At 43.8% G+C, this 72,089-nt stretch overlaps 1 protein-coding gene across 1 annotated transcript; it reads right to left on the bottom strand.

The window, feature by feature from the left end:
• Positions 1 to 27,359: 27,359 nt before the first annotated feature.
• LOC142920805 (gap junction gamma-1 protein-like) lies at positions 27,360 to 57,339 on the bottom strand. The gene is made up of 4 exons (XM_076062890.1): positions 57,231 to 57,339; positions 35,034 to 35,365; positions 33,124 to 33,582; positions 27,360 to 28,442 (listed from the first exon to the last, which is right to left on the bottom strand). Exons 2-4 carry the CDS (start codon positions 35,333 to 35,335, stop codon positions 28,238 to 28,240), a joined length of 966 nt encoding a protein of 321 aa, XP_075919005.1. The 5' UTR covers positions 35,336 to 35,365; positions 57,231 to 57,339; the 3' UTR covers positions 27,360 to 28,237.
• Positions 57,340 to 72,089: the final 14,750 nt, after the last annotated feature.

Here is a 72,089-nt window from a genome sequence, read left to right as displayed (position 1 = left end):
TCTATATGTAAGTCTCAGTGTCTGTATGTCAGTGTGTGTTTGTAAGTGTCTGTATGTAAGTGTCTGTATGTAAGTGTTTGTATTTAAGTGTCTCAGTATCTGTAAGTAAATGTCTAAGTAAGTGTCTGTATGTAAGTGTCTGTATGTAAGTGTCTGTATGTTAAGTGTTTGTATGTAAGTGTCTGTATGTGAATTTCTCAGTGTCTGTATGTAAGTGTCTGTATGTAAGTGTCTGTATGTAAGTGTCTCAGTGTCTGTATGTAAGTGTCTGTATGTAAGTGTCTCAGTATCTGTATGTAAATGTCTTTATGTAAGTGTCTGTATGTAAGTGTCTGTATGTAAGTGTCTGTATGTAAGTGTCTCAGTGTCTGTATATAAGTGTCTTTATGTAAGCATCTGCATGTAAGTGTCTCAGTGTCTGTATGTAAGTGTCTGTATGTAAGTGTCTGTATGTAAGTGTCTCAGTGTCTGTATGTAAGTGTCTGTATGTAAGCATCTGTATGTAAGTGTCTATGTAAGTGTCTCAGTGTCTTTATGTAAGTGTCTGTATGTAAGTGTCTCAGTGTCTGTATGTAAGTGTCTGTATGTAAGTGTCTGTATGTAAGTGTCTCAGTGTCTGTATGTAAGTGTCTGTATGTAAGTGTCTGTATGTAAGTGTCTGTATGTAAGTGTCTCAGTGTCTGTATGTAAGTGTCTTATGTTAGTGCCTCAGTGTCTGTATGTAAGTGTCTGTATGTAAGTGTCTGTATGTAAGTGTCTGTATGTAAATGTCTCAGTGTCTGTATGTAAGTGTATGTAAGCGTCTGTATATAAGTGTCTATGTAAGTGTCTCAGTGTCTGTATGTAAGTGTCTGCATGTAAGTGTCTGTATGTAAGTGTCTTAGTGTCTGTATGTAAGTGTCTGTATGTAATTGTCTGTATGTAAGTGTCTGTATGTAAGTGTCTGTATGTAAGTGTCTTCGTGTCTGTATGTAAGTGTATGTATGTAAGTGTCTGTATGTAAGTGTCTCAGCATCTATATGTGTCTGTATGTAAGTGTCTGTATGTAAGTGTCTCAGTGTCTGTATGTAAGTGTCTGTATGTAAGCGTCTGTATGTAAGTGTCTATGTAAGTGTCTCAGTGTCTGTATGGAAGTGTCTGTATGTAAGTGTCTCAGTGTCTGTATGTAAGTGTCTGTTTGTAAGTGTCTGTATGTAAGTGTCTGTATGTAAGTGTCTCAGTGTCTGTATGTAAGTGTCTGTATGTAAGTTTCTGTATGTAAGTGTCTGTATGTAAGTGTCTCAGTGTCTGTATGGAAGTGTCTGTATGTAAGTGTCTCAGTGTCTGTATGTAAGTGTCTGTTTGTAAGTGTCTGTATGTAAGTGTCTGTATGTAAGTGTATGTATGTAAGTGTCTCAGTGTCTGTATGTAAGTGTATGTAAGCGTCTGTATGTAAGTGTCTATGTAAGTGTCTCAGTGTCTCTATGTAAGTGTCTGTATGTAAGTGTCTGTATGTAAGTGTCTTAGTGTCTGTATGTAAGTGTCTGTATGTAATTGTCTGTATGTAAGTGTCTTTATGTAACAGTCTTATGTAAGTGTCTGTATGTAAGTGTCTAAGTGTCTGTATGTAAGTGTCTTTATGTAAGAGTCTGTATGTCAGTGTCTGTATGTAAGTGTCTAAGTGTCTGTATGTAAGGGTCTGTATGTAAGTGTCTGTATGTAAGTGTCTGTATGTAAGTGTCTGTATGTAAGTGTCTGTATGTAAATGTCTCAGTGTCTGTATGTAAGTGTATGTAAGCGTCTGTATATAAGTGTCTATGTAAGTGTCTCAGTGTCTGTATGTAAGTGTCTGCATGTAAGTGTCTGTATGTAAGTGTCTTAGTGTCTGTATGTAAGTGTCTGTATGTAATTGTCTGTATGTAAGTGTCTGTATGTAAGTGTCTGTATGTAAGTGTCTTCGTGTCTGTATGTAAGTGTATGTATGTAAGTGTCTGTATGTAAGTGTCTCAGCATCTATATGTGTCTGTATGTAAGTGTCTGTATGTAAGTGTCTCAGTGTCTGTATGTAAGTGTCTGTATGTAAGCGTCTGTATGTAAGTGTCTATGTAAGTGTCTCAGTGTCTGTATGGAAGTGTCTGTATGTAAGTGTCTCAGTGTCTGTATGTAAGTGTCTGTTTGTAAGTGTCTGTATGTAAGTGTCTGTATGTAAGTGTCTCAGTGTCTGTATGTAAGTGTCTGTATGTAAGTTTCTGTATGTAAGTGTCTGTATGTAAGTGTCTCAGTGTCTGTATGGAAGTGTCTGTATGTAAGTGTCTCAGTGTCTGTATGTAAGTGTCTGTTTGTAAGTGTCTGTATGTAAGTGTCTGTATGTAAGTGTATGTATGTAAGTGTCTCAGTGTCTGTATGTAAGTGTATGTAAGCGTCTGTATGTAAGTGTCTATGTAAGTGTCTCAGTGTCTCTATGTAAGTGTCTGTATGTAAGTGTCTGTATGTAAGTGTCTTAGTGTCTGTATGTAAGTGTCTGTATGTAATTGTCTGTATGTAAGTGTCTTTATGTAACAGTCTTATGTAAGTGTCTGTATGTAAGTGTCTAAGTGTCTGTATGTAAGTGTCTTTATGTAAGAGTCTGTATGTCAGTGTCTGTATGTAAGTGTCTAAGTGTCTGTATGTAAGGGTCTGTATGTAAGTGTCTGTATGTAAGTGTCTGTATGTAAGTGTCTGTATGTAAGTGTCTTAGTGTCTGTATGTAAGTGTCTGTATGTAATTGTCTGTATGTAAGTGTCTTTATGTAAGAGTCTGTATGTAAGTGTCTGTATGTAAGTGTCTAAGTGTCTGTATGTAAGTGTCTTTATGTAAGAGTCTGTATGTAAGTGTCTGTATGTAAGTGTCTAAGTGTGTGTATGTAAGTGCCTGTATGTAAGTGTCTGTATGTAATTGTCTGTATGTAAGTGTCTGTATGTAAGTGTGTGTATGTAAGTGTCTGTATGTAAGTGTCTGTATGTAAGTGTCTCACTATCTGTATGTAAATGTCTTTATGTAAGTGTCTGTATGTAAGTGTCTGTATGTAAGTGTCTGTATGTAAGTCTCAGTGTCTGTATGTCAGTGTGTGTTTGTAAGTGTCTCAGTGTCTGTATGTAAGTGTCTGTATGTAAGCATCTGTATGTGTCTATGTAAGTGTCTCAGTGTCTGTATGTAAGTGTCTGTATGTAAGTGTCTGTATGTAAGTGTCTCAGTGTCTATATGTAAGTGTATGTAAGTGTCTGTATGTAAGTGTCTGTATGTAAGTGTCTGTATGTAAGTCTCTGTATGTAGGTGGCTGTATGTAAGTGTCTGTAAGTGTCTGTATGTAAGTATCTGTATGTAAGTGTCTGTGTGTAAGTTTCTGTATGTAAGTGTCTGTATGCAAGTGTCTGTATGTAAGTGTCTTCGTGTCTGTATGTAAGTGTCTGTATGTAAGTGTCTGTATGTAAGTGTCTCAGCGTCTGTATGTGTCTGTATGTAAGTGTCTGTATGTAAGTGTCTCAGTGTCTGTATGTAAGTGTCTGTATGTGAGCGTCTGTATGTAAGTGTCTATGTAAGTGTCTCAGTGTCTTTATGTAAGTGTCTGTATGTAAGTGTCTGTATGTAAGTGTCTCAGTGTCTGTATGTAAGTGTCTGTATGTAAGTGTCTGTATGTAAGTGTCTCAGTGTCTGTATGGAAGTGTCTGTATGTAAGTGTCTCAGTGTCTGTATGTAAGTGTCTGTATGTAAGTGTCTGTATGTAAGTGTATGTATGTAAGTGTCTCAGTGTCTGTATGTAAGTGTATGTAAGCATCTGTATGTAAGTGTCTATGTAAGTGCCTGAGTGTCTGTATGTAAGTGTCTGTATGTAAGTGTCTGTATGTAAGTGTCTTAGTGTCTGTATGTAATTGTCTGTATGTAAGTGTCTTTATGTAAGAGTCTGTAGGTAAGTATCTGTATGTAAGTGTCTAAGTGTCTGTATGTAAGTGTCTTTATGTAAGAGTCTGTATGTAAGTGTCTGTATGTAAGTGTCTAAGTGTCTGTATGTAAGGGTCTGTATGTAAGTGTCTGTATGTAAGTGTCTGTATGTAAGTGTTTGTATGTAAGTGTCTGTATGTAAGTGTCTCAGTGTCTGTTTGTGTCAGTATGTAAGTGTCTGTATGTAAGTGTCTATGTAAGTGTCTGTATGTAAGTGCCTGTATGTAAGTGTCTGTATGTAAGTGTGTGTATGTAAGTGTCTGTATGTAAGTGTCTGTATGTAAGTGTCTCAGTATCTGTATGTAAATGTCTTTATGTAAGTGTCTGTATGTAAGTGTCTGTATGTAAGTCTCAGTGTCTGTATGTCAGTGTGTGTTTGTAAGTGTCTGTATGTAAGTGTCTGTATGTAAGTGTCTGTATTTATGTGTCTCAGTGTCTGTAAGTAAGTGTCTCAGTAAATGTCTGTATGTAAGTGTCTGTATGTAAGTGTCTAAGTGTCTGTATGTAAGTGTCTTTATGTAAGAGTCTGTATGTAAGTGTCTGTATGTAAGTGTCTAAGTGTGTGTATGTAAGTGCCTGTATGTAAGTGTCTGTATGTAAGTGTCTGTATGTAAGTGTCTGTATGTAAGTGTGTGTATGTAAGTGTCTGTATGTAAGTGTCTGTATGTAAGTGTCTCACTATCTGTATGTAAATGTCTTTATGTAAGTGTCTGTATGTAAGTGTCTGTATGTAAGTGTCTGTATGTAAGTCTCAGTGTCTGTATGTCCTTGTGTGTTTGTAAGTGTCTCAGTGTCTGTATGTAAGTGTCTGTATGTAAGCATCTGTATGTGTCTATGTAAGTGTCTCAGTGTCTGTATGTAAGTGTCTGTATGTAAGTGTCTGTATGTAAGTGTCTCAGTGTCTGTATGTAAGTGTATGTAAGTGTCTGTATGTAAGTGTCTGTATGTAAGTGTCTGTATGTAAGTCTCTGTATGTAGGTGGCTGTATGTAAGTGTCTGTAAGTGTCTGTATGTAAGTATCTGTATGTAAGTGTCTGTGTGTAAGTTTCTGTATGTAAGTGTCTGTATGCAAGTGTCTGTATGTAAGTGTCTTCGTGTCTGTATGTAAGTGTCTGTATGTAAGTGTCTGTATGTAAGTGTCTTAGCGTCTGTATGTGTCTGTATGTAAGTGTCTGTATGTAAGTGTCTCAGTGTCTGTATGTAAGTGTCTGTATGTGAGCGTCTGTATGTAAGTGTCTATGTAAGTGTCTCAGTGTCTTTATGTAAGTGTCTGTATGTAAGTGTCTCAGTGTCTGTATGTAAGTGTCTCAGTGTCTGTATGTAAGTGTCTGTATGTAAGTGTCTCAGTGTCTGTATGTAAGTGTCTGTATGTAAGTGTCTGTATGTAAGTGTCTCAGTGTCTGTATGGAAGTGTCTGTATGTAAGTGTCTCAGTGTCTGTATGTAAGTTTCTGTATGTAAGTGTCTGTATGTAAGTGTATGTATGTAAGTGTCTCAGTGTCTGTATGTAAGTGTATGTAAGCATCTGTATGTAAGTGTCTATGTAAGTGCCTGAGTGTCTGTATGTAAGTGTCTGTATGTAAGTGTCTGTATGTAAGTGTCTCAGTGTCTGTATGTAAGTGTATGTAAGCATCTGTATGTAAGTGTCTATGTAAGTGCCTGAGTGTCTGTATGTAAGTGTCTGTATGTAAGTGTCTGTATGTAAGTGTCTTAGTGTCTGTATGTAATTGTCTGTATGTAAGTGTCTTTATGTAAGAGTCTGTAGGTAAGTGTCTGTATGTAAGTGTCTAAGTGTCTGTATGTAAGTGTCTTTATGTAAGAGTCTGTATGTAAGTGTCTGTATGTAAGTGTCTAAGTGTCTGTATGTAAGGGTCTGTATGTAAGTGTCTGTATGTAAGTGTCTGTATGTAAGTGTTTGTATGTAAGTGTCTGTATGTAAGTGTCTCAGTGTCTGTTTGTGTCAGTATGTAAGTGTCTGTATGTAAGTGTCTATGTAAGTGTCTGTATGTAAGTGCCTGTATGTAAGTGTCTGTATGTAAGTGTGTGTATGTAAGTGTCTGTATGTAAGTGTCTGTATGTAAGTGTCTCAGTATCTGTATGTAAATGTCTTTATGTAAGTGTCTGTATGTAAGTGTCTGTATGTAAGTCTCAGTGTCTGTATGTCAGTGTGTGTTTGTAAGTGTCTGTATGTAAGTGTCTGTATGTAAGTGTCTGTATTTATGTGTCTCAGTGTCTGTAAGTAAGTGTCTCAGTAAATGTCTGTATGTAAGTGTCTCTATGTAAGTGTCTGTATATAAGTGTCTGTATGTAAGTGTCTGTATGTTAAGTGTTTGTATGTAAGTGTCTGTATGTAAATATCTCAGTGTCTGTATGTAAGTGTCTTTATGTAAGTGTCTGTATGTGTCTCAGTGTCTGTATATAAGTGTCTGTATCTACGTGTCTGTATGTGTCTGTATGTAAGTGTTTGTATGTAAGTGTCTGTATGTAAGTCTCTGTATGTAGGTGGCTGTATTTAAGTGTCTGTAAGTGTCTTATGTAAGTATCTGTATGTAAGTGTCTGTGTGTAAGTTTCTGTATGTAAGTGTCTGTTTGTAAGTGTCTGTATGTAAGTGTCTGTATGTAAGTGTCTGTATGTAAGTGTCTTCGTGTCTGTATGTAAGTGTCTGTATGTAAGTGTCTGTATGTAAGTGTCTCAGCGTCTGTATGTGTCTGTATGTAAGTGTCTGTATGTAAGTGTCTCAGTGTCTGTATGTAAGTGTATGTATGTAAGCATCTGTATGTAAGTGTGTATGTAAGTGTCTCAGTGTCTTTATGTAAGTGTCTGTATGTAAGTGTCTCAGTGTCTGTATGTAAGTGTCTCAGTGTCTTTATGTAAGTGTCTGTATGTAAGTGTCTCAGTGTCTGTATGTAAGTGTCTGTATGTAAGTTTCTGTATGTAAGTGTCTCATTGTCTGTATGGAAGTGTCTGTATGTAAGTGTCTCAGTGTCTGTATGTAAGTGTCTGTATGTAAGTGTCTGTATGTAAGTGTATGTATGTAAGTGTCTCAGTGTCTGTATGTAAGTGTATGCAAGCATGTGTATGTAAGTGTCTATGTAAGTGTCTCAGTGTCTGTATGTAAGTGTCTGTATGTAAGTGTCTGTATGTAAGTGTCTTAGTGTCTGTATGTAAGTGTCTGTATGTAAGTGTCTTAGTGTCTGTATGTAAGTGTCTTTATGTAAGAGTCTGTATGTAAGTGTCTGTATGTAAGTGTCTAAGTGTCTGTATGTAAGGGTCTGTATGTAAGTGTCTCTATGTAAGTGTCTGTATGTAAGTGTCTGTATGTAAGTGTTTGTATGTAAGTGTCTGTATGTAAGTGTCTCAGTGTCTGTTTGTGTCAGTATGTAAGTGTCTGTATGTAAGTGTCTATGTAAGTGTCTGTATGTAAGTGCCTGTATGTAAGTGTGTGTATGTAAGTGTGTGTATGTAAGTGTCTGTATGTAAGTGTCTGTATGTAAGTGTCTCAGTATCTGCATGTAAATGTCTTTATGTAAGTGTCTGTATGTAAGTGTCTGTATGTAAGTGTCTGTATGTAAGTCTCAGTGTCTGTATGTCAGTGTGTGTTTGTAAGTGTCTGTATGTAAGTGTCTGTATGTAAGTGTTTGTATTTAAGTGTCTCAGTATCTGTAAGTAAATGTCTAAGTAAGTGTCTGTATGTAAGTGTCTGTATGTAAGTGTCTGTATGTTAAGTGTTTGTATGTAAGTGTCTGTATGTGAATTTCTCAGTGTCTGTATGTAAGTGTCTGTATGTAAGTGTCTGTATGTAAGTGTCTCAGTGTCTGTATGTAAGTGTCTGTATATAAGTGTCTCAGTATCTGTATGTAAATGTCTTTATGTAAGTGTCTGTATGTAAGTGTCTGTATGTAAGTGTCTGTATGTAAGTGTCTCAGTGTCTGTATATAAGTGTCTGTATGTAAGCATCTGTATGTAAGTGTCTCAGTGTCTGTATGTAAGTGTCTGTATGTAAGTGTCTGTATGTAAGTGTCTCAGTGTCTGTATGTAAGTGTCTGTATGTAAGCATCTGTATGTAAGTGTCTATGTAAGTGTCTCAGTGTCTTTATGTAAGTGTCTGTATGTAAGTGTCTCAGTGTCTGTATGTAAGTGTCTGTATGTAAGTGTCTGTATGTAAGTGTCTCAGTGTCTGTATGTAAGTGTCTGTATGTAAGTGTCTGTATGTAAGTGTCTGTATGTAAGTGTCTCAGTGTCTGTATGTAAGTGTCTTATGTTAGTGTCTCAGTGTCTGTATGTAAGTGTCTGTATGTAAGTGTCTGTATGTAAGTGTCTGTATGTAAATGTCTCAGTGTCTGTATGTAAGTGTATGTAAGCGTCTGTATATAAGTGTCTATGTAAGTGTCTCAGTGTCTGTATGTAAGTGTCTGTATGTAAGTGTCTGTATGTAAGTGTCTTAGTGTCTGTATGTAAGTGTCTGTATGTAATTGTCTGTATGTAAGTGTCCGTATGTAAGTGTCTGTATGTAAGTGTCTTCGTGTATGTATGTAAGTGTATGTATGTAAGTGTCTGTATGTAAGTGTCTCAGCGTCTATATGTGTCTGTATGTAAGTGTCTGTATGTAAGTGTCTCAGTGTCTGTATGTAAGTGTCTGTATGTAAGCGTCTGTATGTAAGTGTCTATGTAAGTGTCTCAGTGTCTGTATGGAAGTGTCTGTATGTAAGTGTCTCAGTGTCTGTATGTAAGTGTCTGTTTGTAAGTGTCTGTATGTAAGTGTCTGTATGTAAGTGTCTCAGTGTCTGTATGTAAGTGTCTGTATGTAAGTTTCTGTATGTAAGTGTCTGTATGTAAGTGTCTCAGTGTCTGTATGGAAGTGTCTGTATGTAAGTGTCTCAGTGTCTGTATGTAAGTGTCTGTTTGTAAGTGTCTGTATGTAAGTGTCTGTATATAAGTGTATGTATGTAAGTGTCTCAGTGTCTGTATGTAAGTGTATGTAAGCGTCTGTATGTAAGTGTCTATGTAAGTGTCTCAGTGTCTCTATGTAAGTGTCTGTATGTAAGTGTCTGTATGTAAGTGTCTTAGTGTCTGTATGTAAGTGTCTGTATGTAATTGTCTGTATGTAAGTGTCTTTATGTAAGAGTCTGTATGTAAGTGTCTGTATGTAAGTGTCTAAGTGTCTGTATGTAAGTGTCTTTATGTAAGAGTCTGTATGTAAGTGTCTGTATGTAAGTGTCTAAGTGTGTGTATGTAAGTGCTTGTATGTAAGTGTCTGTATGTAAGTGTCTGTATGTAAGTGTCTGTATGTAAGTGTGTGTATGTAAGTGTCTGTATGTAAGTGTCTGTATGTAAGTGTCTCACTATCTGTATGTAAATGTCTTTATGTAAGTGTCTGTATGTAAGTGTCTGTATGTAAGTGTCTGTATGTAAGTCTCAGTGTCTGTATGTCAGTGTGTGTTTGTAAGTGTCTGTATGTAAGTGTCTGTATTTAAGTGTCTCAGTGTCTGTAAGTACGTGTCTAAGTAATTGTCTGTATGTAAGTGCCTGTATGTAAGTGTCTGTATGTAAGTGTCTCGGTGTCTGTATGTAAGTGTCTGTATGTAAGTGTCTCAGTGTCTGTATGTAAGTGTCTGTATGCAAGCTTCTCTATGTAAGTGTCTGTAAGTAGTGTCTCTATGTAAGTGTCTCAGTGTCTGTATGTAAGTGTCTGTATGTAAGTGTCTCAATGTAAGTGTCTGTATGTAAGTGTCTGTATGTCAGTGTCACAGTGTCTGTATGTAAGTGTCTGTATGTAAGTGTCTCAGTGTCTGTATGTAAGTGTCTGTATGTAAGCATCTGTATGTGTCTATGTAAGTGTCTCAGTGTCTGTATGTAAGTGTCTGTATGTTACGAGAGAGAGATATAAAAAAACAGCGTTGAACATTAATTCACCCGATTCCAATCGCACGCACGAGAACCCAATCAAATGACTGGCGGTGTGTTTATGAACATGATTTGGAATTTAAATGCAGCGGGTGTGTGTGGTGTGGGACTCACACGAAGAAGAACGGAAATATTAAGGATATTATGTTTTTCAAATGAACGGCTGTTTGGGTTGCGTTGTGTTCATTAAAGTTACTTGCAATTCAAAGACGGGTGTGTTGTTGGTGGTTGTGATGCCAGACGATAACATTGTGAGGAGCAATGCCTGAATCTTTACCCTTGGGGTTCCTCTAGAAATGGCAAAAAGCCACTGAGAGTGGCCACGTGGAGGAGAGGCTTCTACTCTGTACAGAGCTGGACCGGTACCACCATGGATCTCTGTGGCATTCAGGAGATCCAGTGGACTGGCTCTGACTCCAGCCATCATGAGGGGTGCAGAGTCCTCCACTCCTGGCAGGAGAATGCCAAACAACAAGGAGTGGCTCTTGTTCTGAAAAAAAGAATGAAGGCGGCGTGGGAAGGTGGCGGCGAGGTGTGGGAAGCTGTAAGCCCCAGGCTACTTTGGGCTTGCCTCCCCATCAACAGGAGGCAGGGAATGGTGGTGGTGGTTGCTTACGCCCCCACCGAAGATGAACATCAGTGGAGGGATGCAGGCAAGCCCGTGGATTCAGATTCCTTCTATGACCTGTCACAGGTGTTAGCTAAAAGTAGCCCCTCGGGATAGAGTCATCTTGTTGGGTGACTTTAATGCCCGAGTTGGTGATGATGCTGGCACCTGGTCTGGAGCGATTGTAAGGCATGGGCCAGATCAACTCAATAACAGCAGTAGGAGGCTGTTAGACTTCTGTGCAGCCTATGGGCTTGTCATTGCCAACACGCTGTTCTGGCATCTGTGCATCCAGACAGCATCATGGATTCACGCCGGGTCCAAGCAAGAACATCCGCTGGACTATATAGCAGTGGCCCAGAGAATGCAGGCCCATGTCCTTGACACCAGAACCTACAGTACTGCTGACCTCACTGACCATTAGCTTTTCATATGTAAGATCTGTGGGCTGGGTAAATCTGTGAGCAGGAGCGAGGTACAATTAAGCTCCCAAGAATTCACTACGTTATAAACAACATATTTGCACTCATAAGTCGCTTGCCTAATTGCCTCAGCAACTCGGTGTTTCGTATCGAATCTCATCTCAAACAATCTAAGGGCGCCCCCTAGTGGCAGCTGCCCCTGTGTGGCACAAGGTGGCCCTGCACCGGCCTGCACCTGGCATGATTCTGTCGGTAGGGGGCGATCATTGACACGTCATCTACGTTGTGGAGTTTCCGGATAATGTTTTGGAATTAACCACAATTTTGACCGTGACACCAACATGCAATGACCTGTGCGTTGTGAGTGACACAATACTCTGTTTGACATCCGCCGTGAAGCAGAACAGCGCATATTGTGGTGAATGTTACTGGGGTAGCCAGATATGCCTGTCGGATTTGAACTTTGAACCTCTGCAACAAATAGAGAATGCGCTACCATATTCTTGGTTCTTTCGGTTGGCGCCGATGATAATTTTTTATTGTTTTATATATATTTTATTATTTTGTTGTTTCTCTTCAACGTGACTTTACCGAAAAAACTAAGAATACCCTTTGCTATGTCAGCTGAATTTAGCTTTCATAAATATTCCTTTTGTAGTCAGCCGAAATTGTGTGCTTAGAGTTTTGAGTTAACATTCATCTTGAAGATTCTTCCAGGCATATTAATGACATTTTCCCTCTCATTGCGTGCCATAACAGCCTGTGGAGAGAAACCCTTCAGATGCACTCTGTGCGGGAAGGCGTTTGCACGTTCATCAAATCTGATGAATTTGGGAAACTTTTTCACTACATCATGAATATATTAATAAGTATAGACGTGTAAGTCACGTGTGCATTCCTCTGTGCCTGACGTGTAGATGGTGTGGATATTCTTTTTTTCTGTCTGCAGCTGACGCTTCCTCTGCAGATTTGGTCTGATGGAGCACAGGCACTCAGCGCAGCTTCGTACGACAAGTCAACAATGCGACCGGCGTGCATACGGCACGGATCGGACTGGAAATTTGACATGGCACCAGATAACTCACACAGGAGAGAAACCCTTCAAATGTACTGTGTGTGGGAAGGCATTTTCATGGTCATCTGCTCTTAAAAAACACCAGAGAACACACACAGGAGAGAAACCCTTCAGGTGCACGATGTGCGGGATGGCGTTTACACAGTCATGTAATCTTGTAAAACACCAGAGAACACACACGGGAGAGAAACCCTTCAAGTGCAGTGTGTGTGGGAAGGCATTTTCAGATTTATCTACTCTTAAAAAAACACCAGAGAACACACACAGGAGAGAAACCCTTCAAGTGCAGTGTGTGTGCGAAGGGATTTGCACAGTCATCTGATCTTGTAAAACACCAGAGAACACACACAGGAGAGAAACCCTTCAGGTGCAGTGTGTGTGGGAAGGCATTTTCAGATTTATCTACTCTTAAAAAACACCAGAGAACACACACAGGAGAGAAACCCTTCAGGTGCACGATGTGCGGGATGGCGTTTACACAGTCATGTGATCTTGTAACACACCAGAGAACACACACGGGAGAGAAACCCATCAAGTGCAGTGTGTGTGGGAAGGCATTTTCAGATTTATCTACTCTTAAAAGACACCAGAGAACACACACAGGAGAGAAACCCTTCAAGTGCAGTGTGTGCGCGAAGAGATTTGCACAGTCATCTGATCTTGTAAAACACCAGAGAACACACACAGGAGAGAAACCCTTCAGGTGCAGTGTGTGCGTGAAGGCATTTGCACGGTCATCTGATCTTGTAAAACACCAGAGAACACACACGGGAGAAAGACCCTTCAGGTGCACGATGTGCGGAATGGCGTTTACACAGTCATGTAATCTTGTAACACACCAGAGAACACACACGGGAGAGACTAACCCTTCAAGTGCAGTGTGTGTGGGAAGGCATTTTCAGATTTATCTACTCTTCAAAAACACCAGAGAACACACACAGGAGAGAAACCCTTCAAGTGCAGTGTGTGCGTGAAGGCATTTGCACAGTCATCTGATCTTGTAACACACCAGAGAACACACACGGGAGAGAAACCCTTCAGGTGCACGATGTGTGGGATGGCGTTTACACAGTCATATAATCTCGTATTACACCAGAGAACACACACAGGAGAGAAACCCTTCAAGTGCAGTGTTTGTGGGAAGGCATTTTCATGGTCATCTGCTCTTTAAAAACACCAGAGAACACACACGGGAGAGAAACCCTTCAAGTGCAGTGTTTGTGGGAAGGCATTTTCACAGTCATCTGCTCTTAAGAAACACCAGAGAACACACACGGTAGAGAAACCTTTCAGGTGCACTCTGTGCGGGAAGGCATTTGCACATTCATCAAATCTTCAAGTACACCAGAGAACACATCGGAAGATCCACAAGGAGCGGAGTCGGAGTCTGAAATCAGCTTGTGAAAGTCAAAGTGCCGCAATGAGCCCATCCCTCATGAAACAAGAACCGGACGAAAATCCCAGCTTGGACACTTTTAAAGGTATCGAGGTGAAATATAAAGAGGTGATGGTGAAATGTGAAGAAGTGATGAGCGAAGAAGTGAAGGTAAAATGTGAAGATGAAGATTCAACTCCAAAATGGGACCTTCACATCGTAAAGCAGGAGGAGAATTCTGACTGAGGCAGAGTGAGGCAACTCCCAGCAGTTTGTGGAAGTGGAGGTGTGGGTGGACTTGCTCCTAGACAATACAAAGTCAAGTGGAGACCCGGTAGATGTGCAAGCCAGAGACGATGTCACTACAATAGATGCACCTTTGTAAATAGGCCTTTAATGACAAGAATGTGAAGTTGAACACTTTATGGGCCCATGGGTTGGGTAGATCTCTAACCAGGAGCAAGAGCCAATAAGCTCCCAAGCATTCACTATGTTATCATAGTAATTTATTTTACATAGTGCTTGCTTAACCGCCTCAGCAACTCGGAGTTTTGTGTCGTACCTCGTCTGAAACACTCGAAGAGTATCCCCAAGTAGCAGCTGCCCCTGTGTGGCACAAGTTGGTGGCCCTGCACCGGCCTGCACGTGGACAAGAGCCTGTCAGTAGGGGGCGATGATGTGTCATCTCAGTTGTGTAGTTTGTAGGTAATGTTTAGAATTTGCTACATTTTCACTCAGACGCTAGCATGCAATGGCCTACTATAGTGTAGTGTACACTGTGAAGCAGACTGTGCAACTTTTTTTAAAAGCTTGTTAATACGATATAACGTGATGCAGTATATTTCACTGCAGTAATTCAGTTTTGTTAATATGCCTGTCAATAATTTAGAATGTATACTTGTCTGGTTTTGTGCATACTTGTAACATTTGATCTATAAGGGTTAAACATTGAATAAGTGATGTTAGGACAAAGTGTGTGTGTTTGAAAGTAACCTGTACAGAAGTCTCAGGTGAGACCCGTTGTTCTTGTGATACAGGTCAAACGGTGTTTTTGTGTTCCACGAAGCATCCGGAGCAACTCATTGTCTTTGAAATAGGTAGCACACTCGGATCATTCATCAGTTACAAGGCATACCACTTAAAAGTTACACGTATAGGAGGAGATACATTCTCTACAACACGAATTGTAGTTTTGTCTTACGTGTTGACGTAGATTTTGTCTAACTAGGACTAGAAATGCACCTCGCTGATTCACGTCTGGATGTTCGTACCTATCGGTTGAAGCAAACCCCACTGCTGTTGTTGAGACGCTGTGCACCAATAAGGGTCCAACACATTGACGGCCTTCAGGCCAGGAAAGTCACAAGATTTGCACACGAAGGACGCATTCACGCAAGTACCCCATGCTCCGTTTTGAAGTTTTAAAATGAAATATTTGAATTGTGTTGTGTTTTGAATTAGATAATTTGTATTTCTTCATTAAAAGCTCGTATCAATTTACATCTGGATGACTCCATTGAAAAGGACATTTCGTGTGAATTTTCTCTCGTCATTAAGTAGATGGCCTTGCCGGGGGTTCGGTTCAATGCAGACACAAACAGTGTACACACAGAGTGTACACACAGTGTACACACACAGTGTAGACACAGTGTACATTCACAGTGTACACACACACAGTGTACACACACACAGTGTACACACACACTGTACACACACACAGTGTACACACACACAGTGACACACAGTGTATACACACATAGCGTACACACAGTGTACACACAGTGTGCACACACACAGTGTACACGCACACAATGTACACACACAGTGTATACACAGTGACACACAAAGTGACACAACAACAACCGCCATTCGCCACTAAGCGGCGGTGACGTCACCACGACGCTTGTGCCAGGCACAGTGACACACACAGTGACACACAGCGACACACAGTGACACACAGTGACACACACAGTGTACACACACAGTGTACACACACACAGTGTATACACAATAATGTCCACGTTGTTGCTGAGCTCACACACCCAAGGGAGGGAGCAATGGAAAATGAATCTAAATCAACTTAAACTCCAACTCTGTGACGTCTCCACTCTGCATTACCTCATCGGTGTGAAACGCCAGGGGGAGGTGTACCTCGCTAGTGACGTCATGTTACCAAGGTATTCACCCCTCGCCCGTCCACCGCGCTCTTGAGCGTGACGTCACCTCCGCTTGGGTCACTGCCGATATCGTTCCAATGGCAATCCTTATTTGGGCAAAGCTACGCCCAGTGACTGGTGGCTCATTAACATAATGTATCCGTTAAAGCCGTCGCGAGTTTATTGCGACGGGTTCAGCGCCCACGCCCCCATCCCTCGACATATGGGCCTGCCTCATTAACATAATTTATTTAGTTAGAGAGCCGCTCGTGGGAGGGAAGTGACGTCATACTACTTCCTGCTGTCGCGAGGCAACAGGAAGCTTGAAATTGATTGGTCCACACCCAAGACAGCTTTCTTTAGAGCCTCGTCTCACGTTGGTGTTGGACCAGAAGACGCCAAAAAGAAAGCTGTCTCGGGTGTGGACCAATCAATTTCAAGGACAGTGCCACATACATTATCAGAGTTGTTGTTTTGTGTTTGCGTTCTGACCGCAGGTATTGTGGTGAATGTGAACATGACTCCTTGTAAAAAAGGTGTCAGTTTTGTTGCCAGATTAAAGGGTAAAAATAACAATTATCATATTTTGTTACTGGCAAATGAGGTTTACAATGGTGTAAGGTGGGGCTTGTCAACAGCGTGGTGGTGTTAACTCTAGACACGTGGCGGTGTTCACTCTAGACGCTTAGTGGTGTTCACTCTAGACGCTTAGTGGTGTTCACTCTAGACGCTTAGTGGTGTTCACTCTAGACGCGTGGTGGTGTTCACTCTAGACACGTGGCGGTGTTCACTCTAGACGCGTGGTGGTGTTCACTCTAGACGCGTGTTGGTGTTCACTCTAGACGTGTGGTGGTGTTCACTCTAGACGCGTGGTGGTGTTCACTCTAAACGCGTGGCAGTGTTCACTCTAGACGCGTGGCGGTGTTCACTCTAGACGCTTAGTGGTGTTCACTCTAGATGCGTGGCGGTGTTCACTCTAGACACGTGGCGGTGTTCACTCTAGACGCGTGTTGGTGTTCACTCTAGACGCTTGGCGGTGTTCACTCTAGACGGGTGGTGGTGTTCACTCTAGACACGTGGCGGTGTTCACTCTAGACACGTGGTGGTGTTCACTCTAGACACGTGGTGGTGTTCACTCTAGACGCGTGGTGGTGTTCACTCTAAACGCGTGGCAGTGTTCACTCTAGACGCGTGGCGGTGTTCACTCTAGACGCTTAGTGGTGTTCACTCTAGATGCGTGGCGGTGTTCACTCTAGATGCGTGGTGGTGTTCACTCTAGACACGTGGCGGTGTTCACCCTAGACGCGTGGCGGTGTTCACTCTAGATGCTTGGTGGTGTTCACTCTAGACGCGTGGTGGTGTTCACTCTAGACGCGTGGCGGTGTTCCCTCTAGACGCGTAGTGGTGTTCACTCTAGACACGTAGTGGTGTTCACTCTAGACGCGTGGTGGTGTTCACTCTAGACGCGTGGCGGTGTTCACTCTAGACACGTGGTGGTGTTCACTCTAGACGCTTGGTGGTGTTCACTCTAGACGCTTGGTGGTGTTCACTCTAGACACGTGGTGGTGTTCACTCTAGACGCGTGGTGGTGTTCACTCTAGACGCGTGGTGGTGTTCACTCTAGACGCGGGGTGGTGTTCACTCTAGATCAGTGGTTCTTAACCTGGGTTCGATCGAACCCCAGGGGTTCGGTGAGTCGATCTCAGGGGTTCGGCAGAGCCCCCGCCATGGAGGTCCGGACACACTTGAATTATTGTGTAAATTTGTGATGACACACACGGCCTGCTAGGCCATCACTGGCTGCAGATGATCATGCTACACTGCTTGGCCAATCAGCGCTGCGGGGAATTTAGTGCGTACTCAGTAGTCAACGTTTGACTGTTGTTGTCGTACGTCGTGTGATTTCTTTAATATTTTATCCATACTAACTATGTCGGGCAAAAGAAGAAAGTGGTCGGACGAATATGTACAACATGGATTCTCATGTATCACGGAACGTGATGGGAGTGAGCGTCCTATCTGCATGATTTGCAACGCCAAGTTGAGCAACTCTAGTCTTGCACCGGCAAAACTAAAGGAACACTTCTTGAAGCTGCATGGAGACGGGGAATACAAGAACACAACACTTGCTGAATTCAGGGTGAAGAGAGCCAGATTCGATGAAAGGGCCACTCTGCCTGCTCTTGGATTTGTACCTGTTAACAAACCGATCCTGACAGCATCGTACGAAGTTGCTTACCTGATCGCAAAGCAGGGCAAGCCACACACCATTGGTGAAACACTTGTGAAACCAGCTGCATTAAAGATGGCGAATCTGATACTCGGAACAGCGGCCGAAGGTAAATTATCCCAAATTCCCCTTTCAAATGACACCGTCAGTGACAGAATAGAAGACATGAGTAAAGACATCTTGGCTCAAGTAGTCGCGGATCTGATTTCAAGCCCGGCAAAATTCAGCCTTCAACTCGAAGAAACCACAGACGTTTCTGATCTAAGCCAGCTTGCTGTTTTTGTACGCTATGTGAAAGACGACATGATAAAAGAAGAGTTTTTATTTTGTAAGCCTCTTACAACAACAACGAAGGCAGCCGATGTGAAGAAGCTTGTGGATGACTTCTTCAGAGACAACAATCTTTCATGGGATATGGTTTCTGCAGTTTGTACGGACGGAGCTCCAGTCATGCTGGGAAGAAAGTCTGGTTTTGGTGCGCTAGTAAAGGCCGATGCACCACACATCATTGTGACGCATTGTATTCTGCACAGGCATGCGTTGGCAACAAAAACCTTACCTCCAAAAATGGCAGAAGTATTAAAAACTGTGGTGGAATGTGTGAACTATGTGCGAAAAAGTGCTCTGAGGCACCGCATCTTCAGTGAGCTGTGTAAAGAAATGGGCTCTGAATTTGAGGTACTTCTGCTCCATTCTAATATTCGGTGGTTATCCCGGGGACAGGTGCTGAATCGTGTTTTTGCCATGCGTGTGGAATTAGCCCTGTTTTTGCAAGAGCACCAACACTGCCATGCAAATTGCTTCAAAAATCCTGAGTTCATTCTCATTTTAGCGTACATGACTGATATATTCGCAGCTCTCAATCATCTCAATCAGCAGATGCAGGGTGGTGGAGTCAATATCATGGAAGCGGAAGAACACCTGAAGGCTTTTCAAAAAAAGCTACCGTTATGGAAACGACGAACAGAGAACAATAACTTCGCAAACTTCCCGCTTCTGGACGACTGTGCAAGTAAGATCGAAGATGTGTCTGGAATCGGAGATATTTCTGTATCCACGGAACTGAAGCAAACAATTGCCACGCACTTAGATGAGCTTGCAAAGTCTCTCGACGGATATTTCCCTACAAGAGAGTCATATCCAGCATGGGTGAGACAGCCGTTCACGTTTGCTGTTGAAACAGCAGATGTCAATGATAAATTCCTCGACGAAATCATTGAAATTCAGCAGAGCCAGGTTCAACAGCAACTCTTCAGAACAACAACGCTCTCAACGTTTTGGTGTCGACAAATGAACAAGTATCCAGTTATTGCTAAGAAAGCCCTGGATTTTTTTTTATACCATTTGTTACAACATATCTTTGTGAGCAATCCTTTTCGAGGATGCTGGACATAAAAACGAAGAAAAGGAACAGACTTTGCTGTGAAAATGACATGAGAGTGGCACTTGCCAAGGTGAAGCCACGCATATCTGAACTGATCTCTCAAAGGCAACAGCAGAAGTCACTTTGATTTCCAGGTATGTAATTTGTTGTGAGTTTATGCATTGTGTTGGTTTTATTCTTTGAACAAGGTAATGTTCATGCACGGCTCATTTTGTGTACCAGTAAAAAACATATCTATGTCTTGAATTTGAAAAAAATCACATTTTATTTTTCACTAAAGAGGGGTTCGGTGAATGCGCATATGAAACTGGTGGAATTCGGTACCTCCAACAAGGTTAAGAACCACTGCTCTAGATGCGTGGCGGTGTTCATTCTCTACATGTAGAGGGGAGACCGGGGGTTCGGGAAGGAAATCCACACGACCACGGGGAGAGAGACACGCAGCCTCGGTTGTGTTGATTGATCCTCAATTAACTACTTGGTGGAGTGAGGAAGCATTAATACTGAGCAGGTGAAGGTGGCAAGGCGTGGGTCTGGACACACCACCACCTGTGAACCATGCCAGTGTGTGACAGTGGTGGAGCCAGTGGGGGGTGGGGTGGCACGTGCCCCCCCCAACGATCCGATCGAAATCCCTAATTTTGATAGGATCATTGGGGTTTATTAGTAATAAGCTTCACTACCCAGCTTCGCCCGGGACTTGGATTATTGTCTTGGATTAACTTCACATTCCCTTCCATTTGACTGAAAAACCCTGGAAAAAATTGATGCTTGCAAGAAAGAAAAAAGCCGAAACAAATCAATTTACCTAAATCGGATGTTTTCACTCAAGGAAATTCAACCTCTTACGCCACTTATACGTAAGGTCGATTTTGGCCACCCGGGAAGGGAATAATGACGTGGCGAGCTGAAAATAGTCACGTTCATTTAGAAATTCCAGACAGCGTCAGCTGTGCAAATTTTCACGACGCCAGAGCTCGGCGCTGGAGAGGTTTTTGCTGCTTCGCACAAACAAACAGATGGAATGTTCTGCTTCATATTTAAGATAGCAGTTCTACCCGTTCTTCGCACGGAGGATATGTATTGAACTCCGAGAAGCCAATGGCTTCATCGGCCAGGAGCGAAGCGCCACTTAAAATCTCCCGGCACGTCTGTTAACAGCTCTAAGCATTGCAGAGCGCTTAACTCAGAGGTGTTGCGGGTTGACGCCAGACACTTCATGGTCATTCCCCCACCCCCCCAAAAAAAAAAAAAAGACTTTTTTTTATATTTTTTACATTGTGTACAGTATGGAACATACCCACATGCCAAATTTCAAGTGTGTGGCACGTTGGGAAGTATGCTAAACATTTCGAACAGACACAAGTATCCACACATTTCCCTTTCATATATATAGATAAATCAGCATTTTGCGACCCCCACTGCCACCGTGTGGCATATTATTACGTGCCAGGGACTCTATGAGAGGACAACAGTCCAAGTCCATAATTGGCAATAAGTAACGGCAAAGCAGTTGTAAGTGACTCACAGAATTTTGCGCAGTTGCGTATACAGAGTACACGACTTCCCTGAAGGCAAACACCTTCAGCGAGCGCAATGCCGATCACACGCGTCGAATAAAAAGTAAGGGACAAGTCATTACATACTAACAACTCCTTACTTACTAACAACTCCTTACTTACTAACAACTCCTTACTAACAACTCCTCACTTACTAAAAACTCCTTACTAACAACTCCTCACTTACTAACAACTCCTTACTAGCAACTCCTTACTTACTAACAACTCCTGTCATTTCATTGCTGGAGGGGTTGCCCCCCTACCTGAAAATCCTGGCTCCACCTCTGAGTGTGTGACAGTGTCAAGTTGTGTTTTCAGTAAAGTCTATTAACTCTATTGAGCACGGAGGTTATATCAAAACAGTAGTTTAGTTTTGTTTTCCTCTGCAACTCTTTGTAAGAATGGAGTCAGGAAGTTAACACAGCACACACGTGCAGCTGAAGTCGGATCTGTTCATCCCAGCATTCAAGGACATCTGAGCCTGGCTTCACACCTCTAAGTTGTGATTGAACATTAATTTATGCATTTCTGCATAACACAAATAGTATTATTTTAAACACCCTTTGCTATGTCAGCTGAAGTTAGCTTTCATAAATATTCCTTTTGAAGCCAGACAGCTGAAATTGTGTGCTCGGAGTTTTTGGTTAACATTCATTTTGAAGATACGAGGGCTTCCAGGCATGTTTGTAACCATTTTCCCTCTCATTGTGTGCCATAACAGCCCGTGTGTTGAATTTGGGACACTTTTCCACTATATCATGAATATATGAATAAGTATAGACGTGTAAGTCACGTTTTACTGTGTATATATGCTTTCCTCTGTGTATCGATACTGACGTGTAGATGGTGTAGATATTATATTTTTTATGTCTGCAGCTGACGCTTCCTCTGACGCTTCCTCTGCAGAATTGGTCTGATGGTGCAAAGGCGCTCGGCGCAGCTTGTTACTACAAGGCAACATTGTGACTGGTGTGCATACAGCACGGATCGTACTGGAAATTTGACACGGCACGAGAGAACTCACACAGGAGAGAAACCCTTCAAGTGCAATGTGTGTGGGAAGGCGTTTGCACGTTCATCTACTCTTGTAGAACACCAGAGAACACACACGGGAGAGAAACCCTTCAAGTGCAGTGTGTGTGGGAAGGCGTTTGCACAGTTATCTGTTCTTGTAATACACCAGAGAACACACACGGGAGAGAAACCCTTCAAGTGGAGTGTGTGTGGGAAGGCGTATGCACGTTCATCTCTTCTTGTAGAACACCAGAGAACACACACGGGAGAGAAACCCTTCAAGTGCAGTGTGTGTGGGAAGGCGTTTGCACAGTTATCTACTCTTGTAGCACACCGGAGAACACACACGGGAGAGAAACCCTTCAAGTGCAGTGTGTGTGGGAAGGCGTTTGCACGTTCATCTCTTCTTGTAGAACACCAGAGAACACACACGGGAGAGAAACCCTTCAAGTGCAGTGTGTGTGGGAAGGCGTTTGCACGTTCATCAAATCTTAAAGTACACCAGAGAACACAAAAGCATCAGAAGATCCACAAGGAGTGGAGTCTGAAATCAGCTTGTGAAAGTCAAAGTGACGCAATGAGCCCATCCCTCATGAAACAACCGGAAGAAAATCCCAGCTTGGACACTTTTAAAGGTATCGAGGTGAAATCTGAAGAGGTCAAGGTGAAATGTGAAGAAGTGAAGAGCGAAGAAGTGAGGGTAAAATGTGAAGATGAAGATTCAGCTCCAAAATGGGACCTTCACATCGATGGAGGCAACGTGAAGCAGGAGGTGAATTCTGACTGTGAGGCAGAGCGAGGCAACTCCCAGCAGTTTGTGGAAGTGGAGGTGTGGGTGGACTTCCTCCGAGACAATACAACTCAAATGGAGACCCGGTAGATGTGTAAGCTTGAAACGATGTCGCTCCAATAGATGTACCTTCATCACAGGCCTTTAATGACAAGAATGAAGTTGAACACTCAATTCCTAGGTTCAACCTGCAGGGTAAGAGCGGCCAGTCTTTGTGGACCTGTGGGTTGGGTAGATCTCTAACCAGGAGCGAGAGTCGAATAAGCTCCCAAGCATTCACTAGGTTCTAATAATTCCATTTATATGGTGCTTGCTTAATCGCCTCGGCAATTCGGAGTTTTGTGTCGTATCTCGTCTCAAACACTCGAAGAGCATCCCCAAGTAGCAGCAGCCCCTGTGTGGCACAAGGTGGTGGCCCTGCTCCGGCCTGCATGTGCACAAGAGCCTGTCAGTAGGAGGCGATGGTTGATGTGGCATCTTAGTTGTGGAGTTTGTAGGTAATGTTTAGAATTTGATAAATTTTGACCCAGACGCCAGTATGCAATGGCCTACTCGTTTTGAATGGCGCAATAGTATGTTGTACATACTAAAATAGCTTCTTGTTAATGCGATGTAACCTGATGCAGTATGTTTCAGTGCAGTAATTGAATTTTGTTAATATGCCTGTCAATAATACTTGTCTGATTGTGTGCATACATGTACCATTTTGTCTATAAGGGTTAAACATTGAATAAGTGATGTTAGGACAAAGTGTGTGTTTTGGAAGTAACCTGTACAGATAACTCAGGTGAGACTCATTGTTCTTGTCATACAGGTCAAAGGGTATTTTGTGTTTTCAGGAAGCTTCTCCCTCTGGAGCAACTCATTGTCTTTGAAATAGGGAGCACACTCGGATCATTAATCAGTTACATGGCATACCTCTCAAAGGTTACACGTAGAGGAGATTCATTCTCTACAACACAAATTGTAGTTTTGTATTACGTGTTGACGTAGATTTTGTCGAACTAGGACTAGAAATGCTCCTTGCTGATTAACGTCTGGATGTTCACAACCAAGGGTTGAAGCAAGGCTGACCGCCTGTGGCGCCCCTCACAACCATTTGCGGCCTTGGGCCAGGAAAGTCACGAAAAAAATTGCACAAGAACGACGCATCCACGCAAGCTCCCAATGCTCCGTTTTGAAGTTTGAAAATGAAACAACTTTGAATTGTATTATGTTTTGAATTAAATAATTGTATTTCTTCATTAACAGCTTATTCATTGAAAACGATATTTCGTGTGAATTTTCTCTCGTCATTAAGTAGATGGCTTTGCCAGGGGTTCCGTTCGATGCGGACTTTCACCTGGTTGGGATCGCGGGATCGAGATGAGGCGACACAAAGCTTGCCGTGCGAGAAGACCGTCGTCTGCAGATCGATTTCAACACGATTGAACGTCTGTCCCTGCGCCTCCGTCGTTCATGCAGGGGGCGCGTAGGTTTGCAGCACCCCATGCATGAAAATGACGGAACGTGCAGTGTTCGTCACGAAGTTGTGCATAAGCGCCATAACAAGGCACTGTAAGCTGACCTGCCACCACATTCACGGGTCAACGGGGCAGCCGAGAGAGAGCGCGGTGCGTAGGGGTCGACCAAAGGTTAAACCCCCGCCCCACCCCCCCGTGATCGGAGACTGACACCCCTGACCCCCCACCCGTCCCTAAGGCCCCTTAAGACCTTTCAGAAGGTTCAGGAGGGGAGGGGTGACCCCGACCTGGGGATAAAAGGCCGGCCCTCTGGACGGGCCGAGGCAGTGTTCACTAACTCAAGCCTGAAGACATCCGAAGACCTGAAGACTGGACCGGCACCCGGGGACCCTCATCCGAGGCTCTTGTTAGAGCCGGGTTGTAGCTGACCAGAAGTGGCTCGGACACCCTGGGACCCTTCCCAGGCTCTAGCCAGAGCCAGGTTGTAGCAGACCAGAGGTGAGCTCCCGTACCCTGGCTAGGACAGGTCGTCCAGTCTTCCCTTAACGCCGGGCTAAGGGACCCGTGGGTAGCAGAGCCCGGATTGTGCAGGCTGCGATAGAAGGGAGTCTGTCACTCCCGTAGGCGATCGGGTGGAAGGGGACGTACCCCTTCGTGTTTCAGTAGTGTGTAGAGCCGAGTTCGAAAGAGTTATAATAAATGTGTTGCCTCAACCAGATGTCTCCATGTGGTTAGTTAAGGACACAACACTTATATACAGTGAGGGAAAAAAAGTATTTGATCCCCTGCTGATTTTGTACGTTTGCCCACTGAAAAAGAAATGATCAGTCTATAATTTTAATGGTAGGTTTATTTGAACAGTGAGAGACAATAGCAACAACAAAATCCAGAAAAACGCATGTCAAAAATGTTATAAATTGATTTACATTTTAATGAGGGAAATACGTATTTGACCCCCTCTCAATCAGAAAGATTTCTGGCTCCCAGGTGTCTTTTATACAGGTAACGAGCTGAGATTAGGAGCACACTCTTAAAGGGGGTGCTCCTAATCTCAGCTTGTTACCTGTATACATAAAAGACATCTGTCCACAGAAGTAATCAATCAATCAGATTCCAAACTCTCCACCATAGCCAAGACCAAAGAGCTCTCCAAGGATGTCAGGGACAAGATTGTAGACCTACACAAGGCTGGAATGGGCTACAAGACCATTGCCAAGCAGCTTGGTGAGAAGGTGACAACAGTTGGTGTGATTATTCGCAAATGGAAGAAACACAAAAGAACTGTCAATCTCCCTCGGCCTGGGGCTCCATGCAAGATCTCACCTCGTGGAGTTGCAATGATCATTAGAACGCTGAGGAATCAGCCCAGAACTACACGGGAGGATCTTGTCAATGATCTCAAAGCAGCTGGGACCATAGTCACCAAGAAAACAATTGGTAACACACTATGCCGTGAAGGACTGAAATCCTGCAGCGCCCGCAAGGTCCCCCTGCTCAAAAAAGCACATATACATGCCCGTCTGAAGTTTGCCAATGAACATCTGAATGATTCAGAGGACAACTGAGTGAAAGTGTTGTGGTCAGATGAGACCAAAATTGAGCTCTTTGGCATCAACTCAACTCGCCGTGTTTGGAGGAGGAGGAATGCTATGACCCCAAGAAGAACACCATCCCCACCGTCAAACATGGAGGTGGAAACATTATGCTTTGGGGGTGTTTTTTTCTGCTAAGGGGACAGGACAACTTCACCGCATCAAAGGGACGATGGACGGGGCCATGTACCGTCAAATCTTGGGTGAGAGCCTCCTTCCCTCAGCCAGGGCATTTAAAATGGGTCGTGGATGGGTATTCCAGCATGACAATGACCCAAAAAACACGGCCAAGGCAACAAAGGAGTGGCTCAAGAAGAAGCACATTAAGGTTCTGGAGTGGCCTAGCCAGTCTCCAGACCTTCATCCCATAGAAAATCTGTGGAGAGAGCTGAAGATTGAGTTGCCAAACGTCAGCCTCGAAACCTTAAGGACTTGGAGATCTGCAAAGAGGAGTGGGACAAAATCCCTCCTGAGATGTGTGCAAACCTGGTGGCCAACTACAATAAACGTCTGACCTCTGTAATTGCCAACAACGGTTTTGCCACCAAGTACTAAGTCATGTTTTGCAGAGGGGTCAAATACTTATTTCCCTCATTAAAATGCAAATTAATTTATAACATTTTTGACATGCCTTTTTCCGGATTTTGTTGTTGTTATTCTGTCTCTCACTGTTCAAATAAACCTACCATTAAAATTATATACTGATCATTTCTTTGTCAGTGGGCAAACGTACAAAATGAGCAGGGGATGAAATACTTTTTCCCTCACTGTAAAAGAGTAAAGCCAGTGGGTTTTCAAAGTACCTTCCTTTTACAGAAATACATTTCACGTGAGTCCACCGCATTAAAACAATGCTCAGCTGAGCGGGGTGAGCCACGGGGGGGGGGGGGGGGGGGGGGCACCTTTGTCACGTTCTGTAACTCACGTGACTTCTGCCGCGACAATGTCTGGATGTTTCTCCTGAGGATGACTGCTCGTGTTGTGATCGAAACATCGTGATTTCTTTTTTTATTATTTTATTTTTTCTACCTACGTGACTTTACTGAAAGAACCAAAGAGTATGAAAGACGTCTTGTCTGCTGATATTGTTCATATCCGTGTACATCGATATCCCACATTGCTTACACGTACACACCACACACAATGAAATAAATAGAAACTAGAACGACTTTCGGGGATGGGCAAAGATCGAGGAATCTCTTTCAATGGAGCGAGTTAAATGTGTTCGATTCAACATCTCTCTGTACGTCTGTATCTCTGTTTGCCTCTGTGTCTCTCTCTGCCTGTGTCTCTGTCTCTCTATCTTTCTGTCTCTGTGTTCCTCTTATCTGTGTCTGTCCACCTGTCCTGTATGTCTGTGTGTCTGTCTAAAGCACAGCAAGTTGGCACAGTAGGGGGCACAGGTGGTGCATCAGCCAGTCATCTCAGTCATCTCAGTCAGTCGACCAGTGGCACCTGGGTATGCCCCGTGACATGCCAGCGGGCATTCGACACTTCACTTGGCCTCAAGGTGCACATAGCCTGGCACAAGCGTCGTGGTGACGTCATCACCACTTAGTGACCAATGGCGGTTGTTGTTGACTATCATAAACTAAAATAATAAACCACTAATGTAGACTGTAGCCTGCTATCAAAGCAATTTTGCTGACGGTTTCCATCTGAAGACGGAAGCTTGTGTTGCCTCCGAAACGTCGTGATTTAATTTAGTTTTCATTTATTTTATTTTACCTACGTGTCTGTGTTTAGTGGGGGTGTGCGTGTGTTTAGTGGGTGTGCGATTGATCACATTAAACTTACTCAATTAGCATCAATTAACATGAAATACACAATAATAATTTACATTTCCCAATTTTATTGAATATTTTTCTGAAAAACAATACATACAACACTGTGTCACCTCAGTTTAACACGTAGGCTTTCGCGACCAATATTATTCATAATAAAGGTTTTTGGGTTAGATCGCGTTTATTTATAAATGTGTCGTAACCCTCCACCACCCGACACGGCCAATCAGCAAAAAAAAGTGTCACGTTGACAAAAGACAAATAATTCACTACTTCAGCCCCCCGGTGTGTTGAAGAGTTAATCCACATTTACAGTTTGAGTACGACGTTTCGCTGGTAAATACATCCAGCATCATCAAGCAATTCGCCAGAATGGTAAAGCCCTCGCTTGCTCCCGGTTTTTATATAGAGCAGCAGGGTGACGTCATCACTTAACTCATATCAGGTGCATTGATTAGAGGCGGAGGGGGGGGTATTGTAATTATATAATCGATTAGTAATCAGTCATTGGTTATGATTAGTAATGAGTTGTAGATTAGTAATTCTTTAAATGTAATGTGTATTATTTAATAATACGCTTCCAGGCCGCACTAAGCCGGTAGCTGTCAGAGCGATTAAAGTTATTCTTGTTCCTCTCAATTTCAATGGATTCTCTAATTAGTCTTTGCCAGTAATAATTCGTTTTACACACCACTGCAACATTGTCAAAATCAATTGAGTGTCCTTGTTGACAAGCATGTTCTGCCACTGCCGACAGTTGTGTTTGAGATAATTTAATATTTCTCTGATGTTCTTTTAGTCTTACGCTGATGTTACGTCCCGTCTGCCCAATGTAGCAGCTGCCACATAAACAATTAATCCGATATACACCTTCGTTGATAATTTAGGTAATGCGATAACTACGCCCGAGAGTAAAACCATCCCGCTAAATCAAGACGTGCAGGTCGTGGGGCGCGTCCACGCCGTGGGAGGCGCCGCCAGCGGCCTGCTCGGGGGGCTCCTGGTGGGCCCTCGGCGTCGCCCCCAGCTCCGTCTGAAGCTCCTGCACCTCGTCACGGAGCTGCCACAATTCCGATGGTGACGTCGCTCTGGGCCCCGCCGTGGACTCCGGCTCGCCGGCATCTGCCACCCTAGAAACGAGTCGAATTTCAATAAGAGTATTTTCATTAACAAAAAATATATATACACTCTCCATGATAGAGGGTTTTTTGGTTATATCGCATGTATAGTGCAGTGTATAGTGTAGTATAAAGTGCAGTGTATAGTGTAATGTATAGTAGTATAAAGTGCAGTGTATAGTGTAGTGTATAGTAGTGTATAGTGTAGTGTATAGTGTAGTGTGTAGCGTAGTGTATAGTAGTGTATAGTGCAGTGTATAGTGTAGTGTATAGTGCAGTGTATAGTGCAGTGTATAGTGTAGTGTATAGTGCAGTGTATAATGTAGTGTATAGTGCAGTGGATAGTAGTGTATAGTGTAGTGTATAGTGTACTGTAGTGTGTAGTGTAGTGTATAGTGTAGTGTATAGTGTAGTGTATAGTGTAGTGTATAGTGCAGTGCATAGTGTAGTGTATAGTGCAGTGGATAGTAGTGTATAGTGTAGTTTATAGTGTACTGTAGTGTGTAGTGTAGTGTATAGTGTAGTGTATAGTGTAGTGTATAGCGGAGTGTATAGTGCAGTGTATAGTGTATAGTGTAGTGAATAGTGCAGTGTATAGTGTAGTGTATAGTGCAGTGTATAGTGTAGTGTATAGTGCAGTGCATAGTGCGGTGGATAGTGCAGTGCATAGTGCAGTGTATAGTGCAGTGTATTGTAGTGTATAGTGTAGTGTATAGTGCAGTGTATAGTGCAGTGTATAGTGTAGTGTATAGTGCAGTGTATAGTGCAGTGTATAGTGCACACAACATCTATATACATATTCTTAGCTCTTTCGGTAAAGTCACGTTGAAGGGAAACAATAAAATAATAAAAAATATATATAAAACAATAAAACCGGATTCCCACCACCATCCATCACAGAAGAATTCTCTCATCAAGACTCTGTAACATAGAGCCCAATGCATATCCGACCAGGAACACATAGTCAGTGAACTCAAGCACGTACACCAAGTTCTTAAGGCTAATGGTTACTCCGACTATACAATCCGCAAAGCTATCACTCAAACCATGAAGGACCCTCTTGAGGAGCCTTTCAAAACCACCACTTTACCCTACATTGCGGGGATCACAAAAAAGATCTCTAAAATCTTGAATAAACACAAGATCCAGGTCCGTTTCAACACATTACATAAAATCCGTGATCTGGTTCCATCTGTAAAAGAAGTGATTCCGGACATACAGTACCCTGGTGTCTACAAACTAAGTTGCCTCTGTGGTAGTAGTTACATTGGAGAAACCAAACGCCACGTCTCGGACCGCATCCGTGAACACAAAGCAGACCTTAAACACCGTAGGACCAACACCTCGGCCGTGGCAGATCATTGTTATAATTCAGTAGGCTCACATGACATTGACTTTTCCAAGACAGAGGTTCTTTGTAAGCCATCTGGCTACCATGAGAGATTCGTTCATGAGGCTATCCACATATACAAGCACAGAGACAATTCCAACCGAGAAGATGGATTCTGGCTTAGCAATCATTGGAAAGATTTGATTAACCATTTCAGGTCTTAATTGATTGTTCACGCTTACAGTGGCTTTCAGACAGCATACATTAATTTTTCGCCTCCCCCCTCCTCTTTTCAGAACATAGATGGACTCGTCCTTCTAAATAAACTGCCAAATCGCTGCGCTTGGCGCTGACGTTTTTTAAAAATAAATAAACACACTGTAAAAAATAAATTAATTAATGCAAACCGACACACCTGATGACGACCGTTTGTGTTATGGTCGAAACGTCGTGAGAATTTTTATTGTTTTATATATTTTATTATTTTATTGTTTCCCTTCAACGTGACTTTACCGAAAGAGCTAAGAATATGAATTACTGCAGTCACGAAAGCTTTAAATCAAAATCTATATACATAGCTATCAACACATACACTACACACGCAACATCGATATACATAGCTATCAACACATATACTACACTATAAAATATACACAATATATATATAGCTATCAACACGTACACTACACTATACACTACAAACACAACATCTATATCCATAGCTATCAACACATACACTACATTGTACACTACACTATAAACTACACACAACATCTATATACATAGCTATCAACACATACACTACACTATACAGTATACACTACACACACAACAGCTATATACATAGCTATCAACACATACACTACGCTATACAGTATACACTACACACACACCATCTATATACATAGCTATCAACACATACACTATACACTACACGCAACATATATATAGCTATCAACACATACACTACATTATACACTACACTATACACTACACACAACATCTATATATATAGAGATCAACATATACACTACATTATACACTACACTATAAACTATACACAACATCTATATACATAGCTATCAACACATACACTACACTATACACTACACACAACATCTATACATAGCTATCAACACATACACTACACTATACACTACACTATAAATTACAAACATCTATATACATAGCTATCAACACATACACTACACTATAAACTACACACATCTATATACATCGCTATCAACACATACACTACACTATACATTACAAACACAACATCTATATACATAGCTATCAACACATACACTACACTATACACTACACTATAAACTACACACAACATATATACATAGCTATCAACACATACACTACATTATACACTACACTATACACTACACACAACATGTATATACATAGCTATCAACACATACACTACACTATACACTACACTATAAACTACACACAAAACATCTATATACATAGCTATCAACACATACACTACACTATACAATACACTATAAACTACACACAAAACATCTATATACATAGCTATCAACACATACACTACACTATACACTACACTATACACTACACACAACATCTATATATATAGCTATCAACACATACACTACACTATACACTACACTATAAACTACACACAAAACATCTATATACATAGCTATCAACACATACACTACACTATACACTACACTATAAACTACACACAAAACATCTATATACATAGCTATCAACACATACACTACACTATACACTACACTATGCACTACACACACAACATCTATATACATAGCTATCAACACATACACTATACACTATACACACAACATCTATATACATAGCTATCAACACATACACTACATTATACACTACACTATACACTACACACAACATCTATATACATAGCTATCAACACATACACTACACTATACACTACACTATAAACTACACACAACATATATACATAGCTATCAACACATACACTGCATTATACACTACACTATACACTACACACAACATCTATATACATAGCTATCAACACATACACTACACTATACACTACACTATAAACTATACACATCTATATACATAGCTATCAACACATACACTACACTATACACTACACTATACACTACACAGACAACATCTATATACATAGCTATCAACACATACACTACACTAAACACTACACTATAAACTATACACAACATCTATATACATAGCTATCAACACATATACTACATTATACACTACACTATACATTACACACAACATCTATATATATAGCTATCAATACATACACTACACTATACACTACACTATAAACTACACACAACATATATACATAGCTATCAACACATACACTGCATTATACACTACACTATACACTACACACAACATCTATATACATAGCTATCAACACATACACTACACTATAAACTATACACATCTATATACATAGCTATCAACACATACACTACATTATACACTACACTATAAACTACACACATCTATATACATAGCTATCAACACATACACTACACTATACACTACACTATAAACTATACACAACATCTATATACATAGATAGCAACACATACACTACACTATAAACTATACACAACATCTATATACATAGTTATCAACACATACACTACACCATACACTACACTATAAACTACACACAACATCTCTATACATAGCTATCAACACATACACTACACTATAAACTACACACATCATCTATATATATAGCGGTTGGGGAGCTGACGGAACCAATATTATTTCCCTTCCACGTGACTTTAGCGAAAGAACCAAAAATAAGAGACAGCTTTGTTTAGAGCCTAGTCTCAAACAGTGTTAGATGAGAGGACAATGCCACTACGAAGACATTGACAGCTCGGGGTGAGACACACGAGGCTCTAAAGAAAGCTGTCTCTGGTGTGGAACAATCAGTTTCAAAGACAATGCATCATCATCATCATCTCGTAGACTACCAGAGCATGTTTTTTTTCTGTTTGCATGTTCATTACAAGTACCGTGTGTGTGGCCAATGCAGTGAGATGATTCCTTGCAAGAGGTTTACGTTTGGTGTTATCATGTTCACACAGCTGTTTTATTTCTAGAAAAGGGTCAAACATATTCTTATATTTTGTTACTGGCAAGGGAGGTCCCATGATGTTTTTTGCTGTTGTCATCATCGGCGAAACGGCACGGAAACTCGAATTGTCGGCGTAGTTGGGGTCACTCTCTGACACACAGCCGGCGAGTGTCGAGCCGGTAGCGACCCGGCACGTTTAGTTTACGTGACGCAATGCCAACCGAGCCGGCGAGGCCCCCCACCTGCTCCGTGGCCGGTGCCTCCCGCTCAGCGAGTCGTGGATGGCGCCCAGCCCCAGGTAGGCAATCTCGGACAGTTGGAGCAGGAGGCTGAGACCGGCGACTGCGTACATGACCAGAAGGAAGACGGTCTTCTCCGTGGGGCGCGACACAAAGCAGTCGACGCTATTCGGGCAGAGGTCACGGACGCACTTGAAGCGCGGGGCCACCTCCAAGCCATACATCAGGTACTGCCCCACCAGGAAGCCAACCTCGGCCAGCGTGCGGGCCAGCAGCTGGAGGGTGTAGGCCACCATCAGGCCGTCCGTCTTGATCCACCACCGCTCGTTGTGCTGCTTCCCCTTGCCATCTTCTTCACCCTCCACCTCCTCCACCTCCTCTTTCTCCGTGCATTCAACCACGCGGTCGGGGCCGCCGGCTCGCTTGGCTCGCTTGGTTTGTTCGTCTCGCTTGTACTCGATCCTACCACGACAGAGAGCGGCGGCGTTTAAGTTTCACCCCTCGGTGTGAAACGTCGCGAGCAAATGGAAATATGCGCTCGCTATGAAACGCGACATTACGACGAACAGCGACAGCTACGAGGCTGTCCGGGATTCCACTTTCACTTCTGATCGTCGCCTCTGAGAGACCACTTAAAGTGTCCGTGCCGGTGGCAATGATCTGAATCGGTCCTGGGCCTACCCTAGGTCGACTCAGCCTCGAATGAGTAGCTGATGCGATTTGTAAAAACTTTGCCAACTGGGGAGAAAAATGCAGCCCGGCGTGGCTTTGGCCATAGACCCCCCTCGTGTGCTTTGAGGCGCCGCTCACGAGCAGCGCTTATCCCGACAGCCTGTGAAGGCTACATGGGGGATTTTTGTCTTTGTGCGCATGTGGCCCCGTGCGCGTCCGCGTGTGTCTGTGTGTGCGTGGCCTTACCGTGCACGTAGCCTGGCACAAGCACCGTGGTGACGTCACCACCGCTTAGTGGCAAATGGCGGTTGTTGTTGTGGATGTCTGTGCGCTACAAGCAAGCCAGCATCGGGACTCGAGGTAAGTGAAAATATTTACCTTCCTTTATTTTACGCTTTATTTACTACTAGCGGGAAGCATCCGGCGTTGCCCGGGGGAAAAAAATATTGAAAAACTTATCAAAACTTAAAAACATAACATATACAAATAAAAAAATAAACGATGATCGTTACCTCATTCATAAAAATTTAAATAAAACCCAACGCGCGGCGGAAAAAAAACGTACGCTCGCGCGCCAAGATTCGATTCTTTAGATTGCGCAAAGGAATCGAAGGTTGTAGATTTCTTTAGAATCGGCCTATTCCCAATTACTCGATACCACAAAAGCTCACCAGATATCGATTCTCGTCACACTTCATCGTCATCCCCCCCCCCCCCCCCCAAAAAAGTGTATTTTTATGTTTGCATGGTGTACAGTCTGGAAAGTACCCACATGGCAAATTTCAAGTGTGTTGCATGTCGGGAAGTACGCTAAACATTTCGAACAGACACACATATTCACAAAATTCCCTATAATAAATATAGATACACTACGCAATTATAATATCGCATGCAGATGTATTATATTTCTTACTGTTGAAGAGTTTAACAATGCTTCCCTTTTTGCTGTTGAACCGCAGCGTATTTCACGACGCTGACCGTGTGCGTGTTTAAACACAGCGCAGATTCGCTCTCCTGAAGTAAACTAGCCGTTCGGACGTACCGACGGGGGGGCTCGGGAACGGAACTCCATTCCTAAGTCAAGGGGAAACCTTGCCGGCCCTTTCACCGTTCAAACTCGTGACCAAATCGACGGCGCAGCCTAATTAAAAAACAAATTAAAACATTTCCAACTGCGGGCAGCCATTCAATTTCCACCGTAGCTCCCCCGCTGTGAAAACTCCCTCCGGGGACCTCCGTACCTGGTGATGCGATGCACTGCAAAGCCGAGGTACAGGATGGTGGGCGTGGCGACCGCGATGCTCTGGAACACCCAGAAGCGGACGTGGGAGAGCGGTGCGAAGCTGTCGTAGCAGACGTTCTCGCAGCCGGGCTGCGCCGTGTTGCACGCGAAGCTGCCCTGCTCGTCGTAGTAGATGGACTCGCCGGCGACCGTCGTGAGAACGATGCGAAAGATGAGGAAGGTGGTGATCCACAGCTTGCTCAGGAAGGTGGAGTGCCGATCAACCTTCTCCAGCAGCTGCGTGAGGTAGCCCCAGCTCATCGTGGCCGCCGGTCAGATGCAGCAACGCCGCTGCGGGGAAATGTTCGCACGAGTTTGTACATGCACTACTCTACTTACAAACCTTCAACTTAAAGACTTTTAGAGATAATACAAAAATCTATCCCGTTTGTCCAGTTGCCCGTTTGGAATGAGAGTCGTAAGTTCAACCTCCACGCACAATAAATGGCAGTGGTGGCATCTACATCGACAGAACGTGAAGAACCATTGGCAACTACATCTGTAGAACGTGATGAACCAGTGGCATCTACATCTGCAGAACAAGAAGAACCAGTGGCGTCTAGATCTGCAGAACGTGTAGAACCAGTGGCATCTAGATCTGCAGAACATGAAGAACCAGTGGCATCTACATCTGCAGAACGCGAAGAACCAGTGGCATCTACATCTGCAGAACGTGAAGAACCAGTGGCATCTACATCTGCAGAACGTGAAGAACCAGTGCCGTCTACATCTACAGAACGTGAAGAACCAGTGGCATCTACATCTACAGAACGTGAAGAACCAGTGGCATCTACATCTACAGAACACGAAGAACCAACGGCATCTACATCTGCAGAACGTGAATAACCAGTTACATCTACAGAACATGAAGAACCAGTGGCATCTACATCTACAGAACGTGAAGAACCAGTGGCATCTACAGAACGTGAAGAACCAGTGGCATCTACATCTACAGAACGTGAAGAATCAGTGGCATCTACATCTGCAGAACATGAATAACCAGATAACCAGTTGCATCTACATCTACAGAATGTGAAGAACCAGTGGCATCTACATCTACAGAATGTGAGGAACCAGTGGCATCTACATCTGCAGAATGCGAAGAACCAGTGGCATCTACATCTGCAGAACGTGAAGAACCAGTTGCATCTACATCTACAGAACGTGAAGAACCAGTGGCATCATAATCTGCAGAATGCGAAGAACCAGTGGCATCTACATCTGCAGAACGCGAAGAACCAGTGGCATCTACATCTGCAGAACGCAAAGAACCAGTGGCATCTACATCTACAGAATGTGAAGAACCAGTGGCATCTACATCTGCAGAATGCGAAGAACCAGTGGCATCTACATATACAGAACGTCAAGAACCAGTGAAATCTAGAGAACGCGAAGAACCAGTGGCATCTACATCTGCAGAACGTGAAGAACCAGTGGCATCTACATCTACAGAACGTGAAGAACCAGTGGCATCTACATCTGCAGAACGTGAATAACAAGTTGCATCTACATCTACAGAACACGAAGAACCAGTGGGATCTACATCTGCAGAACGTGATGAATCAGTTGCATCTACATCTACAGAACGTGAAGAACCAGTGGCATCTAAATCTACAGAACACGAAGAACCAATGGCATCTACACCTGCAGAACGTGAAGAACCTGTTGTATCTACATCTACAGAACGTGAAGAACATGTTGCATCTACATCTACAGAACGTGAAGAAACCAGTGGCATCTACATCTACAAAACGTGAAGAACCAGTTGCATCTACATCTACAGAACATGAAGAACCAGTGGCATCTACATCTACAGAACGTGAAGAACCTGTTGCATCTACATCTGCAGAACGTGAAGAACCAGTTGCATCTACATCTGCAGAACATGAAGAACCAGTGGCATTTAAATATGCAGAACACGAAGAACCAGTGGCATCAACATCTACAGAACATTGAAGAATCAGTGGCATCTACATCTGCAGAACGTGAAGAACCTGTTGCATCTACATCTACAGAACGTGAAGAACCTGTTGCATCTACATCTACAGAACGTGAAGAAACCAGTGGCATCTACATCTACAGAACGTGGAGAAAAAGTTGCATCTACATCTACAGAACATGAAGAACCAGTGGCATCTACATCTGCAGAACGTGAAGAACCAGTTGCATCTACATCTGCAGAACGTGAAGAACCAGTTGCATCTACATCTGCAGAACATGAAGAACCAGTGGCATTTAAATCTGCGGAACACGAAGAACCAGTGGCATCTACATCTACAGAAAGTGAAGAACCAGTTGCATCTACATCTACAGAATGTGAAGAACCAGTGGCATCTACATCTACAGAATGTGAAGAACCAGTGGCATCTACATCTGCAGAATGCGAAGAACCAGTGGCATCTACATCTGCAGAACGCGAAGAACCAGTGGCATCTACATCTGCAGAACGCAAAGAACCAGTGGTATCTACATCTGCAGAACGTGAAGAACCAGTGGCATCTACATCTGCAGAACGGGAAGAACCAGTGGCATCATAATCTGCAGAACGCGATGAACCAGTGGCATCTACATCTGCAGAACGTGAAGAACCAGTGGCATCTACATCTACAGAACATGAAGAACCAGTGGCATCTACATCTGCAGAACGTGAATAACCAGTTGCATCTACATCTACAGAACATGAAGAACCAGTGGCATCTACATCTACAGAACGTGAAGAACCAGTGGCATCTACAGAACGTGAAGAACCAGTGGCATCTACATCTACAGAACATGAAGAACCAGTTGCATCTACATCTACAGAACGTGAAGAACCAGTGGCATTTACATCTGCAGAACGTGAATAACCAGTTGCATCTACATCTACAGAACACGAAGAACCAGTGGGATCTACATCTGCAGAACGTGATGAATCAGTTGCATCTACATCTACAGAACGTGAAGAACCAGTGGCATCTAAATCTACAGAACACGAAGAACCAATGGCATCTACACCTGCAGAACGTGAAGAACCTGTTGTATCTACATCTACAGAACGTGAAGAACATGTTGCATCTACATCTACAGAACGTGAAGAAACCAGTGGCATCTACATCTACAAAACGTGAAGAACCAGTTGCATCTACATCTACAGAACATGAAGAACCAGTGGCATCTACATCTACAGAACGTGAAGAACCTGTTGCATCTACATCTGCAGAACGTGAAGAACCAGTTGCATCTACATCTGCAGAACATGAAGAACCAGTGGCATTTAAATATGCAGAACACGAAGAACCAGTGGCATCAACATCTACAGAACGTGAAGAATCAGTGGCATCTACATCTGCAGAACGTGAAGAACCTGTTGCATCTACATCTACAGAACGTGAAGAACCTGTTGCATCTACATCTACAGAACGTGAAGAAACCAGTGGCATCTACATCTACAGAACGTGGAGAAAAAGTTGCATCTACATCTACAGAACATGAAGAACCAGTGGCATCTACATCTGCAGAACGTGAAGAACCAGTTGCATCTACATCTGCAGAACGTGAAGAACCAGTTGCATCTACATCTGCAGAACATGAAGAACCAGTGGCATTTAAATCTGCGGAACACGAAGAACCAGTGGCATCTACATCTACAGAAAGTGAAGAACCAGTTGCATCTACATCTACAGAATGTGAAGAACCAGTGGCATCTACATCTACAGAATGTGAAGAACCAGTGGCATCTACATCTGCAGAATGCGAAGAACCAGTGGCATCTACATCTGCAGAACGCGAAGAACCAGTGGCATCTACATCTGCAGAACGCAAAGAACCAGTGGTATCTACATCTGCAGAACGTGAAGAACCAGTGGCATCTACATCTGCAGAACGGGAAGAACCAGTGGCATCATAATCTGCAGAACGCGATGAACCAGTGGCATCTACATCTGCAGAACGTGAAGAACCAGTGGCATCTACATCTACAGAACATGAAGAACCAGTGGCATCTACATCTGCAGAACGTGAATAACCAGTTGCATCTACATCTACAGAACATGAAGAACCAGTGGCATCTACATCTACAGAACGTGAAGAACCAGTGGCATCTACAGAACGTGAAGAACCAGTGGCATCTACATCTACAGAACGTGAAGAATCAGTGGCATCTACATCTGCAGAACATGAAGAACCAGTTGCATCTACATCTACAGAACGTGAAGAACCAGTGGCATTTACATCTGCAGAACGTGAATAACCAGTTGCATCTACATCTACAGAACACGAAGAACCAGTGGGATCTACATCTGCAGAACGTGATGAATCAGTTGCATCTACATCTACAGAACGTGAAGAACCAGTGGCATCTAAATCTACAGAACACGAAGAACCAATGGCATCTACACCTGCAGAACGTGAAGAACCTGTTGCATCTACATCTACAGAACGTGAAGAACCTGTTGCATCTACATCTACAGAACGTGAAGAAACCAGTGGCATCTACATCTACAGAACGTGAAGAACCAGTTGCATTTACATCTACAGAACATGAAGAACCAGTGGCATCTACATCTACAGAACGTGAAGAACCTGTTGCATCTACATCTGCAGAACGTGAAGAACCAGTTGCATCTACATCTGCAGAACATGAAGAACCAGTGGCATTTAAATATGCAGAACACGAAGAACCAGTGGCATCAACATCTACAGAACGTGAAGAATCAGTGGCATCTACATCTGCAGAACGTGAAGAACCTGTTGCATCTACATCTACAGAACGTGGAGAAAAAGTTGCATCCACATCTACAGAACGTGAAGAACCAGTGGCATCTACATCTACAGAACATGAAGAACCAGTGGCATCTACATCTACAGAACGTGAAGAACCAGTTGCATCTACATCTGCAGAACGTGAAGAACCAGTTACATCTACATCTGCAGAACATGAAGAACCAGTGGCATTTAAATATGCAGAACACGAAGAACCAGTGGCATCAACATCTACAGAACGTGAAGAATCAGTGGCATCTACATCTGCAGAACGTGAAGAACCTGTTGCATCTACATCTACAGGACGTGAAGAACCTGTTCCATCTACATCTACAGAACGTGAAGAAACCAGTGGCATCTACATCTACAGAACGTGGAGAAAAAGTTGCATCTACATCTACAGAACATGAAGAACCAGTGGCATCTACATCTGCAGAACGTGAAGAACCAGTTGCATCTACATCTGCAGAACGTGAAGAACCAGTTGCATCTACATCTGCAGAACATGAAGAACCAGTGGCATTTAAATCTGCGGAACAGGAAGAACCAGTGGCATCTACATCTACAGAAAGTGAAGAACCAGTTGCATCTACATCTACAGAATGTGAAGAACCAGTGGCATCTACATCTACAGAATGTGAAGAACCAGTGGCATCTACATCTGCAGAATGCGAAGAACCAGTGGCATCTACATCTGCAGAACGTGAAGAACCAGTTGCATCTACATCTACAGAACGTGAAGAACCAGTGGCATCATAATCTGCAGAATGCGAAGAACCAGTGGCATCTACATCTGCAGAACGCGAAGAACCAGTGGCATCTACATCTGCAGAACGCAAAGAACCAGTGGTATCTACATCTGCAGAACGTGAAGAACCAGTGGCATCTACATCTGCAGAACGGGAAGAACCAGTGGCATCATAATCTGCATAACGCGATGAACCAGTGGCATCTACATCTGCAGAACGTGAAGAACCAGTGGCATCTACATCTACAGAACATGAAGAACCAGTGGCATCTACATCTGCAGAACGTGAATAACCAGTTGCATTTACAGAACGTGAAGAACCAGTGGCATCTACATCTACAGAACATGAAGAACCAGTTGCATCTACATCTACAGAACGTGAAGAACCAGTGGCATCTACATCTGCAGAACGTGAATAACCAGTTGCATCTACATCTACAGAACACGAAGAACCAGTGGGATCTACATCTGCAGAACGTGATGAATCAGTTGCATCTACATCTACAGAACGTGAAGAACCAGTGGCATCTAAATCTACAGAACACGAAGAACCAATGGCATCTACACCTGCAGAACGTGAAGAACCTGTTGCATCTACATCTACAGAACGTGAAGAACCTGTTGCATCTACATCTACAGAACGTGAAGAAACCAGTGGCATCTACATCTACAGAACGTGAAGAACCAGTTGCATCTACATCTACAGAACATGAAGAACCAGTGGCATCTACATCTACAGAACGTGAAGAACCTGTTGCATCTACATCTGCAGAACGTGAAGAACCAGTTGCATCTACATCTGCAGAACATGAAGAACCAGTGGCATTTAAATATGCAGAACACGAAGAACCAGTGGCATCAACATCTACAGAACGTGAAGAATCAGTGGCATCTACATCTGCAGAACGTGAAGAACCTGTTGCATCTACATCTACAGAACGTGGAGAAAAAGTTGCATCCACATCTACAGAACGTGAAGAACCAGTGGCATCTACATCTACAGAACATGAAGAACCAGTGGCATCTACATCTACAGAACGTGAAGAACCAGTTGCATCTACATCTGCAGAACGTGAAGAACCAGTTGCATCTACATCTGCAGAACATGAAGAACCAGTGGCATTTAAATATGCAGAACACGAAGAACCAGTGGCATCAACATCTACAGAACGTGAAGAATCAGTGGCATCTACATCTGCAGAACGTGAAGAACCTGTTGCATCTACATCTACAGGACGTGAAGAACCTGTTGCATCTACATCTACAGAACGTGAAGAAACCAGTGGCATCTACATCTACAGAACGTGGAGAAAAAGTTGCATCTACATCTACAGAACATGAAGAACCAGTGGCATCTACATCTGCAGAACGTGAAGAACCAGTTGCATCTACATCTGCAGAACGTGAAGAACCAGTTGCATCTACATCTGCAGAACATGAAGAACCAGTGGCATTTAAATCTGCGGAACACGAAGAACCAGTGGCATCTACATCTACAGAAAGTGAAGAACCAGTTGCATCTGCATCTACAGAATGTGAAGAACCAGTGGCATCTACACCTACAGAATGTGAAGAACCAGTGGCATCTACATCTGCAGAATGCGAAGAACCAGTGGCATCTACATCTGCAGAACGTGAAGAACCAGTTGCATCTACATCTACAGAACGTGAAGAACCAGTGGCATCATAATCTGCAGAATGCGAAGAGCCAGTGGCATCTACATCTGCAGAACGCGAAGAACCAGTGGCATCTACATCTGCAGAACGCAAAGAACCAGTGGCATCTACATCTGCAGAACGTGAAGAACCAGTGGCATCTACATCTGCAGAACGGGAAGAACCAGTGGCATCATAATCTGCAGAACGCGATGAACCAGTGGCATCTACATCTGCAGAACGTGAAGAACCAGTGGCATCTACATCTACAGAACATGAAGAACCAGTGGCATCTACATCTGCAGAACGTGAATAACCAGTTGCATCTACATCTACAGAACATGAAGAACCAGTGGCATCTACATCTACAGAACGTGAAGAACCAGTGGCATCTACAGAACGTGAAGAACCAGTGGCATCTACATCTACAGAACGTGAAGAATCAGTGGCATCTACATCTGCAGAACATGAAGAACCAGTTGCATCTACATCTACAGAACGTGAAGAACCAGTGGCATCTACATCTGCAGAACGTGAATAACCAGTTGCATCTACATCTACAGAACACGAAGAACCAGTGGGATCTACATCTGCAGAACGTGATGAATCAGTTGCATCTACATCTACAGAACGTGAAGAACCAGTGGCATCTAAATCTACAGAACACGAAGAACCAATGGCATCTACACCTGCAGAACGTGAAGAACCTGTTGCATCTACATCTACAGAACGTGAAGAACCTGTTGCATCTACATCTACAGAACGTGAAGAAACCGGTGGCATCTACATCTACAGAACGTGAAGAACCAGTTGCATTTACATCTACAGAACATGAAGAACCAGTGGCATCTACATCTACAGAACGTGAAGAACCTGTTGCATCTACATCTGCAGAACGTGAAGAACCAGTTGCATCTACATCTGCAGAACATGAAGAACCAGTGGCATTTAAATATGCAGAACACGAAGAACCAGTGGCATCAACATCTACAGAACGTGAAGAATCAGTGGCATCTACATCTGCAGAACGTGAAGAACCTGTTGCATCTACATCTACAGAACGTGGAGAAAAAGTTGCATCTACATCTACAGAACGTGAAGAACCAGTGGCATCTACATCTACAGAACATGAAGAACCAGTGGCATCTACATCTACAGAACGTGAAGAACCAGTTGCATCTACATCTGCAGAACGTGAAGAACCAGTTGCATCTACATCTGCAGAACATGAAGAACCAGTGGCATTTAAATATGCAGAACACGAAGAACCAGTGGCATCAACATCTACAGAACGTGAAGAATCAGTGGCATCTACATCTGCAGAACGTGAAGAACCTGTTGCATCTACATCTACAGGACGTGAAGAACCTGTTGCATCTACATCTACAGAACGTGAAGAAACCAGTGGCATCTACATCTACAGAACGTGGAGAAAAAGTTGCATCTACATCTACAGAACATGAAGAACCAGTGGCATCTACATCTGCAGAACGTGAAGAACCAGTTGCATCTACATCTGCAGAACGTGAAGAACCAGTTGCATCTACATCTGCAGAACATGAAGAACCAGTGGCATTTAAATCTGCGGAACACGAAGAACCAGTGGCATCTACATCTACAGAAAGTGAAGAACCAGTTGCATCTACATCTACAGAATGTGAAGAACCAGTGGCATCTACATCTACAGAATGTGAAGAACCAGTGGCATCTACATCTGCAGAATGCGAAGAACCAGTGGCATCTACATCTGCAGAACGTGAAGAACCAGTTGCATCTACATCTACAGAACGTGAAGAACCAGTGGCATCATAATCTGCAGAATGCGAAGAGCCAGTGGCATCTACATCTGCAGAACGCGAAGAAGCAGTGGCATCTACATCTGCAGAACGCAAAGAACCAGTGGCATCTACATCTGCAGAACGTGAAGAACCAGTGGCATCTACATCTGCAGAACGGGAAGAACCAGTGGCATCATAATCTGCAGAACGCGATGAACCAGTGGCATCTACATCTGCAGAACGTGAAGAACCAGTGGCATCTATATCTACAGAACATGAAGAACCAGTGGCATCTACATCTGCAGAACGTGAATAACCAGTTGCATCTACATCTACAGAACATGAAGAACCAGTGGCATCTACATCTACAGAACGTGAAGAACCAGTGGCATCTACAGAACGTGAAGAACCAGTGGCATCTACATCTACAGAACGTGAAGAATCAGTGGCATCTACATCTGCAGAACATGAAGAACCAGTTGCATCTACATCTACAGAACGTGAAGAACCAGTGGCATCTACATCTGCAGAACGTGAATAACCAGTTGCATCTACATCTACAGAACACGAAGAACCAGTGGGATCTACATCTGCAGAACGTGATGAATCAGTTGCATCTACATCTACAGAACGTGAAGAACCAGTGGCATCTAAATCTACAGAACACGAAGAACCAATGGCATCTACACCTGCAGAACGTGAAGAACCTGTTGCATCTACATCTACAGAACGTGAAGAACCTGTTGCATCTACATCTACAGAACGTGAAGAAACCAGTGGCATCTACATCTACAGAACGTGAAGAACCAGTTGTATCTACATCTACAGAACATGAAGAAGCAGTGGCATCTACATCTGCAGAACGTGAAGAACCAGTGGCATGTACATCTGTAGAATATGAAGAACCAGTGGCATCTACATCTGCAGAACGTGAAGAACCAGTGGCATCTACATCTGCAGAACGTGAAGAACCAGCGGCATCTACATCTGCAGAACGTGAAGAACCAGTGGCATCTACATCTGCAGAACGTGAAGAACCAGTTGCATCTACATCTACAGAACATGAAGAACCAGTGGCATCTACATCTGCAGATCGTGAAGAACCAGTGGCATCTACATCTGTAGAACGTGAAGAACCAATGGCATCTACATCTGCAGAATGTGAAGAACCAGTGGCATCATCGTCTGCAGAATGCGAAGAACCAGTGACATCTACATATGCAGAACGTGAAGAACCAGTGGCATCTACATCTGCAGAACGCAAAGAACCAGTGGTATCTACGTCTACTGAACGTGAAGAACCAGTGGCATCTACATCTGAAAAACGTGAAGAACCAGTTACATCTACATCTGCAGAACACGAAGAACCAGTGGCATCTACATCTACAGAACGTGAAGAACCAGTGGCATCTACATCTACAGAACGTGAAGAACCAGTTGCATCTACATCTGCAGAACATGAAGAACCAGTGGCATCTAAATCTGCAGAACACGAAGAACCAGTGGCATCTACATCTGCAGAACATGATGAACCAGTGGCATCTACATCTGCAGAACGTGAAGAACCAGTTGCATCTACATCTGCAGAACGTGAAGAACCAGTTGCATCTACATCTACAGAACGTGAAGAACCAGTGGCATCTACATCTGCAGAACGTGAAGAACCAGTGGCATCTACATCTACAGAACATGAAGAACCAGTGGCATCTACATCTGCAGAACGTGAAGAACCAGTGGCATCTACATCTGCAGAACGTGAAGAACCAGTGGCATCTACATCTGCAGAACGCAAAGAACCAGTGGCATATACACCTGCAGAACGTGAAGAACCAGTGGCATCTAAATCTGCAGAAGATGAAGAACCAGTGGCATCTACATCTGCAGAAAACGAAGAACCAGTGGCATCTACATCTGCAGAACATGATGAACCAGTGGCATCTACACCTGCAGAACGTGAAGAACCAGTTGCATCTACATCTGCAGAACGTGAAGAACCAGTTGTATCGACATCTACAGAACGTGAAGAACCAGTGGCATCTACATCTGCAGATCGTGAAGAACCAGTGGCATCTACATCTGCAGAACGTGAAGAACCAGTGGCATCTACATCTGCAGAACGTGAAGAACCAGTTGAATCTACATCTACAGAACGTAAAGAACCAGTGGCATGTACATCTGCAGAACGTGAAGAACCAGTTGCATCTACATATACAGAACATGAAGAACCAGTGGCATCTACATCTGCAGAACGTGAAGAACCAGTGCCATCTACATCTGCAGAACGTGAAGAACTAGTGGCATCTGCAGAACATGAAAAACCAGTGGCATCTACGTCTACTGAACGTGAAGAACCAATGGCATCTACATCTGCAGAACGTGAAGAACCAGTGGCATCTACATCTGCAGAACATGATGAACAGTGGCATCTACATCTGCAGAACGGGAAGAACCAGTGGCATCTACATCAACAGAACGTGAAGAACCAGTGGCATCAACATCTGCAGAACGTGAAGCACCAATGGCATCTACATCTCCAGAACGTGAAGAACCAGTGGCATCTAAATCTGCAGAACGTGAAGAACCAGTGGCATCTACATCTGTAGAAGGTGAAGAACCAATGGCATCTACATCTGCAGAATGTGAAGAACCAGTGGCATCTACATCTACAAAAAGTGAAGAACCATTGGCATCTACAGCTACAGAACGCAAAGAACCAGTGGCATCTGCGTCTGCAGAACGCGAAGAACCAGTGACATCTACATCTGCAGAACGTGAAGAACCAGTGGCATCTACATCTGCAGAGCGCAAAGAACCAGTGGCATATACACCTGCAGAACGTGAAGAACCAGTGGCATCTAAATCTGCAGAACATGAAGAACCAGTGGCATCTACATCTGCAGAACACGAAGAACCAGTGGCATCTACATCTGCAGAACATGATGAACCAGTGGCATCTACATCTGTAGAATGTGAATAACCAGTTGCATCTACATCTACAGAACGTGAAGAACCAGTGGCATCTACATCTGCAGAACGTGAAGAACCAGTTGCATCTACATCTACAGAACATGAAGAGCCAGTGGCATCTACATCTGCAGAACGTGAAGAACCAGTGGCATCTACATCTGTAGAACGTGAAGAACCAATGGCATCTACATCTGCAGAATGTGAAGAACCGGTGGCATCATCGTCTGCAGAATGCGAAGAACCAGTGACATCTACATATGCAGAACGTGAAGAACCAGTGGCATCTACATCTGCAGAACGCAAAGAACAAGTGGTATCTACGTCTACTGAACGTGAAGAACCAGTGGCATCTACATCTGCAGAACGTGAAGAACCAGTTACATCTACATCTGCAGAACACGAAGAACCAGTGGCATCTACATCTGCAGAACATGATGAACCAGTGGCATCTACATCTACAGAACATGAAGAACCAGTGGCATCTACATCTACAGAACGTGAAGAACCAGTGGCATCTACAGAACGTGAAGAACCAGTGGCATCTACATCTACAGAACGTGAAGAATCAGTGGCATCTACATCTGCAGAACATGAAGAACCAGTTGCATCTACATCTACAGAACGTGAAGAACCAGTGGCATCTACATCTGCAGAACGTGAATAACCAGTTGCATCTACATCTACAGAACACGAAGAACCAGTGGGATCTACATCTGCAGAACGTGATGAATCAGTTGCATCTACATCTACAGAACGTGAAGAACCAGTGGCATCTAAATCTACAGAACACGAAGAACCAATGGCATCTACACCTGCAGAACGTGAAGAACCTGTTGCATCTACATCTACAGAACGTGAAGAACCTGTTGCATCTACATCTACAGAACGTGAAGAAACCAGTGGCATCTACATCTACAGAACGTGAAGAACCAGTTGTATCTACATCTACAGAACATGAAGAAGCAGTGGCATCTACATCTGCAGAACGTGAAGAACCAGTGGCATGTACATCTGTAGAATATGAAGAACCAGTGGCATCTACATCTGCAGAACGTGAAGAACCAGTGGCATCTACATCTGCAGAACGTGAAGAACCAGCGGCATCTACATCTGCAGAACGTGAAGAACCAGTGGCATCTACATCTGCAGAACGTGAAGAACCAGTTGCATCTACATCTACAGAACATGAAGAACCAGTGGCATCTACATCTGCAGATCGTGAAGAACCAGTGGCATCTAAATCTGTAGAACGTGAAGAACCAATGGCATCTACATCTGCAGAATGTGAAGAACCAGTGGCATCATCGTCTGCAGAATGCGAAGAACCAGTGACATCTACATATGCAGAACGTGAAGAACCAGTGGCATCTACATCTGCAGAACGCAAAGAACCAGTGGTATCTACGTCTACTGAACGTGAAGAACCAGTGGCATCTACATCTGAAAAACGTGAAGAACCAGTTACATCTACATCTGCAGAACACGAAGAACCAGTGGCATCTACATCTACAGAACGTGAAGAACCAGTGGCATCTACATCTACAGAACGTGAAGAACCAGTTGCATCTACATCTGCAGAACATGAAGAACCAGTGGCATCTAAATCTGCAGAACACGAAGAACCAGTGGCATCTACATCTGCAGAACATGATGAACCAGTGGCATCTACATCTGCAGAACGTGAAGAACCAGTTGCATCTACATCTGCAGAACGTGAAGAACCAGTTGCATCTACATCTACAGAACGTGAAGAACCAGTGGCATCTACATCTGCAGAACGTGAAGAACCAGTGGCATCTACATCTACAGAACATGAAGAACCAGTGGCATCTACATCTGCAGAACGTGAAGAACCAGTGGCATCTACATCTGCAGAACGTGAAGAACCAGTGGCATCTACATCTGCAGAACGCAAAGAACCAGTGGCATATACACCTGCAGAACGTGAAGAACCAGTGGCATCTAAATCTGCAGAAGATGAAGAACCAGTGGCATCTACATCTGCAGAAAACGAAGAACCAGTGGCATCTACATCTGCAGAACATGATGAACCAGTGGCATCTACACCTGCAGAACGTGAAGAACCAGTTGCATCTACATCTGCAGAACGTGAAGAACCAGTTGTATCGACATCTACAGAACGTGAAGAACCAGTGGCATCTACATCTGCAGATCGTGAAGAACCAGTGGCATCTACATCTGCAGAACGTGAAGAACCAGTGGCATCTACATCTGCAGAACGTGAAGAACCAGTTGAATCTACATCTACAGAACGTAAAGAACCAGTGGCATGTACATCTGCAGAACGTGAAGAACCAGTTGCATCTACATATACAGAACATGAAGAACCAGTGGCATCTACATCTGCAGAACGTGAAGAACCAGTGCCATCTACATCTGCAGAACGTGAAGAACTAGTGGCATCTGCAGAACATGAAAAACCAGTGGCATCTACGTCTACTGAACGTGAAGAACCAATGGCATCTACATCTGCAGAACGTGAAGAACCAGTGGCATCTACATCTGCAGAACATGATGAACAGTGGCATCTACATCTGCAGAACGGGAAGAACCAGTGGCATCTACATCAACAGAACGTGAAGAACCAGTGGCATCAACATCTGCAGAACGTGAAGCACCAATGGCATCTACATCTCCAGAACGTGAAGAACCAGTGGCATCTAAATCTGCAGAACGTGAAGAACCAGTGGCATCTACATCTGTAGAAGGTGAAGAACCAATGGCATCTACATCTGCAGAATGTGAAGAACCAGTGGCATCTACATCTACAAAAAGTGAAGAACCATTGGCATCTACAGCTACAGAACGCAAAGAACCAGTGGCATCTGCGTCTGCAGAACGCGAAGAACCAGTGACATCTACATCTGCAGAACGTGAAGAACCAGTGGCATCTACATCTGCAGAGCGCAAAGAACCAGTGGCATATACACCTGCAGAACGTGAAGAACCAGTGGCATCTAAATCTGCAGAACATGAAGAACCAGTGGCATCTACATCTGCAGAACACGAAGAACCAGTGGCATCTACATCTGCAGAACATGATGAACCAGTGGCATCTACATCTGTAGAATGTGAATAACCAGTTGCATCTACATCTACAGAACGTGAAGAACCAGTGGCATCTACATCTGCAGAACGTGAAGAACCAGTTGCATCTACATCTACAGAACATGAAGAGCCAGTGGCATCTACATCTGCAGAACGTGAAGAACCAGTGGCATCTACATCTGTAGAACGTGAAGAACCAATGGCATCTACATCTGCAGAATGTGAAGAACCGGTGGCATCATCGTCTGCAGAATGCGAAGAACCAGTGACATCTACATATGCAGAACGTGAAGAACCAGTGGCATCTACATCTGCAGAACGCAAAGAACAAGTGGTATCTACGTCTACTGAACGTGAAGAACCAGTGGCATCTACATCTGCAGAACGTGAAGAACCAGTTACATCTACATCTGCAGAACACGAAGAACCAGTGGCATCTACATCTGCAGAACATGATGAACCAGTGGCATCTACATCTGCAGAACGTGAAGAACAAGTTGCATATACATCTGCAGAACGTGAAGAACCAGTGGCATCTACATCTGAAGAACGTGAAGAACCAGTGGCATCTACATCTGCAGAACTTGAAAGACCAGTGGCATCTACATCTGCAGAACGTGAAGAACCAGTGGAATCTACATCTACAGAACGTGAAGAATCAGTGGCATCATTGGAAACCTCATTTGCCAGTAACAAAATATGATAATTGTTTTTTTACCCTTTTATCTGGCAACAAAACTGACACCTTTTTTACAAGCAGTCATGTTTACATTGACCACAATGCCTGCGGTCGGAACGCAAACAAAAAACAACTCTGATAATGTATGCACTGTCCTTGAAATTGATTGGTCCACACCTGAGACAGGTTTCTTTAGAGCCTCGTCTCACATGGTGTTGGACCAATACATTATTAGAGTTGTTTTTTGTTTGCGTTCCGACCGCAGGCATTGTGGTCAATGTAAACATGACTCCTTGTAAAAAAGGTGTCAGTTTTGTTGCCAGAATAAAGGGTAAAAAAACAATTATCATATTTTGTTACTGGCAAATGAGGTTTCCAATGGTGTAAATGCTTACCCTGAGCTCAAATACTCTGATGGTGCATTGTCTTTGAGTTGTGCACCTTTTGGCGTCTTCTGGTCCAACACCATGTGAGACGAGGCTCTAAAGAAAGTTGTCTCAGGTGTGGACCAATCAATTTCAAGGACAGTGCATACATTATCAGAGTTGTTTTTTGTTTGCGTTCCGAGGGCAGGTATTGTGGTCAATGTAAACATGACTCCTTGTAAAAAAGATGTCAGTTTTGTTGCCAGATAAAAGGGTAAAAAAACAATTATCAATCAGTGGCATCTACATCTGCGAACTTGAAAAAACAGTGGCATCTACATCTGCAGAATGTGAAGAACCAGTGGCATCTACATCTACAGAACGTGAAGAACCAGTTGCATCAACATCTGCAAAATGCGAAGAACCAGTGGCATCTACATCTGCAGAACGTAAAGAACCAGTGGCATCTACATCTACAGAACGTAAAGAATCAGTGGCATCTCCATCTGCAGAACGTGAAGAACCAGTTGCATCTATATCTAGAGAACGTGAAGAGCCAGTGGCATCTACATCTGCAGAACGTGAAGAACCAGTTGCATCTACATCTGCAGAATGTGAAGAACTAGTGGCATTTACATCTACAGAACGCGAAGAACCAGTGGCATCTACATCTACTGAACGTGGAGAACCAGTGGCATCTATGTCTACTAAATGTGAAGAACCAGTGGCATCTGCATCTGCAGAACGTGAAGAACCAGTTGCATCTACATCTGCAGAACGTGAAGAACTAGTGACATCTACATCTGCAGAACGTGAAGAACCAGTGACATCTAGATCTGCAGAACATGAAGAACCAGCAGCATTTAGATCTGCAGAACATGAGGAATCAGTGGCATCTACATCTGCAGAACGTGAAGAACCAGTGGCATCTAGATCTGCAGAACATGAAGAACCAGTAGCATCTAGATGTGCAGAACATGAAGAATCAATGGCATCTACATCTGCAGAACGTGAAGAACCAGTGGCATCTACATCTACAGAACATGAAGAACCAGTGGCATCTACATCTGCAGAACGTGAAGAACCAGTGGCATCTACATCTGCAGAACGTGAAGAACCAGTGGCATCTACATCTGCAGAACGCAAAGAACCAGTGGCATATACACCTGCAGAACGTGAAGAACCAGTGGCATCTAAATCTGCAGAAGATGAAGAACCAGTGGCATCTACATCTGCAGAAAACGAAGAACCAGTGGCATCTACATCTGCAGAACATGATGAACCAGTGGCATCTACACCTGCAGAACGTGAAGAACCAGTTGCATCTACATCTGCAGAACGTGAAGAACCAGTTGTATCGACATCTACAGAACGTGAAGAACCAGTGGCATCTACATCTGCAGATCGTGAAGAACCAGTGGCATCTACATCTGCAGAACGTGAAGAACCAGTGGCATCTACATCTGCAGAACGTGAAGAACCAGTTGAATCTACATCTACAGAACGTAAAGAACCAGTGGCATGTACATCTGCAGAACGTGAAGAACCAGTTGCATCTACATATACAGAACATGAAGAACCAGTGGCATCTACATCTGCAGAACGTGAAGAACCAGTGCCATCTACATCTGCAGAACGTGAAGAACTAGTGGCATCTGCAGAACATGAAAAACCAGTGGCATCTACGTCTACTGAACGTGAAGAACCAATGGCATCTACATCTGCAGAACGTGAAGAACCAGTGGCATCTACATCTGCAGAACATGATGAACAGTGGCATCTACATCTGCAGAACGGGAAGAACCAGTGGCATCTACATCAACAGAACGTGAAGAACCAGTGGCATCAACATCTGCAGAACGTGAAGCACCAATGGCATCTACATCTCCAGAACGTGAAGAACCAGTGGCATCTAAATCTGCAGAACGTGAAGAACCAGTGGCATCTACATCTGTAGAAGGTGAAGAACCAATGGCATCTACATCTGCAGAATGTGAAGAACCAGTGGCATCTACATCTACAAAAAGTGAAGAACCATTGGCATCTACAGCTACAGAACGCAAAGAACCAGTGGCATCTGCGTCTGCAGAACGCGAAGAACCAGTGACATCTACATCTGCAGAACGTGAAGAACCAGTGGCATCTACATCTGCAGAGCGCAAAGAACCAGTGGCATATACACCTGCAGAACGTGAAGAACCAGTGGCATCTAAATCTGCAGAACATGAAGAACCAGTGGCATCTACATCTGCAGAACACGAAGAACCAGTGGCATCTACATCTGCAGAACATGATGAACCAGTGGCATCTACATCTGTAGAATGTGAATAACCAGTTGCATCTACATCTACAGAACGTGAAGAACCAGTGGCATCTACATCTGCAGAACGTGAAGAACCAGTTGCATCTACATCTACAGAACATGAAGAGCCAGTGGCATCTACATCTGCAGAACGTGAAGAACCAGTGGCATCTACATCTGTAGAACGTGAAGAACCAATGGCATCTACATCTGCAGAATGTGAAGAACCGGTGGCATCATCGTCTGCAGAATGCGAAGAACCAGTGACATCTACATATGCAGAACGTGAAGAACCAGTGGCATCTACATCTGCAGAACGCAAAGAACAAGTGGTATCTACGTCTACTGAACGTGAAGAACCAGTGGCATCTACATCTGCAGAACGTGAAGAACCAGTTACATCTACATCTGCAGAACACGAAGAACCAGTGGCATCTACATCTGCAGAACATGATGAACCAGTGGCATCTACATCTGCAGAACGTGAAGAACAAGTTGCATATACATCTGCAGAACGTGAAGAACCAGTGGCATCTACATCTGAAGAACGTGAAGAACCAGTGGCATCTACATCTGCAGAACTTGAAAGACCAGTGGCATCTACATCTGCAGAACGTGAAGAACCAGTGGAATCTACATCTACAGAACGTGAAGAATCAGTGGCATCATTGGAAACCTCATTTGCCAGTAACAAAATATGATAATTGTTTTTTTACCCTTTTATCTGGCAACAAAACTGACACCTTTTTTACAAGCAGTCATGTTTACATTGACCACAATGCCTGCGGTCGGAACGCAAACAAAAAACAACTCTGATAATGTATGCACTGTCCTTGAAATTGATTGGTCCACACCTGAGACAGGTTTCTTTAGAGCCTCGTCTCACATGGTGTTGGACCAATACATTATTAGAGTTGTTTTTTGTTTGCGTTCCGACCGCAGGCATTGTGGTCAATGTAAACATGACTCCTTGTAAAAAAGGTGTCAGTTTTGTTGCCAGAATAAAGGGTAAAAAAACAATTATCATATTTTGTTACTGGCAAATGAGGTTTCCAATGGTGTAAATGCTTACCCTGAGCTCAAATACTCTGATGGTGCATTGTCTTTGAGTTGTGCACCTTTTGGCGTCTTCTGGTCCAACACCATGTGAGACGAGGCTCTAAAGAAAGTTGTCTCAGGTGTGGACCAATCAATTTCAAGGACAGTGCATACATTATCAGAGTTGTTTTTTGTTTGCGTTCCGAGGGCAGGTATTGTGGTCAATGTAAACATGACTCCTTGTAAAAAAGATGTCAGTTTTGTTGCCAGATAAAAGGGTAAAAAAACAATTATCAATCAGTGGCATCTACATCTGCGAACTTGAAAAAACAGTGGCATCTACATCTGCAGAATGTGAAGAACCAGTGGCATCTACATCTACAGAACGTGAAGAACCAGTTGCATCAACATCTGCAAAATGCGAAGAACCAGTGGCATCTACATCTGCAGAACGTAAAGAACCAGTGGCATCTACATCTACAGAACGTAAAGAATCAGTGGCATCTCCATCTGCAGAACGTGAAGAACCAGTTGCATCTATATCTAGAGAACGTGAAGAGCCAGTGGCATCTACATCTGCAGAACGTGAAGAACCAGTTGCATCTACATCTGCAGAATGTGAAGAACTAGTGGCATTTACATCTACAGAACGCGAAGAACCAGTGGCATCTACATCTACTGAACGTGGAGAACCAGTGGCATCTACGTCTACTAAATGTGAAGAACCAGTGGCATCTGCATCTGCAGAACGTGAAGAACCAGTTGCATCTACATCTGCAGAACGTGAAGAACTAGTGACATCTACATCTGCAGAACGTGAAGAACCAGTGACATCTAGATCTGCAGAACATGAAGAACCAGCAGCATTTAGATCTGCAGAACATGAGGAATCAGTGGCATCTACATCTGCAGAACGTGAAGAACCAGTGGCATCTAGATCTGCAGAACATGAAGAACCAGTAGCATCTAGATGTGCAGAACATGAAGAATCAATGGCATCTACATCTGCAGCACGTGAAGAACCAGTTGCATCTACATCTACAGAACATGAAGAGCCAGTGGAATCTACATCTGCAGAACGTGAAGAACCAGTTGCATCTACATCTGCAGAACGTGAAGAACCAGTGGCATCTACATCTACTGAACGTGAAGAACCAGTGGCATCTACATCTGCAGAACGTGAAGAACTAGTGGCATCCACATCTGCAGAACGTGAAGAACCAGTGGCATCTACATCTACAGAACATGAAGAACTAGTGGCATCTACATCTGCAGAACGTGTAGAACCAGTGGCACCTAGATCTGCAGAACATGAAGAACCAGTAGCATCTAGATCTGCAGAACATGAAGAATCAGTGGCATCTACATCTGCAGCACGTGAAGAACCAGTTGCATCTACATCTACAGAACGTGAAGAGCCAGTGGAATCTACATCTGCAGAACATGACGAACCAGTTGCATATACATCTGCAGAACATGAAGAAACAGTGGCATTTACATCTTCAGAATGTGAACAACCAGTTGCATCTACATCTAGAGAACGTGAAGAACGAGTGGCATCTACGTCTACTGAACATGAAGAACCAGTGGCATCTACATCTGCAGAACGTGAAGAACTAGTGACATCTACATCTGCAGAACGTGAAGAACCAGTGGCATCTACATCTACAGAACATGAAGAACCAGTGGCATCTACATCTGCAGAACACGAAGAACCAGTAGCATTTAGATCTGCAGAAAATGAAGAACCAGTGGCATCTACATCTGTAGAACATGAAGAACCAGTGGCATCTACATCTGCAGAACGTGAAGAACTAGTGGCATCTACATCTGCAGAACACGAAGAACCAGTGGCGTCTAGATCTGCAGAACGTGTAGAACCAGTGGCATCTAGATCTGCAGAAATGAAGAACCAGTGGCATCTAGATGTGCAGAACGTGAAAAACCAGTTGCATCTACATCTGCAGCACGTGAAGAACCAGTTGCATCTACATCTACAGAACGTGAAGAGCCAGTGGAATCTACATCTGCAGAACATGACGAACCAGTTGCATCTACATCTGCAGAACATGAAGAAACAGTGGCATTTACATCTACATAATGTGAACAACCAGTGGCATCTACATCTACAGAACGTGAAGAACGAGTGGCATCTACGTCTACTGAACGTGAAGAACCAGTGGCATCTACATCTGCAGAACGTGAAGAACTAGTGAAATCTACATCTGCAGAACGTGAAGAACCAGTGGCATCTACATCTACAGAACATGAAGAACCAGTGGCATCTAGATCTGCAGAACATGAAGAACCAGTGGCATCTACATCTGTAGAACGTGAAGAACTAGTGGCATCTACATCTGTAGAACGTGAAGAACCAGTGGCATCTACATCTGCAGAACGTGAAGAATTAGTGACATCTACATCTGCAGAACACGAAGAACCAGTGGCGTCTAGATCTGCAGAACGTGTAGAACCAGTGGCATCTAGATCTGCAGAACGTGAAGAACCAGTAGCATTTACATCTGCAGAACATGAAGAACCAGTGGCGTCTAGATCTGCAGAACATGCAGAACCAGTGGCATCTACATCTACAGAACGTGTAGAGCCAGTGGCATCTAGATCTGTAGAATATGAAGAACCAGTGGCATCTACATCTACAGCGCTCCATCTCTTCTCTAGCTGTTTAGGCGTCCGCTCGCACGCACACAAACACAGATCTCGGGGCCGGGGCCACAGCAGCAAAGGGGAGACAAAGACGGCAGCGGCTGCGTGGGAGACAGCGCAGAGAGAGAGGGAAGGGTGGTGGAGTCAGACCTCTGTTGGAGCGCCCGGGAGCCCAGGAGACGTCCCGAGCAGCTGGGAGATGACGCAGAGAGATGAGAGACAGGGACAGCACCTGGCTAGGACGCCATCTTTCTGCCCCCCCTCACTTCCAGCCCCTCCCCCTCACTTCACCCCCTCCACATCCGCCCCTCCCCCACATCCGGCCCCTCCTTCGTCCTCGCTTTGGACCCTCCCCCTGGCCCCTCCCCTCACTTATGCCCCTCCCCCCCTCGCTTCCGGCCCTCCTCTCCCCCCCGTCACCTCCCTCACCTCCGCCCCCCCCCTCGCCCCTCACTTCAGACCCCGCCCCCCCTCACTTCCGGCTCCTCCCTCCTCATTCCCCTCCATTCCCCCCCTGTTGTGCGCGAGGGGTTCGCACCATGAGCTGGAGAACCCAAAACTATCCGCAGACTACCTGGTGCTAGATCTCCTCTCTGTTTAAAAGAACACATTTGAACAAATTTTGACCTCGGGTCTTTGCTCATCTACCGGCTTCACATTCCCTATTGCCGTACAAAAACCGGAGGAAGGGCCTTTGCTATTGATGCCCCCAGGGTCTGGAATGCTATTGCCAATAAACTGCAACTTGAATCGCTACCAATGAGATCTTCACTCAAAACTGCTCTAGAGGAGTTGTACACCCTAGCTTGCCACTGCTATTCAGTGGCCTAAAATAAAATAAAATGTTTCATACCGGATGACCGCTGCAAAGTATTATCTGTTTTGTGATTTAGTGTGCTGATCTTAAAGGTGCATTGAAAAATTTGATACTCCGACTGATGCTCCTGTTGTTTGTGGAGTGACTCATGCAGCCAGCTGTCGCTCTATGATCACTGTTACATTGCATTTATGGCTTTATTTTGGTGATTTCTAAAAGTTTTTTGGTTTGGCCATGTTTTTGTTTATTGTAGTACGGAGTTAGGCTGATGGCCTTAATCTTAGTTTTCTTGTTGTTGTTTGACTTGCATCCCAATGGGATTTTTGCACACAGCGTTGGTGTATGGTGCTATTTCAGGTTATTTTGATGTTTTTTTTCCTGGATTTTCTGTTTGCACATGCACAAAGTCATTTCAAGATGTTTTCTTGTTCATGTTTTTGTTTGTTTGTTTGCGTTGCACCCGATTCAAGAGCCGAATGGCTCACAGGGCTATACCAAATAAATGAAACTATGAAACTATGAGAAGGGATGGACTGATGCGGCACAGGAGTATTTGGAGCTGAGTGGACTTGCCGACCAGCGGTGCCAAGATTAGCCTCTGTGGAGGAGTTTCCTGAAGAACGCTACTGGGCAGTAGAGGCAGTCGCCCTCCCAACAACAGCAGTGGTTGGAGAAGCGACGCTCACAACAACGAGCGTTGCACTGGGCGGATAAAATACAGCGAGTTGGCACAATGGGGAGCACAGGTGGTGAAACAGCCAGTCATCTCGGTCAGTCTGTCCCGTGACCGGCTCGCAGAGAGCCTTCGATACTTCACGTGGCCTCAAAGTGTGCACTTTAAGTGCACCTAACCTGGCACAAGCGCTGTGGTCACGTCACCGCCACTTTATGGCAGTTCTGCATGGGTGCTAAAGAATCAACTAATGTCACCTGCTGGGTCTGTCCCGTGACCTCCTACACCTAGCCTGGCACAGTGGTGCATCTGCCAGTCATCTCGGTCAGTCAACTAATGCCACCTGCTGGGTCTGTCCCGTGACCTCCTGCACCTAGCCTGGCACAGGTTCCAACGCGTTCTACCCTCCCGTCAATCCCCGCAGCTGCTACCGCTGCTGCTGCTGCTGTACAACAGCGACCTCTCTCAGATCTGCGTAACAGTCTCCCACCATGTGGCTTGTCATCTCTTCCCCTAGGTCGCTGGAGAAACACTCCATCCCATACAGGACCTGTGTCCACAGTCCCCCCTCCACGCCTCCGCTATCACAGAAGGATTTTCTTTGTCCTTCCGCTTGCTCAACGCCTTCAGGGGCGTCGTTCGGCGCTCAAAAGTATTTTGAAACTTTGACTTTATTTTCACAACTGTGGAAAATTACATCTCTCGACCATTTACTGAAACTGGTAATACGATCAGAGGATTAGATATGCAACACCAACCGTGAAATGTTTTTATTAGATAAACTACATTATAAAAAAAACATTAACTTATACAAGTTGTGTTGCAGGCAAGGAAATTACTGTTATGATGAAGACCATCCGTAAAGAATATAAGTGACGCAATTTTACTAGAACACCTCAGTCAGACGTTTCAAAATCAATTTACCAACTCAGAAAATCCCTCTAAATATTTTCAGAAAGTTCTTCATAGCATCCTCAGCGTCCTCCGTTTGTTGTACGCTAAAATGCCGAACAACAACGACCAGCATTACAATTAGTGCGTCAATTTAAAATAATCCTCACAGTAGGCCATATTATTCACCATATAGACTATAGTCACTATACTTATTAACCCAGGAAAACATCGGTCAAAAATTACATCACTCCAATAGGGGGCGTCAATTGCTATGAATACAGTAGAAAGGTTTTTGTTTGGGTTAGATCGCATAAATGTGTCGTTAACACACCACCGCCCAACACAGCCAATTAGTAAGGTTTGTCACGTAAACAAGACGTGCCAATTAGTTCATACTTAAGCCCCACCGGTGTGTTGCAGAGTAAACGCACGGATCTGGCTGTCCGCCTGATGATGCTGGTTGTAATCACTGGCGAAACGTCGTGCTCAGATTTTAAATGTTGTGGATTTGCTCTCCGTTACATCGACGTGCTGTACTAGTAAGGTTTTTTTGGAGGGGGGGGTTATATCGCGCAAATATAAATGTGTGGTTAAACCCGCCACCACCCGACATAGCTGTGGCTCTAGGGTTTGGTGTTACATGTTATTTATGTAGTTTATTGTTAAAAATTCGGTCACAGTTCCTATGATCAATGTTACATTGCATTTATGGCTTTATTTTGGTGATTTATAAAAGTTTTTGGGTTTGGTAATGTTTTTGTTTATTGTAGTACGGAGTTAGACTGATGCCCTAATCTAAGTTTTCTTGTTTTTGTTTGACTTGCATCCCACTGGGATTTTTGCACACAGCGTTGGTGTGCAGTGCTATTTCAGGAATATTTTGATGTTTTTTCCTGGATTTTCTGTTTGCACATGCACAAAGTCACTTCAAGATGTTTTCTTATTCATGTTTTTTGTTTGTTGCGGTTGCACCCGATTCAAGAGCCGAATGGCTCACAGGGCTATACCAAATAATGAAATTATGAAACTATGAAAACTATGACATCTGAACAGAACATGCCAACTCGTTACCTGCACAGCACACCGGGTGTGTCGTGGAGTAAACCCACAACATTTACAAACTGAGTACGACGTTTCGCCAGTAATTACAACCAGCATCATCAGGCGATAGCCAGATTTGTGGAGACAGGAGGACAGAACAAATCTGGCTGTCGCCTGATGATGCTGGTCGCGAACACTGGCGAAACGTCGTACTCAGATTGTTAATGTTGTGGATTTGCTCTGCAACACACCGGCGTGCTGTACTAGTAACGAATTGGCACGTTCTGTTTACGTGACAAACCTTACTAGTTGGCTGTGTCGGGTGGTGGCGGGTTTAACGACACATTTACATTTTTGCGATCTAACCCAAGAAACCCACACCATTGATAAATGCACAACATTTACAAATTGCGTACTGTGACGCTTCGCTGGTAATTACACCCAGCTTCATGACTGGACTTGTGAGGGTTGCTCATGTTTAATATGGGAGGGTGGGTTGTTCTGATTCATTTTCTCTCAGGTGCAATTTCCTAAATATTTTTTTATAGGACACCAACGCGGACGGATTCTTTAAACATGCTTCACGACGATAGAAAGAAGGACAATAACCCGATCTAGAATACGATAAATTCTAACATTTTGAATGTATAAACTATGCCTTGATTCCCTTCCCCACTATTGACACACATTGCACAAGGTCACGAACCGACTGTGGCGGATGGCAATTTCTTGACAACCGAGTACAATCACTGTTTGAAGACTCAATGAACTCCCTGTTACGCACTCGTACGACAGCACCGTCACAAAGTGTTTCACTTCTTACCCCCGTAGGAAATTCAACCTTTCAATATACGGCGTACAATAGTGCAGGACTGTCATTTGCAAATTTGACTCCGGCAAGCAATGGCCAACTCATCTTAAAACAATGCCACGGGCTCTTTTAGCATCCTCTTCGAAGCAGACGGCGTGTCGTACTTAGCAGTTCATTGCCCGGCAGTAATATCCAGGGCAGTCCGCTAGATTCTAACCCCGGGACCTTTACAACAAGCGGGGGAAAAAACCCACTACCGCTGGGGCAGGTACTGTATAAGAACGTTAAATACGATAATACTGCACTGATGTTTGGGGCCCGTTGTTTAAAGCACCGATTTGTCTCACCTAGTGGAGCTTGGAGAAAAAAAACATGCGACTTTTGGAATCACCGTAGGATTTCTCACCGCATGCCACCTGAGATGTAAAAAAAAGAGTAAGCACTTAAACATCGCCCTCCAATCACAATCGTGTCAAAACACAAGATGTCATCGTGGCGGCAGCCGTTGATACCACGAGACTTCTCCAAGCGAGGGAAGAAGAAAGAAGCAAAGAGGGAGTTGTTGTGGTTAGCGCATGCAGAGCGTGGATGAGATTAAACAGTTCGGTAAACCGAGCGCTCAACATGTGTGTAGAGCATCTACATCCTTAGACCTCCTTTGCCAGTACCAAAATATAATAATAGGGTTTTTCCCCTTTTTTCTGGCAACAAAACTGAAACCTTTTTACAAGGATTCATGTCTGCATTAACCACAATACCTGCAGTCAAAATGCAAACAAAAAACATACTATGATAATATATGCATTGTCCTTGAAACTGATTGGTCCACACCAAGGGACGGCGGGTCTCGTGATGGGGGGAGGGGCAGTCACGTGCCTACGGGTGGGGGTGGGCGGGTCTCGTGATGGGGGGGAGGGGCAGTCACGTGCCTACTTGTGTGGGGGTGGGGAGTTTGGTGATGTGAGGTGACGAGAAGAAAGTGATTTGAGGTGCGGAGTTGAGGCGAGAGAGAGGAGGTGAGGCGAGCGAGAGGAGGTGAGGCGAGCGAGAGGAGGTGAGGCGAGGGAGAGGAGGTGAGGCGAGGAAGAGGAGGTGAGGCGAGAAAGAGGAGGTGAGGCGATAGAGAGGAGGTGAGGCAAGGAGCGAGGCGTGAGGTGGCTGAAATCCGGCAAGTGGAGGGAGCCACATTGCATTCATGGCTTTTATTTTGATTTCGAAAAGTTTTTTGTTTTGGCCATGTTTTTGTTTATTGTAGTATGGAGTTAGACTGATGGCCTTAATCTTAGTTGTCTTGTGGTTGTTGTTGTTGTTGTTTGACTTGCATTCCACTGGGATTTTTGCACACAGCGTTGGTGTACGGTGCTATTTCAGGAATATTTTGATGGTTTTTTTTCCTGGATTTTTCTGTTTGCATAGTCAACACAAAGTCACTTTAAGATGTTTTCTTGTTCATGTTTTTTGTTTGTTGAGGTTGCACCCGATTCAAGAGCCGAATGGCTCACAGGGCTATACCAAAATAAATGAAACTATGAACTAACTATGAACTATGCTTCGCCGTTCTTACCCTCACCGCGATCACGGCGGCAGCAAGCAGCGGCAAGCAGGGGCGGCACCGCTCCCCCATCGCCATGAGCCTCCTCCACTCAAGCCGCCGGCCGCGCCCGCACCGCCTCGTCCAGGCCCCGGCGTGGCTGGCCCTGCGCGCCACGCTGCGGTGCGATCCCCGCTGGGCCAGGACGCTCCGCGGCTCCGAGCTGATGGAGGCGCCGCGGTTCGCGTGCGGCACCGACGGCTTCTACGCGGCGTGGCGGGGCGAGGGCCGGGGCGGCCGGGGCGCCGGGGCGGGCGGCGTCGTGGACGAGTGCCGCTTCCGTTCCCGCTCGCCGACGCGACCGGAGCGGTACTGCGCTCCGCCTCGCGGCACGGGGGGGGGGCCCTCGAGACACGGGGGGGCCTCAAGGCACGGGGGGTCCTCAAGGCACGGGGGGGCCTTACTGACGAGCGCGCCGTGAAGAAAAAACACATTTTTTTTTAATTCCTTCTAGAAAAGTAGAGAAGGGGGGGTGGGGGGTTACGTAAAACAAAGCATTAAACAATCCCAAAAAAATCGAGTGCAACTGGGTTAAATGTTAATTAACCAAGTCACCAGGAATGTGTCCGATCTCACGCGATCTCGGAAGCTCAGCACGGTTGAGTCTGGATCGTGCGTCGATCGGTGACCACCATACAAACCGGCTTAGTGCAGGCTGCTGTTATGCTTCATGGTGGGCAGCTCTATCATCTTAATGCTCCTGCTCTCACCATAATCCTCACAACTCACATGGTGGAAAGCCCTCATCCAGTGGTGAATTAATAAAGTGATGTACAAATATAAGACAACGGTCTGATTTGCTCCCCAAAAAGGTAAGATTAAATCCCCATTAGCCTAATAAACTTAAAAAGCAATGTTTAAACAACCAAACTCGTAATTTGTTTTATTGATGGGGAATATTGCTGGGGAGATGCTTTATTGCTAGCCATGCTATCTTAATGTTTTACAGCTGTAATCCTCTTGTTACGTGTGCATTGCATCAATAAATTGAGAAATATTCAGATAATTAGCGCTGTAAATGCCTCGGAGGCCAATTTCATTTACCAAATATAATTTCAGGTAAGAATAGGAGGAATAAGAAGTGTGTTTAGTATAGAACATGCAGTGCAGTCGCCATCCATGTTAATGTAAGCCACAGGATGGCAGCAGCATGTATACACTGTTGATTAAAACCTTCCACTTTCATAACGAAAGCTGTTTTATAAGCAGACTTGAAGATAATGTTATAGTAAACGTGCGTATAATATGTTTTTAACATCTCTTTTTTAACATTTTTTTATTATACAACTAATTCCTAAATGTTACATGTATAATAAAAGGAATTCACTCGCAACACAAGACGATCGCTTGTGTTGCGATGGAAACGTGATATTGTTTTTATTTTCATTATTTTTTCTATCTACGTGGCTTTACCGAAAGACCCAAAGAATATAGAAATTACATTTTGTATGACTTACCCAACCAAGATGGTTCTTGTATCATATGCTAGATGTACTGTAATTGAACATTTGTCTTGGTTTTTGTTTCTGACCGTGCAGATATGCCTGACCGGGTGCCCTCAGGATGCCATGATTAAGATTAATAGAATCTGTCACGAGCATAATTTCAAGTTCTTTGCAGGAGATGTGTTTGGTTATCACAGCTACATGTTTATATTCTTAGCTCTTTCGGTAAAGTCACGTTTAAGGGAAACAATAAAATAATAAAATATATATAAAACAATGAAAATTATCACGATGTCTGAAATCCTGCGTCCTTTCACTGGAAAAACCACCTCTGCGGTACAAAATTCTACTCACCTGGTATCGACAATCAAGGGTATTTCCCTGTCCCCAGACGACCTGCTTGTCAGTTTTGATGTAGTTTCCTTATTCACCAAGGTTCCTGTACCTGACACCATCGCAATCATTGAAGACTTGGTTCATCAAGGACTAAACACTGAGGTACCCACCCTGGTGAGACTTTAACCAATACATACTTCACTTGGAATGGAACTTTCTACAAACAAACTGAGGGCACCCCAATGGGCTCCCCCCTTTCTCCAGTTATAGCTAACATTTTCATGGAGAAATTTGAGACTGACGCCATCCAGACTGCCACTCTGCACCCAACCTTATGAGAAGAGGTACGTGGATGACACCTTTGTCATCTGGCCACATGGCCGGCCTGCTCTAGACCAATTCTTCGACCACATCAATTCCATACACCCAGCCATCAGATTTACCATGGAAGTCGAAAAAGATGGCAAGCTACCTTTTTTGGATGTCCTAATTAAAAAGAGACCTGATGGTTCAATGAGCCACTCTGTCTACAGGAAAGCTACCCATACGGATGCTTATCTGAAACCGGATTCCCACCACCATCCATCACAGAAGAATTCTCTCATCAAGAGTATCATAGAGCCCAATGCATATCCGACCAGGAACACATAGGCAGTGAACTCAAGCACGTACACCAAGCTCTTAAGGCTAATGGTTACTCCGACTATACAATCCGCAAAGCTATCACTCAAACCATGAAGAAGGACCCTCTTGAGGAGCCTTTCAAAACCATCACTTTACCCTACATTGCGGGGATCACAAAAAAGATCTCCAAAATCTTGAATAAACACAAGATCCAGGTCCGTTTCAACACATTACATAAAATCCGTGATCTGGTTCCGTCTGTAAAAGATGTGATTCCGGACATACAGTACCCTGGTGTCTACAAACTAAGTTGCCTCTGTGGTAGTAGTTACATTGGAGAAACCAAACGCCATGTCTCGGACCGCATTCGTGAACACAAAGCAGACCTTAAACACGGTAGGACCAACACCTCGGCCATGGCAGATCATTGTTATAATTGAGTAGGCTCACATGACATTGACTTTTCCAAGACAGGTTCTTTGTAAGCCATCTGGCTACCATGAGAGATTCGTTCATGAGGCTATCCACATATACAAGTACAGAGACAATTTCAACCGAGAAGATGGATTCTGGCTTAGCAATCATTGGAAAGATTTGATAAACCATTTCAGGTCTTAATTGATTGTTCACGCTTACAGTGGCTTTCAGACAGCATGCATTAATTTTTTGTCTCCCCCCTCCTCTTTTCAGAACTTAGATGGGCTCGTCCTTCTAAATAAACTGCCAAATCGCTGCGCGTGGCGCTGACGTTTTTTTAAATATAAATAAATAAACCGTTCAAAAAAAAATTCATGCGAACCGGCACACCTGATGACGACCGTTTGTGTTATGGTCGAAACGTCGTGATAATTTTTATTGTTTATATATATTTTATTATTTTATTGTTTCCCTTCAATAATAAAATATATATAATGTATACTTTATTCTTTTTTTGTTTCCCTTCAACGTGACTTTACCGAAAGAGCTAAGAATGAGTTTATCAATCTCCATGACGACGATGATGATGATGATGAGGTTGTCAATCTCCATGACGACGATGATGATGACGAGTTTGTCAATCTCCATGACGACGATGATGATGACGAGTTTGTTAATCTCCATGACGACGATGATGATGACGTGTTTGTAAATCTCCATGACGATGATTATGATGAGTTTGTCAATCTCCATAACGACGATGATGATGACGAGTTTGTAAATCTCCATGACGATGATGTTGAGTTTGTCAATCTCCATGACGACGATGATGATGACGAGTTTGTAAATCTCCATGACGACGATGATGATGACGAGTTTGTAAATCTCCATGATGATGAGTTTGGAAATCTCCATGATAATGATGATGACGAGTTTGTTAATCTCCATGACGACGATGATGATGACAAGGTTGTAAATCTCCATGATGACGATGATGACGAGTTTGTCAATCTCCATGACGACGATGATGATGAGTTTGTAAATCTCCATGACGATGATGATGAGTTTGTAAATCTCCATGATGATGATTATGACGATGAGTTTGTCAATCTCCATGACGACGATGATGATGATGAGTTTGTAAATCTCCATGAAGATGATGATGAGTTTGTCAATCTCCATGACGATGACGATGAGTTTGTTAATCTCCATGACGACGATGATGATGATGACGAGTTTGTAAATCTCCATGACGATGATGATGACGAGTGTTAATCTCCATGACGACGACGACGATGATGATGACGAGTTTGTAAATCTCCATGACGACGACCTCCAAGCCTCGTGGAGCCTCCAGCAGCCCCCGTTGCCATGGCCACGGGCACAACCACTTGAAGACTTCAACCCGGGGTGGTGGTCGACATTGGGCGGTGGCAGCGTTCAGTGGCGATCATCTGCGTTGTGTCTGGCATTTGCGTGAGAGAGAGGGTTTCAAGTTTTCAAGTTTCATTGATTAGGTATAGCCCTGTGAGCCATGCGGCTCTTAAGTCGGGTGCAACCGCAACAAACAAAATTTGAACACAGAACATCTTAAAGCGACAATGCGTAACAGAAACATTCTGGAATAAACCAGCAAATATTCCACGCAAAAAAACATGTTAAAACGCTGTGTGTTAAAATCAATGTGGTGCAAGCCAACAACAACAACCATAAGACAATTTAGATTAACCATATGTTTTCGAATCACCAAAATAAAGCTGTAAAAACAATGTAACAACAGTAATCATAGGAACTGTGAATTTAAATTTAACAATAAACGATATACATAACACGTACGACAAAAAAACTGCAGCCATAGCTGGCAGCACGACACTCCCAGTGTATGATGTGTGAGTGAGTCAGCAGCAGAGTGAGTGAGTGTATGATGTGCGAGTCAGCGTATGATGAGTGAGTCAGCAGCAGCGTGAGTGAGTGTATGATGTGCGAGTCAGCGTATGAAGAGTGAGTTAGTGAATGATGTGTGAGCAAGTGTATGATGTGTGAGCGAGTTAGTGGCAGTGTGAGTGTATGATGTGTGAGTCAGCGCACGATGTGTTAGTCAGCGCATGATGAGTGAGTCAGTGTATGATGTGCAAGTGAGCCAGCAAACAATGAGTGAACCTGTGTATGATGAGTGAATGAGTCAGTGGTTGTGCGAGTGTATGATGTGTGAGTGAGTAAGCGCATGATGAGCGAGTCAGTGCATGATGTGTGAGTGAGTCAGTGCATGGTGTGAGTGAGTCAGTGCATGGTGTGAGTGAGTCAGTGTATGATGTGTGAGTGAGTCAGTGCATGGTGTGAGTGAGTCAGTGTATGATGTGTGAGTGAGTCAGTGCATAATGTGTGAGTGAGTCAGTGCATGGTGTGAGTGAGTCAGTGTATGTGTGAGAAAGTCAGTGTATGATGTGTGAGTGAGTCAGTGCATGGTGTGAGTGAGTCAGTGTATGATGTGTGAGTGAGTCAGTGCATTGTGTGAGTGAGTCAGTGTATGATGTGTGAGTGAGTCAGTGTATGATGTGTGAGTGAGTCAGTGCATGGTGTGAGTGAGTCAGTGTATGATGTTTGAGTGAGCCAGTGTATGATGTGTGAGTGAGTCAGTGTATGATGTGTGAGTGAGTCAGTGTATGATGTGTGAGTGAGTCAGTGCATGGTGTGAGTGAGTCAGTGTATGATGTGTGAGTGAGTCAGTGCATGGTGTGAGTAAGTCAGTGCATGGTGTGAGTGAGTCAGTGTATGATGTGTGAGTGAGACAGTGCATGGTGTGAGTGAGTCAGTGTATGATGTGTGAGTGAGTCAGTGCATGGTGTGAGTGAGTCAGTGCATGGTGTGAGTGAGTCAGTGTATGATGTGTGAGTGAGTCAGTGTATGATGTGTGAGTGAGTCAGTGTATGATGTGTGAGTGAGTCAGTGTATGATGTGTGAGTGAGTCAGTGCATGTGTGAGTGAGTCAGTGCATGGTGTGAGTGAGTCAGTGTATGATGTGAGAGTGAGTCAGTGTATGATGTGTGAGTGAGTCAGTGTATGATGTGTGAGTGAGTCAGTGTATGATGTGTGAGTGAGTCAGTGCATGATGTGTGAGTGAGTCAGTGTATGATGTGTGAGTGAGTCAGTGTATGATGTGTGAGTGAGTCAGTGTATGATGTGTGAGTGAGTCAGTGTATGGTGTGTGAGTGAGTCAGTGTATGATGTGTGAGTGAGTCAGTGTATGGTGTGTGAGTGAGTCAGTGTATGATGTGTGAGTGAGTCAGTGCATGGTGTGAGTGAGTCAGTGTATGATGTGTGAGTGAGTCAGTGCATAATGTGTGAGTGAGTCAGTGCATGGTGTGAGTGAGTCAGTGTATGTGTGAGAAAGTCAGTGTATGATGTGTGAGTGAGTCAGTGCATGGTGTGAGTGAGTCAGTGTATGATGTGTGAGTGAGTCAGTGCATTGTGTGAGTGAGTCAGTGTATGATGTGTGAGTGAGTCAGTGTATGATGTGTGAGTGAGTCAGTGCATGGTGTGAGTGAGTCAGTGTATGATGTTTGAGTGAGCCAGTGTATGATGTGTGAGTGAGTCAGTGTATGATGTGTGAGTGAGTCAGTGTATGATGTGTGAGTGAGTCAGTGTATGATGTGTGAGTGAGTCAGTGTATGATGTGTGAGTGAGTCAGTGTATGATGTGTGAGTGAGTCAGTGTATGATGTGTGAGTGAGTCAGTGTATGATGTGTGAGTGAGTCAGTGCATGGTGTGAGTGAGTCAGTGTATGATGTGTGAGTGAGTCAGTGCATGGTGTGAGTGAGTCAGTGCATGGTGTGAGTGAGTCAGTGTATGATGTGTGAGTGAGTCAGTGCATGGTGTGAGTGAGTCAGTGTATGATGTGTGAGTGAGTCAGTGCATGGTGTGAGTGAGTCAGTGCATGGTGTGAGTGAGTCAGTGTATGATGTGTGAGTGAGTCAGTGTATGATGTGTGAGTGAGTCAGTGTATGATGTGAGAGTGAGTCAGTGTATGATGTGTGAGTGAGTCAGTGTATGATGTGTGAGTGAGTCAGTGTATGATGTGTGAGTGAGTCAGTGCATGGTGTGAGTGAGTCAGTGTATGATGTTTGAGTGAGCCAGTGTATGATGTGTGAGTGAGTCAGTGTATGATGTGTGAGTGAGTCAGTGTATGATGTGTGAGTGAGTCAGTGTATGATGTGTGAGTGAGTCAGTGTATGATGTGTGAGTGAGTCAGTGTATGATGTGTGAGTGAGTCAGTGTATGATGTGTGAGTGAGTCAGTGTATGATGTGTGAGTGAGTCAGTGCATGGTGTGAGTGAGTCAGTGTATGATGTGTGAGTGAGTCAGTGCATGGTGTGAGTGAGTCAGTGCATGGTGTGAGTGAGTCAGTGTATGATGTGTGAGTGAGTCAGTGCATGGTGTGAGTGAGTCAGTGTATGATGTGTGAGTGAGTCAGTGCATGGTGTGAGTGAGTCAGTGCATGGTGTGAGTGAGTCAGTGTATGATGTGTGAGTGAGTCAGTGTATGATGTGTGAGTGAGTCAGTGTATGATGTGAGTGTGAGTCAGTGTATGATGTGTGAGTGAGTCAGTGTATGATGTGTGAGTGAGTCAGTGCATGATGTGTGAGTGAGTCAGTGTATGATGTGTGAGTGAGTCAGTGTATGATGTGTGAGTGAGTCAGTGTATGATGTGTGAGTGAGTCAGTGCATGGTGTGAGTGAGTCAGTGTATGATGTGTGAGTGAGTCAGTGCATGGTGTGAGTGAGTCAGTGTATGATGTGAGTGAGTCAGTGCATGGTGTGAGTGAGTCAGTGCATGGTGTGAGTGAGTCAGTGTATGATGTGTGAGTGAGTCAGTGTATGATGTGAGAGTGAGTCAGTGTATGATGTGTGAGTGAGTCAGTGTATGATGTGTGAGTGAGTCAGTGTATGATGTGTGAGTGAGTCAGTGTATGATGTGTGAGTGAGTCAGTGTATGGTGTGTGAGTGAGTCAGTGTATGATGTGTGAGTGAGTCAGTGTATGGTGTGTGAGTGAGTCAGTGTATGATGTGTGAGTGAGTCAGTGCATGGTGTGAGTGAGTCAGTGTATGATGTGTGAGTGAGTCAGTGCATAATGTGTGAGTGAGTCAGTGCATGGTGTGAGTGAGTCAGTGTATGATGTGTGAGTGAGTCAGTGCATGGTGTGAGTGAGTCAGTGTATGATGTTTGAGTGAGCCAGTGTATGATGTGTGAGTGAGTCAGTGTATGATGTGTGAGTGAGTCAGTGTATGATGTGTGAGTGAGTCAGTGTATGATGTGTGAGTGAGTCAGTGTATGATGTGTGAGTGAGTCAGTGTATGATGTTTGAGTGAGCCAGTGTATGATGTGTGAGTGAGTCAGTGTATGATGTGTGAGTGAGTCAGTGTATGATGTGTGAGTGAGTCAGTGTATGATGTGTGAGTGAGTCAGTGTATGATGTGTGAGTGAGTCAGTGTATGATGTGTGAGTGAGTCAGTGTATGATGTGTGAGTGAGTCAGTGTATGATGTGTGAGTGAGTCAGTGCATGGTGTGAGTGAGTCAGTGTATGATGTGTGAGTGAGTCAGTGCATGGTGTGAGTGATTCAGTGCATGGTGTGAGTGAGTCAGTGTATGATGTGTGAGTGAGTCAGTGCATGGTGTGAGTGAGTCAGTGTATGATGTGTGAGTGAGTAAGTGCATGGTGTGAGTGAGTCAGTGCATGGTGTGAGTGAGTCAGTGTATGATGTGTGAGTGAGTCAGTGTATGATGTGTGAGTGAGTCAGTGTATGATGTGTGAGTGAGTCAGTGTATGATGTGTGAGTGAGTCAGTGCATGGTGTGAGTGAGTCAGTGTATGATGTGTGAGTGAGTCAGTGCATGGTGTGAGTGAGTCAGTGCATGGTGTGAGTGAGTCAGTGTATGATGTGTGAGTGAGTCAGTGCATGGTGTGAGTGAGTCAGTGTATGATGTGTGAGTGAGTCAGTGCATGGTGTGAGTGAGTCAGTGCATGGTGTGAGTGAGTCAGTGTATGATGTGTGAGTGAGTCAGTGCATGATGTGTGAGTGAGTCAGTGTATGATGTGAGAGTGAGTCAGTGTATGATGTGTGAGTGAGTCAGTGTATGATGTGTGAGTGAGTCAGTGCATGATGTGTGAGTGAGTCAGTGCATGGTGTGAGTGAGTCAGTGCATGGTGTGAGTGAGTCAGTGTATGATGTGAGAGTGAGTCAGTGTATGATGTGTGAGTGAGTCAGTGCATGGTGTGAGTGAGTCAGTGTATGATGTGTGAGTGAGTCAGTGCATGGTGTGAGTGAGTCAGTGCATGGTGTGAGTGAGTCAGTGTATGATGTG

Source organism: Petromyzon marinus, unplaced genomic scaffold (assembly GCF_048934315.1).
Source record: "Petromyzon marinus isolate PM22_M1 ecotype Great Lakes invasive population unplaced genomic scaffold, UKy_Petmar_22M1.pri1.0 PM_G_Scaffold_77, whole genome shotgun sequence".
Taxonomy (NCBI): domain Eukaryota; kingdom Metazoa; phylum Chordata; class Hyperoartia; order Petromyzontiformes; family Petromyzontidae; genus Petromyzon; species Petromyzon marinus.
Note: the sequence above shows the minus strand (reverse complement) of the source record. Positions and strands in the feature narration are given on the sequence as shown.

Excerpts from the sequence above, each read along its gene's own strand:
- LOC142920805 (XM_076062890.1), bottom strand. The coding sequence starts at position 35,335 with ATGAGCTGGGGCTACCTCACGCAGCTGCTGGAGAAGGTTGATCGGCAC. Across the intron at positions 33,583-35,033 it reads GCAGTGCATCGCATCACCAG|GATCGAGTACAAGCGAGACG; the intron begins GTACGGAGGTCC and ends CTGTCGTGGTAG. Across the intron at positions 28,443-33,123 it reads AGGCACCGGCCACGGAGCAG|GGTGGCAGATGCCGGCGAGC; the intron begins GTGGGGGGCCTC and ends ACTCGTTTCTAG.